The sequence below is a fragment of the Phaethon aethereus genome (assembly GCF_964289735.1).
Source record: "Phaethon aethereus genome assembly, chromosome: 4".
Taxonomy (NCBI): domain Eukaryota; kingdom Metazoa; phylum Chordata; class Aves; order Phaethontiformes; family Phaethontidae; genus Phaethon; species Phaethon aethereus.
In genome coordinates this window covers 36,266,632-36,338,720 of record NC_138578.1, presented here as the reverse complement: position 1 = coordinate 36,338,720, position 72,089 = coordinate 36,266,632, and the positions used below count along the sequence as shown (strand labels likewise).

Sequence of the window (72,089 nt, the reverse complement as noted above, 5' to 3'; positions counted from 1 at the left end):
AAGATGCAGGAAGAGCCACAAAGAAGAGGCGAGAGCTCAAGAAAATGCTTTGCAGGAGAGGCCTATAGAGCTCCAGCTGTTCAGGCTATCAAAAGGAAGACAGAGAAATGACTTGGTTACAGTATATAAATCCTTCAAAAGGAGAAAATTAACATTATTAGAGAGATGTTTAACACAGCAGAGAAAGACACACACGCAAAACCCCAATGGTTCCAGCCAAGAAAATTAATTTGTGAAATCAGACAAAGTTGTAATCTACAAGGAGGAGCAAAGTACCTGGGGGAAGATTTTTCATCTGTGCTTGGTGTTTCCAAACCAAGACGGGATGTCTTCATGGTGAACAGAAGCTTTAGTTTGACTCTTCAGATCAAGGGGAAAACAAAACTGAAACTCTGCCAAAAGCACCATTTTTCAGCCTGTGGTGCTTGCCCGTAGTTTACTTCAGAAGTTGCATGATCCTTCTCACAGTGCTGAGCTGCAAGCCTTTTATCTGCCACCTACACTCAACTATGTTTCACCTTCTCCCACTACCAAGTCTCAGGTTTCTTTACATATACTTCATGTAACTTTAAGCAGGTTGATGAGTAAGCATGACCATTTTTAAACATGTGTAATGAAAGAAAAAGTAACATTTTCAAGCAGATACCTAAAACCCCAGGAAAATACATATCATCCACATGATGAATAGCTATAACACATCACTAACACAGACTTTTAACTGCTCTCAATCCTGACCTCATCTCTTCCCCCGCTACTAAAAGATGCACAGGTTATGCCAGGGCCAATACACATGTTCCACACTCCCCGCCTCTCAAATAAAATTTGTGAAACGGGTGACTTCACTTTTTTCTTTTTTTAATCTGAAGAGAAATCCCAGGATCACATTAAAATGAACTACTTTTTTTTTTTTATTATTAGATCACATCGTCCCCTGTAACTTGGACGTTACCTCTGCCCCAGTGGGCAACAAAGCCTTCAGAAACACACCCTGCAAATCCTTCAACTACAGACCGTTTTCTTCCTGTAAAGCAACTTGTGCCTATTTGGTCACATAAGGCGAAAACGTGCCTCACGACATACTCTGTCAGCACGTTGTAGAAACACGCAGCGCTCTCCCCCCGCTCCCAACTTTCACCCTACATGAAATAGCTGTAGGATTAAATCGCCATTCATGGATGCAACCCACACACACACACACACCAGAGAGACGCCCTGCGCTTTAAACGACAGCTGGGCGTCCCCTCCCGTATCCGAAGCTATACGTAGCGTCGTTCGCACAGCGCAGCACACCACGTTACTGTACACGCCAGCAACGCGCACCGCCGCGGCCGGGCAGCACGGAAATGGCTACCGGCCCCCTCAGCGACCGTTGAGGCCGTTGGCTGGGGCGCGGCGCGCCCGCCGCGAGGCCTCTGGCGCCACCCAGCGGGCCGCCGCTGCCGGCCCCGAATGTGAGGGGGAACCTGCCGCCGGCCCCAGGCTGGGGCGCCTCCGGGACGCGCTACCCCGGGGAGCAAGGCCGTGCCCGGAGACCAGGGTAGAGCCGTGGGAAGGATTAAATCCTCCACGTTCTCCCTGAGGCCGTGAGGAGAAGAGGAAGCCGATTTTCCTGTCAGAGGAGCCACCCCCTCAATAAACAGTATTGTATTTGCAGAGCAACACCTCCCCAAAGAGCAGACAAAACCCCAGTTGGGGGGTTTATACCACAAGAGCAAAGCCGAGGGCCAAGGGAGATGGAGCTCGGGGGCAGCCTTGCAGACCACTACCACCCACACCCTTCATTAATTAAGCCTTGGCCAGGCTTGCTCACTCCCGTTGACGAGCAGGGGGAGAAAAAGCTCTCGGGTGCTCTCCAAAGAGCACTGTGACTGCCTTCTGCTAAGGGGAAGTGATGAGAAATGGCCACCTCTGCTGGCTTTTTGTGACCTTTCTCATTGCTGAGGCTACAGTCATTGATCGCCAGCCCTTAGGGCATCGGTGCCAGGGCAGCAATTAGCACGGCTGTATCCAGGGGCATCCCACACTGCCATAGCCCAAAACACCAGCAGTTGCAATGTACATTACTACTACTAATGCCCCGCTTCATCAGGATGGAGGTCTTCTGCACAGCCCACAGCTGCCTTGGGCTAGAGGTCCTTCCTAGCTTTCAGGGACCTATGTAGAGAAGGAGCAAATAATGATGTATATGCATGGTGCACATTTTTATAGAGCTTTTATAGAGCATCGTCTACTATTTAGGGGTTTCTTTTGCATAAGGAAAAATGCTTGGATTTATGTAGGGCTGTATTCGTGAAGGACGCAAATTTCAAAGTTTGCCGGTTGCTAAGCGTAAAGCAGCCAAACTGAGTTTTCTCAGATGTTCCTATTTTGTCAAATCAACCCACAGAGTGAAAAGTCATTTAGGGCAAACATTTTTAGGTCTAGCACCCAACTCAACTTGGACAAAAAAGTCAAAGGCAGCCCCTCCTCTGCCCCCAGCTGTGAGATCTAGGCCCGCAAATTCACTATGTAATTTTAAAAAATGCAATTTTAGTCTAAGAATTGCTGCCAAAGCTTAGTGGTAGGACCACACTGAAGTGGGTGCAACAAAGAGATACAATAATATCTTCAGATGTCCTTGGATGCATTGCCTCCTTCAACCACTTGACTGATATAATGAGCTAAATGAAAGCACATGGGTTTTTTTTATATCACAGAGCTGCTGCTTACAGTAGGTGAACTCAATTTTTAGTGTAATATCTCAACCCCTTATCTCAACTCTCAACATCTGCAGGAACTAAGCTATAAAATCTAATGACAGCTAACCTGCAGACTTCAAGCTTGGTCTGAATTGACTCCTGTTTTCTGTCTTTTCCACCCAAGAAGCGTCAACCTTTCCCCATCTCTTCCTGCAGTATCCTCAGTCCTCATGCTGCTTCCCTACCTGTAGCACCAGGAAGCCAAATATTCAAACCCTTCCTTCCCTCCCCTTACTCCTTCCCACCACTGGATACTTCTATCTTCTTATGCTACAGGATCTTTTTAGCTTAGCTTTGTTTATGTCTTGTTTTGATAGCAATGAACTGATCATTCTTCACAGGGAAGACAGCATCTCAGTGCTCTCCAGTTGTTTTGTTTCATAAATCCCGTAATTTTTATGATGATTGGGGGCAGGGGGTATTGTTACCTGCAAAGTGATTTGATAATTGTATTTTTGGTCTCCTCAGGCCTTCTCAAAGCCTTTTGCTTTTTGTAATCCTCTTTCCAAATCCTGAAAATGCCATTTTTTCTTAGCATTGCTGTTTAATACTTGTCTTTTGAACTTTGCAAGCATATTCCCTCTGAAGAGGGGTATGCCAATACATGTTCCAGAACAGCCAGCCCTTCTCCATCTGAAGGGGCACCACCTGAGGTACCTAAGCAGCATTTTTAAAAAAGCTATTTTTCTATTAGTATATTGTATTGATGATCCAAAGACAGCTGGCAAAGGAGCTGTTTATCAGGTCTCTCCCATGCAAATTGCTGTTAATGGGCGCACACAAAACCATGCATGGTGGGCTGTGTGGGTGGACCTAGGCTTGCATTCCTGCAAATACTTGTGGGCACAACTTAGTCAACTCCTTACACTTAAGTGTTGTCTTAAGACACACTTCAGATAAGTGTACATTTCAGATGATTTTTTCTCTCAGTTTTATGCCCCTTAAGGAGTATGGACCCTCTTGTCATCTCTGCTTGTTCGGGGCTTGCCACTTTGGTGTCACAGCCTGATGGAAGGTCTGCCAGATACTCTGCCAATACACAAAAGCAACGACAAGTAACAAATTGAGGCATGGAGACCTCACCAGTAAGGTTTCTCTGGAGGTAGGACACAAAATATCATATGTCCTACATACATAAAAGAAGAGCTTGAAAGGGTATTTTTCAGTTATGATTACTTTGGGGGAAAACACAGGTGAGTTGGGGTTTTATACATGTCTGATTTTCAGAATTGCTAAGCGTGTGTAACCCCCCCAGTAGCGAGAGGGGACTGAGACTCCTACATATCTGCAAGAGGAGTAGTAGCACCGTATTCCAGCACTGAACTTCTTGTTCTTAGCGCTGGTTTGGAGATGGAGATTGGGACCTTGATTTCACTTAATACATGACTGACTTCCATTTTAACAGCAAAATCCTCCATCCACATGCTTTTAAGGAATGAGGAGACAGCCTGTCAGGTGGATTAGCCATATGTCAACTCCGCAGTGCACTACAGCAGAGCCATCATTAATCTGAAATCTTGATCGCAAGCCAAAGGGAACAATTATATAACCTAGAAATCTGAAAGGCGAATAGTACAAAAACAAACAAGAAAGAACGATCATCCTTACTTATATATGTGCACATTTTACTACAACTATTAGGCAATCAAGATTGTCATATAATTGGCTTTTTTAAAATTACAAAAATGATGGAAGGGTTGCAGTAATTAAAAAGTGCAGGCAAGATGTTGAAAGACGATAAATTACATAAAGGCAAAGTGCAAATGAAGCAAAATCTTTACGAGTATTTATTTGCTTCTCCACAATTTAGAGAGTTAGTGGATTTGCTGTTTGTCTGGTCCTGACTGCCATTGACAAGCCAGTGTCAAATTGGTCAGAGAGCCAAGTAGCTGTCAGAAGGAACTGAGTCACCAGAGCAGAAGATGACTTTTAAAAAATGGTGTCGAGGCCCAGAAGAGATACAAGCCGTAGGAGTAGGGCTCTTCACCAAGACAGATTGCATGGGCAAGTTCTGTGGCACATGCCTGAATTGCCATGAACGTCCAAAGCAAACTCTGGAAAACTGACAACAGCAGAAAACGGTCCACTAGCATTATTCCTCCCACATGGTTAAAGGAGATGATCGTGCAATTAATTCAGCTTATTTATTAGGACAGTGCCTAGGGCCCCTCCAGGTGGGGCCTTATTATGTTAGGCACGTAAAAGCAGAACAAGTCTCTGCCCCAAAAAGACTTACACTCTCCTTGTACGAGGTAGGAGGGAGAAGGATAAAACATAAGATGAATGAACTAGCTGTGGAAGTGAGGTTAAGATACTACTCTAAAACACACTGGAAATTATTCTAAGAGGAAAGTGTCTACCTAGGTAGTTTGAAATGCCAGCCTTTCCATACTGCCCCAGAACCATCCTCCAGAGATACAGAAATAGAAAGTCAGTGTCAAATCCCCAGGAAGGTCACCAGTCTGTAGTAAACTCCTAGGACCCACCTGACCCTCATGGCTGATTTTCCACAGAATGACTCTTGGGAAGCTAATGGTCCCCCTGCTTCAAGGGTCCTAGTAGAAAGTCTCCAAAGCTGGCATGCAGTTTAATACCAGATATCTGGACATACGATCTTGTGTCTATTGTCTCCTGAGATATTATTTGTAGCACATGGGTTGCAAACAACTTATTTGTATCTGCAGCTTCCTTGGGTTTTCTTTTCTACCCCCCCCCTCCGCCCCAAGACGCCCCAGGCTGCTCAGCCCACTAGCACTTTACATGCACATTTCTGAATTTACTGTGGATATATGGCACTGCTCCTCACTGGCATGGGCAACTTACTTATGCTAAGTACTGCTAGTAGTAATAGCATTTGTTATTTTTCTCTTCTTTTGTACCTTCAAAGCATTGAATAAATTAACTATGCTGCTAAAAAGGCTTTTCTAGCAGCATTTCAGATTTAACAAAACCATCCATTTGCTCTGTGCCCAAGCTCCCCAGACACTGCAGTGCAGGTACAATGCTAATCTATAGCAGAGAAACATCAGACCTGACATAATTTCCACTTCAACACATGCGTATTTATACACAAACCTGTCAGTTAGATGTGTGAGTCGCCCAGCTGAGGTCACAGACAGTGGACACTATAACCAAGGGGGTTTTTTTACATCTGATGTCTAAAGAGTGATTTCAATGAGAATAACGCTTAGTTTGGATTAAGGGACAAGAAGGAAGCAACCCAAGCAAAAGACTGAGGAGAGGGTGTCGTGTACAGTTTTGTCTGTATTAGCCTGTTCTAATCTGGAGACAAAATGGCTGGCAGGCTTTCTTGCCAACTTCAACATTAACAGGAGGCAGGGAAGCCAAGGGGTTGCATGCTGGCCTCGAACTCAGAAAGCCTGCACCCCGCAAGCTGCTGGCTGAGTGACACGAGGCGTACTTCCCCGTGCCTCTGTCTCCTTTCCCACCCATTGCTACTTCTGTAGATCGTCAACTCATCCGGAGAGAAGCTGGTTTTTTATTCCATCTGTGCACAGCAGAGCCCTGAGCTCAGTTGGGCCTCTAGGCACCAGGTTAATATCTATAATAATAGTGTGGTACAAAAAACCAAAGGCATAACAGTTTCATGATGGAACGCATCTCAGATGAGTTAATGTGTGCAAAGCACTTTGATGTTGAAAGGTTATGCAGCATGTAAAAGCTGAGCATTACTTGCATACGGATTTGTTGATCTTGAGGACTCATGAAGACACTCAAAACATGCCTCTACTCAGTGAAGTGCCGAGTGCGAATCCCTGCTACGCGCTCCAATCTCCAAATGGAATAGTTCGTCCAAGAAATTCCTATTTGAGGATGTCATTAATAAAACCCATGTCACTATAAGCAAATATCCTTACTTTTATCACCTCTCTATATTAAAAACGAGCATCCCTGGGGAAAAATGCAAATAGACTTTTCACAATCCTGCTGATTTTGGCATTATCTGTTCTCCATTGCTTTGAGTCACTCTCACTTTCTGGTTCTCCTACGTTAAGTTGCCATGGGAAATACAAAAATTCAAAGTAAAAGTGTTACAACCTGCCAGCAGGTTGACATGAATCTTATCCATTCTGGCTTCTGGAGCTGAACTGACTTTTCAAGGTTCACTGATCCCCAGCCAGGAATAAAGAGCATTTTGAGACTCCATATCCAGGCGTGTTGGTCAGGTCCTTTCTGGGGCCAGGGCTGAGACCCAGCCGAAATGCTCCTCAGACAGATTCCAAACCCAAACTGCTACTTTAGGACTATGCGCACTTTAGTTGCTCTCACACCTCACCACCTCTTTTGGATTATTATTTACCATATTTCAGGGGCAGGGAACACCCTAGCTCAGTATTAAGGACCTGCGTCATGAAGTGCTGCCCAAGCACACCCAGTGGTGGTCCCAGAGCTCATCTTCTGACTGCAACAAGATACAGCAACGGAGCAAAGCATTCCCCAAAAGAAATCATAAGGGTGACAGGAGAACAAGGGCTAACGTAGAGCAGCTTTGTGCCTAATTTTGGTGGTTCTGCATCATTTCAACTCTTCTGCACCATTTCGTGTATGTACTACTACATAGTTTGTAGTAGTTTATGCAGGCATCTATTCAAAAGGAGAAAAGCTGTAATGAAATATGCCTGACGGACACCCACCGTCCCCACGGGCCGTGTACCCTCCCACGGCCACAGCATTCTTTCCAAAGACGGTGCCACTAGGTGGAGCTGGGCAAACAAAATTCCTCCCAGGCCATGTGCACAAGCTGCAGCATCAGCTGCATTGCCTAAGCCACAGGCTTAAACATGTTTCTTGCTTACTGGGCACTAATGTTGTTTCCCTGGCCAGTTGATACAGGGACAAGCTGTGGCGAATTGTCATTAAGAGATTGCAAAACCGGATTCCTCAACCGCGCTGATTCACCCTTAGTGGAGGATGATGTCAATCTGGGTAGATTTGGCAGCCAGAAATGAGTTCGGGAAATGAAAGGAGGGGTTTCTGCATGCCCCACAGTTTATGGGGTGGAAAAGCCTCCTCTGTGATGGCTTCTTTTGGTATCTAGGGAACAGGGAGTCTGGAAGCTCTTGACCCTTAAGTGAAACACTTCTGCTCATCGACAGCCTCCCAGAGCCTGGGAGACAGGTGGGAAGCACCTCTGCTTCCCCATGGCTGCCTCTCCAGCCTTTCAAATGATCCAGTGACAGCAAACTGGACCCAAAACTGCCCATCTTCCTTGGTGAGGGGTACCACAACAAAGAGAGAGAAATACAGGGAAAAGCAGTCGTAAAATAAAAACCCAGCCTCATGGTCCAGACAGAGCAGAAATTTCAGGGAAACAATCAAAATACAGACACATCTGGTAGCAAAACGACTGTCACTCTTGTCTTGCACGAGTAGCAGGGCCGAGAGGCTGAAAACCCACGCTGTGGAAACACGCAGCCCTGGGACATGCCACCTGAGAGAGGTGACATTGCCAGGTCTTGTTTACACAGAGCGTTCGCAGGGATCTGTCTCCATCTCTTCGGAGGCAGGCAGAGTTAGGCATGCTCAGCTCCCCACAGCAGAAGGGATTATCCCACCATAAAGGTGGTTAAAACCATCCCCTTTATTTTGTAAACTAGATAACCTATAAATGCTTCCATATCTAAACAAGTATGGTGGAAGGAAATCTGATTATAAGTTCTTAAAGATGTTATAAGCAGAGGAGATAAACGAATGTAGAAACAAAAGTGGGAAAAGGTAAAAATAAAAGATATTAGCAAATCAGGTAATGGCAACATCTAAAAATTTGTTAGGAGGCAGGTTGTCACGCTAAATCTGAATGACATCTGTTGACAAATATCATAGATTGCAGTGAGCTGGGAGCAGAATGCAAATACAACCACAGCTTGTAACATTTAACATTATTTAGGTTATGTGTTGACATGGGAATAGGGTTTAGCTAAATCTGCACTACAGTGGGTCCAGTATACACTTCAGAGAAACTAGTGTGAAAACAGAATCAGATTTTAAACTTTGCAATGCACTTATACAAATTACATGTTCATCTGAGGAAAAAAAAAATTATTAAAACATTGGATCTGCAAATACACTGTTTCTGTCCAAGCTCAAATGTATTCAGAACATGAATGGTTTAATGGGCATGGTGTTGGGTTGATGGTTGGACTTGGTGATCTTAAAGGTCTTTTGCAACCTTAATGATTCTGTGATTCTGTATTATCCAAATTAAGCCTTTTTTTGTATTTACCTAATCAAGTGGCTGTAGCTACAGAGATACAGTATATCATCTCTCACTTTCTTTATTCCGCTTGTGTGTCATATTGTGGTAACCTCAGTTTTAGATTATTATAAAATGAATGCTTTCTGCATCCCAGCTCTTTAAGTGGCAAATGTCTGCAGGCAAACACTGTTAAGATGCTTTAACGGTACATTACACAAAGTGGGTCATGCATTAGTAGGTTTCTGTAATGGTAGCCAAGTGGCTAACCTGTTGGAGGACCACTTCTCTCAAGCCAACGATACTAAGACACTTTTCAGTCAAGGTGTGTTAAGGCCTGCAGGAAAGGGTGTGGTATGCTCATGAAAGTGTGTCTGTGGCCAAGGTGTTCCCAGGAATGTGGGGTGAGTCACCAATGTCACATTGCTTAGCTGCCTGTGACAGGTGACATTTGGTAGCCGCATTATTACTAAACAGAAGTACGAGCGAGCCTTGCTACATGCAGGCACTGAAGTGTGACGTGACCATCCGGTGCCTTACAGAAAGCTTCAAGGAACACAGCTGAATTGATTTACAGAATTGAAGCTACGGGATTGCAGCCAGATAAAAGCTGGGCCCTCTGTGCCTGATGAACAATTTTGAGGAGATAGGTAACTTTCAAGGGTCTGTCCACATATTACCCTACGGTAATGAACAGAAATAGCTTTATAATGATTTCTGATCTAATTTGCTAATTAACTTTGTCTTCAGAAAGCAAATCAGTATCTACTGTAGCTTGCATTCAATGCTGGGAAGAAGGAAAATTAAACTTTCTTTTTTTTTTTTTTTTTTACCTAATTGGACTTTAGGAAAATTTAGATGGCACCCTTATCCAAAGACAATGCAGCCTTCGACTTCAGCTGTGCTACCTGACTTAGGCAAATGGAAGCCCTGACGTGGTGCTGTCATGTTAAATCCTCCTTGGCCATCCTCTAAAACGTGCAGAGGTGCTCCATTTCCCAGCTCCAGATCTGCCGAGGCTCGCTGGCCACCCAGTGCGCTCGCACACCAGCCTCTGGTCGGGACCTCCAGCTCCCCCCAGGGCAGCCTTTGGAGAGGGAAAACTGCGGTACCCTCGTGTGAGCCCAGCCCTTCACGTCTGCAGCGCCAGGGGAGCGGACGCAGGTGGCACTGCGCCCCGCACGCCCCGGCCGGGCAGCTGGCAGCCCAGGTGACTCTGCAAGAGCACGCAGGTCGCAGGGCTAAGCGTGCCGAAGCCTGCCCCGAGCGCAGACGTGGCCCGAGGGGGTTTGCGAGCTTTGCCTCCGCTCTGTAAGGAGCACACGTTGGCCTCACTGCTGGGGGCCCTCTCTGGCCCTGCAACCCACGGTTTTACAGTAGCTCGGAGCAGCCGGCACGCAGAGCCTCGCTGCCCAAAAGCTCTGTTCGACCTCGGTTCATGGTGCATGTGAAGAAGATCCTCCTTCATCCTCACCAGCACGAGGGGATGGTGGCAGCACAGCACTGACCCAGAGGAAGGGCCACATGAGTGTCCTCTCCAGGGGATCCCCAGCTCCTGGCCCCCCAAACCTGCCGCTGCCCTGCACATCCACGCTGCAGCGGTGACGACGGGCGCTTTCAGCTGCTGCCGGCCTGCCTGCTTTCCAGCACCGCGGCCCCCGTGCCTTTGGACATAAATCTGAGCTGAATATAGCCTCAGGTTTCAACTCACCTTAATCCTACTACAAGTTCATGCAGCGTGGTGCAGCTGAGGAGCACGGTGCAAGAAACGGAGGAAGGGGGAGAGAGACATAAAAAGGGAACGGAGGGGGTGCTGGGGACACGGCAGGGAGCAACTGGAGGATTTCTGACAGCCAGTTTCAGATCACCTTTCATTTAAAAGGCAGTCCTGCCTATGAGCTGCAACACCTTACCATGACTTTGAATAAAAAAGCAAGCATAAATCAGTTTTGCTGTTCAGGGGTTTTGTCTTGCACCCCTGGTGGGGAACGGAAGAGGAGAGCTGGCGAGTCGCAGCACACGGGGAGAGGCGCAAGGGGAGCTGGTGTCTCTGTTACCACCCGGAGACCCACACTAACACAGCAACACCGAGTACAGAGCATGTCCCCCGCTATAGTAAGCTGAATGAAAGGCACTTTTTTCACGGAAAGGCAGTGTTTTTTTCTGGGAGCGGGAGGAAGAGAGGCTCTTTCAGCAGAGGGATGACTTCTAATGCTGCCAAATCTCCATCACGTGGCCATAGTTTGCAGCACCTTCCAGTTAGTTGGGGAATTGGGCAAACCACTCTTTCTTGCTAAAGGGCAGGTTGGATTTGCCCACCGGGTGATGTGGGGGAAGAGAGACTAACAAATCCCTTGTTCTCTGACAGGTTTACGCCAGACCAAACTGTGCCTGGGCTCAGGCAGCATCTCTCAAGAGTCCATGCACTGATGGGGATAACGGGGGCACAGTGAGCCTATAACCACTGCCTACACACAGCTCCCTGCCTCCCAGCACAGGCGGCTGGACAGGGAGCTGTAAAAGCAGCCTCTGCCCCATGGCAGTCGCTTGCCAAAACTGTGAGCCGAGGCAGGCGCAGGGGTAGTCGCGCTGACGGCGCCAGGCTGCTGCCGGACCGGTGCTGTTGGATACCGGAGCTTAGCTGGGAAAAGTACTGCTCCTTGCCTGGGGAGAGCAAAACCTGGCTAAAAACTGCTGGCACATAAAAGGGTCGCCTGGATGAAATGGCAAAGGGTTGCCTTGGCTCTGCTGCTCAGCTTACAGGTGGCACTGAGGAGAGCTGAACAACCTGGAGGCAGAATGACCCCTTTTTGAGTCTGGCTGAAACAACATTTTGTGTCTCATGTTTGGCTGCCAAACTCCAAAATCAATTCTTCAGCCAGCTCTAGCCAGGAAAGATGTGAGATGAGGTGCCTTTTCTCTGCATGTGTATGTGTGTTGACACTGTCCAGCACAGGTTCAGCACTAAACATGGTGGTGCTCTTTTTTCCTCCCTTCTTCCTCCTCTTCTCTGCTCTGTAACCACCAGGACTGGTTTCTGCACTTACAAAGAAGTTGTGTGTCCTCTCAGGACAGATGAGAGATCATTTTTAAGTCCAGCATCTGTTATTTATTGTTTACCGTGAAGGCTTCAGCTTTGAGCTGAGATCAATGTGGTTGCTCTAAGTGTTGGAGAAAGTGTTTAATTACCATAAATCTTCCTGTCATTTGTTCATGTTAGTCTGCCATGCGCTCAGGCTCCAGGCCAGAAGCTCCAGCAAAGCCTCCAGAGCCAGACTGCAAAGGGAGACATGAAAGACACACACACACACCCCCAAATTATGCCAAGCTGCTAAAATTAAAGCTGGTCAGAGTGGTGGGAAATGCCCTGCAGGCAGTGGGAGAGCATCTTTTTCCTGGGACCCTTTTGCTGGGTAATGATGAAAGTACAACAACTGTCAGGGAAGCCTCTTGCTGTCCTGCCTTTGCATGCGAAAGCCGTAGTTGCTTTGCCAAAATAAAGCTCGTGCCTCTCAACGGCCGAAATGCTCATGCCAGAAGTGGTCCGCCTTGCCTCTCCCGAGGTGTCTGTTGTGGTCACATCCAAAGACCCCGAACTGAGATCGGAGCGGGGCTGTGGTTGAGGCTGCGGCGCGATACGCTGGTGCAGGGAGACCCACGCCCTGCCACAAACGATTTCCACCCTGCTGTGGCACAGGCCGGGGAGCCAACAGCCGGCTGTGGGGAAGGTCGTGGCTGATGGGAATCCGATCAGCCTGGAAAGCACCTTCTGGAAACGATTTAATCCTTCAAAGACACTCACAAAGGACACCAAACAAACCCTCGCACAAATAGAGCCAGCTCTCTTTGAAAGCTTTTCCAGCCAGCTCCCGGTGTCCCTCGCGGGCTGACACAGACCGTCGCTGCCTTCGCAGTCCCGCTCTGCGCGGCGCGGGCGGCACGGACCCCTCTGCGTGGCAGGGAGGGCTGGGGGGAGTGGGGCAGGCGGCACCGCAGAGCTGCCCCATCCCCTGCCGCACGGCACGCGCTGGCTCTGCTGGCACCTCCCGGGGGGCTCCGGGCGAGAGCCATGGCCCCTTACGCTCTCCGTAAGTCCACCCCCCTCAAAAATGGGGTGGAGGAGGCCCAACCCCACACAGCTGCGGGGCAGTTACAATGGGAACGCAAATTAAAGCCACCCATTTATGTAAACTACCTCGAAGTCCGGAATACAAAAGCAGATGCGTAGAAACAGAATTGCAATACCAGTTTCAGGCAGGATCCACTGGAGCACAAGATGAATTATACACATATGGGATTTCAAAGGGGATCGTTGGGACAGGCAGGGTTCTGCCCACGTCTTAATGACCTGAATAGATTCGCCTCTCCCTCCTTGCCGCCCTGTGCTATCTGGCTGGGGATTGACACCGCAGATATTTTCGCTTCACTTCAGGCCTTAAAGCTCAGCTTCAGGGAGAGGGCAGGGGGGCGGTGGTGGGCGCTGCACCCCAAGGAGCTCCCATCACCCTGCCGGGGGTGGCCTGTTCGCAGCGACAAACCCCGGGGCTGCCCTCAAAGCGGAACACAGGCAAACGGGCTGGAGAGGGAGCCTGGCTGAGCGCGCTTGGGGTGAGCAAGGCAGGACAAGGGGGGAGAGACTGCCTGAAACGAGTGCTCCTCTGGTGTTTCTCAAGCATCACTAGAGGATAAAGAGAGAAAAAAAGAGAATAAACAGAGGTAAGAAACGACGAGGGAAGGAGTATGATATTAACTGGATGGAGAGTTCAAACCAAAAAAACCCAAGAGATGAATCACGGGCATAGGAGCTGCACTTTGCAGATCCTTCCAGTATTTCCTTACAACTTCTCTCAGCTCTGCGAAATAAGTGCCTGTCGTCCCACGGTGGAAAGGCTGAGCACAGCCTCCCTCCAGCCTGCACAGGGCTTCCCCGCAATGCACGCGCTGCCTACCCCTGCGCGGAGCAGCTGTGCCCTCCCGGAGCACCGGTAAATAATCCCACGCTTGCACACCTTCGGGCGAGTACTGGGTGATACAGTTTTTCCAAGTGATTGAGATAGGATAACCGGGAGTAAGAGACCAGATTATACAGCAGGGCTCATGAATTTCCATGGAGGCCCAGGAATGCTGTGTCACAGGTAAGAACGTCTGTCACCTCTGTTATTTTCCAAGACCAATTTCCAAAGGTAATTTTTGATTTGCAATAAGCAGCTTTGGAGCTGCTCTGGATTTATTCTCTATAGATCACCCCCATTGACTGTGCCCTTATCAGGGCAGTCGGTGTCCTTATGGCCCCAAACCCATAGCCCCTGAGAGATGCCCGCTGCAGCCACAGCAAACACCCCATCAGGTTTCCCATGTCCTACAGGCAGCACAGTGGGTCCGGATGGCCACATACAAAAGCCCTCCCCAAAACTGTGACTCCTTGCAAAGCACCAGGAGACCTTTGGGTCAGGCAGACCTAGGGCCAATGTTAGCATCGCTTCAACCCCAGGCAGGTGCAGAAGAGGCGACCTGACACAATCCACGTCCTACCTCTCTCTTTGCCATGCAAAAAATGCTGCTGTTTGGGTTCCCATGCCATTTATTTTATACCTTTTTATCCTAAAGCTCTGGCTGTGTTCTTTAATATAATAAACAAATCACAGGTCTTGTTTTACATATCTCCGCACATGGAATCTCTTTCCGGGACTTTGCCTTTATGCTTGTCTAAAAAGTGCCTCGCAAACTGCTGCATTAAACAAAAATGAAGCTGAGCTTGGGGCTCCCGTACCCAGAGCCCTGGGGTTTTACAGCTTTTTTTTCTTTGTGCAGCTTCTATTTCTGTCTGCTTAAGCTATCTAATTCTCAAAGATTAAGCTATCTAAACTGACTGAGTACTGAAGCATTTAAAATGTAAACGCGCTGAGCTTTAACCACAGCCTGCAGACTACCCCGCTCTCTCTCTCCATCAGTATATACATGGGGGCTGCTTCCTCGGCAGTTTCCTGATGTTGCACCTGCATCTAGTGGCCCTTTCACATCCCACGGTTAAACAGAGCGTGCCGGGGTGAAGGAGAAGGTGTCCAGGTGTACGGATGCGAGGCTGAGGGTGCAGCTAGAGCCGCTAACGTAACCCCCTCTCCTCGCTCTGTCCTGCTGCCCTCCCGGCCTCGCGCGCCCTGTGTCAGCACCCGCGCCGCTGGCTTTCCCGGTGGCTCGGCTTGCCCTTGCTCCGGCAGCATGGGGTCAGGGAAGGAAGGGGAGGAAGGCAAAACCACCGCTCTCCAAATGGGGCCAATTTATGCTCCCGCAGCAACGCACCTCAGAGAAGTGAGAGCTGCCAAGCTCTCCTCCCCGTACCTCACTATGATATTCAGAAGTCCCTTGACTTCTTACACTTGAGAAAAATCCTTACAGAGGGACTATTTCCAGTCTGGCACGGTGAGCCTGGGAAGAGAAGGCACACTACAGCCGTTCCGCAGCTCTGGCCAGTAGCGGTTACGGGTGGAAGAGTGGGGCAAGCTTGGCACAGCCCTGCAAGCCCCAGCACTCGGCAGCCCAGGGACTTCCCAAGCCACAGGCTGCGTCTGCAGGCAGCTCTAACAGGCCTCTATAGACTGCTGCCCCATTAATTTGCCTAATTGCTTTTTGAACCGATGCATAGTTTCAGCACCTGAAGCATCCCGTGGCAATGAGTTCCACCAATTAATTATGGCTGTGTGAAAAAAAAAGACTTCCTCCTCCTCTATGCCTTAAAAAATATCTGCCTGATGATTTCATCTAACATCCCTCGGCTCTTGTCTTACAAGCAACTGCTGCCATTCCTCCTGCTATTCATCACGTTGTAGACCTCTGCCGTAGCCCAGGGTCCTCTCTTTTCTAGGCTGAAGTTGATGTATTCACTCTCATCTCATACAGACAGCGTTGTGCATCTCTGGTCATTCCTGTCGTACGCCTCTCTGCCTTTTCTCGTTCAGCTACAGCCTGAATTTCAGGAGTGCTGCACACCCACAGCCCTGAGGTTGTTCAGCAGGAACCAAAGGCCTTGAGTACTGCGCCCTTTAAAAAACTCCAATTTGCTGGTGTGGGCTGTGCACCAGAACTGACTGCAGCCATCTCAGCAGGTGTCCGGGAGGTGTTTCGGCGCTAACCCTGCCTTTCGTGGGCTTCGTGGTGGCAGGAGGGGGCTGGCACCATGCCTGGCTCCCAGGGCTTCTGCAGGCATGGGCTCTGAAGTGCCACCACCCATGGCCAGCTCGGCACTTGTTTATTGGCACCTCTGTCACTAAGCCCACAAACAATAGGGGACTGCCACAACATTTGTATTTGAGATCCCGGGGACAATGGAGGTAATACCTTCGCAGAGCAATTGTAAGTGTTACCTCAATTAAACAATTATAGGTGCTTGTAATTGAAGTATTGCAGATAGGAAAAGAAATGACCTCAGACAGGATCAAATATGCAAAGCTAACTGTGGCTGCAGACTTCTCCCACAAGATAAACAAGTGGCTCAGCCCTCAGGACGAATAGCAGGAAAGGGGAAGCTATTCCCGTGCCAGGTTTTTTTTGCAGGGCTTTAGCAGGAACCGTGCCTGGGCGCCCGGCGGATGGCCTCCTCCCTGCCTGCCGCCAGCAGCCCTGCCGGCAGGGCGATGCCGCGGGACCCCGCTTCCGCGGAGCCCCTCGCCCCCAGGCCCGCACACCGCGGGGGCAGCGGGCTTGAGCCCGTGCCGTGTCGGCCGTGGCTTTGAAACAGAGCGGGCCGAAAATGCAGGCACCGGTTTTGAAAGGAGGAGGGGAATATTTACAAGGGCTGGGGAGGTAAAGAGAGTTCCGCTCGCCCGTGAGATGCAGAAGGTGATTCCAGCTTTCCAACCCCTCCAAGACAGCCACACAGAAGAAAGACAAACTGCGGGGTAGAGAAAAAGCTGTGATTCAAAGCACTACGTCCGCCTCTCCGTATCCCTTGCCTGTGGGATAACAACCCACCAGCCATTTCTCCCCGCACCACGAAACCGGGGGGGCTGCAGTGTGCCAGCTCGGAGATTATCTTTGCCCTCTCTGGCGTTCTTCTAGCTCCGCCTATAATCCATCTTTCTTTAAGTACTCTGCTTTTCTTAAACAACATTCCCATTCCCTTCAAAACGGAGCTGTGTTTATTGAAAACAAGGAAGGGTTGGTATCACACCACGCCAAACGGCAGCCGCGTTGCTGCTGCGTGGCGCTTGACGGCACCGAGCTGCGGGTGACAACTCCTTTTTTCAAGTAGGTGAAACAGGCAAGTGCCAGCAAGGATATACCCATAATAAAGCACCACTTATCTGTTGGGGCAGAGATTTTTCCTCTGGTTGCCAACACGGATTACAGCCTGAATCTTCCTTTTCTTTAGCAAAAAGCATTTACAGACATTTCCACTGTTCCTTCTCTAAGGTTATTCTGCAAAAGATGAGGAAAACAATGAAATTGTTGGCTTAGCAAGAGTGAGACAGCTCTTCTTTCAAACAGAGGATTTTGATCGTGCCCTGTTATTTCATCTCTTTAGAATATTCACTAGACAAAGTAATTTTCCTGTCTCTGAGCAGCACTAAGCTGTCAGACTCCTTTTCTCTGAGCAAAAGGTAGTGCAGCATCTTCTCCCCACACAAGTGCCTTTTTGGGAAGAGAAAAAAGAAAAGGAAAAGGAAAAACAAAAAAACACCCCCACCCCCACACTGGTCACTCAAGAGCCATATGGTTTTCCAGAGATCGCAAGAAGAAGAAAACCGTGGCTGTTCCTGTAAAACCCCAGCACCCAGGCATCGCTCCTAGCAGGATTGCCACGCCAGGAGACTCGGCCCTGCCTGGCAGCAATAGCATCAGGAGGCTCGTTTAGCAGCTCAAATAACCCACCCTGCAAATATCTTTCCGTTCAGTTTTAAACAGCACTGGGGTCGAAATTCAGCCTCAAACAGCGAGGAGGGGCTGAAGGCTGGAGGCAGGGCACAAAGATCGCCCAGAGCCTTCCCTTGCAACCGGCGCAGACACTGCCCGTGTTGTTTCTTTAATTGGGGAAACAATGTGGTCTTTCAGGGGCTGCAGGTGGCTCCGGGCACTGCAGAAAAGGGACATTATGGCTTTCCATGATAGTGTGGTTGAAAGGTTTGGAGCCCCATGTACAAAAAAGCCTTTGCTGAGGGTATTGCTGCTGCATCAAGTATCAATGCAAGCTGCGTATCTGCTGGTATGGATCCGATGGCCGCAGAAAATGAATGGGAAGCATTAAGAGTAGCAAAACAGCATTTCAATGAACAGCATCCAGTTCATCGGTGAATAGCAAGCCTGGGTCAGTGAAATAATAGCTCTGTTTGAAAGAAATATGGACAAGCCCCGAGCAGCGTGCAGGAGCAGATGTGCGAAAGAAGCAACCGAAACTGCAGGCGCTTCTGAGGTCTAACATGGAGCCGGCTTCCAGCCCGGCAAAGGGGCTGGGCGTCGGGTCTGCGGCTCCCTGCGGGAGCCGGTTCGGGGGGCCTTTAACAGCACGCCGCTCCCCGCCTTGGGAAATAGCCTTCACTGACGAAGAAAAGCCATGGAGGTACGTGCAATAGTGCTATGGCTCAGCGTAGTTTACCTCCAAATGTCACAGTCAACCCTTCAGAAACCAAACTGGCATGAAAAACATGAAGGCATTTATCTGCATTTTTACAGGTAGGGAAAGCAAGGCTGTGCAGTAAAGACAGAAGCAGGACTTGGATGTCCCAATTTCCCATCCCTAATCCTGACCCCGCTCCTCCGCCAGCCCCCGTTCCTCTGATTTCGGGGGTGCTGCTGTGGTGAGAGCTGCAAAATCCAAAAGCCAGCCCTGCTCACGCCGCAGCCACGCAGCCCGGCCTCGGGTTGTTACCAGTGGGTGCCGGGGCCCACGTGCAGGACTGAACGGCTCCCTGCCTGCAGCCGCAGCCCAGCTTGCCCCCTCGCCCGCCGGCCGGGGCTCAGCGGGCTCTGCCAGGGATTTTTCCTCGGTGTGTGGGATCCACCTGAGGCCGGTCAGGCGCGGCTGACGGCACCCTGCCCTCACGTACCCCAAACTAAAGGCAGGACAGCGAGGCCACGTGCTTGGCGGGGAGTCAGCTGGGACTTGGGTTCTTGGCCTGCTGGCTGCTAGTCCCTGAGCTGCTGGGGGTGCCACAGGGCCAGCCCAATCCCGGAACAAGTCCCCCCGGCTCTGCGCCGCTTTGGGCTGCACACCGGGCTTTTGCCCGGAGGTTTCTCTGCCTGACCTCTCCGTGGCAGATGCTGCCTTCAAGGGGCAGGGACACAGGAACAGCAAGACAGCTGATAAGGCTTGATGGCTCTTTAGTCAGGGGAAACCCTCTTGATTGTTGCCCAGGGCAAGTAAGACTCAGAGGTCTGAATTCCCAGAGGAGGCATCGATGCGCCAGATCAAAGCCTGCTCCCCCGCCGTCACCGCAGAGGCATCACCTCCAGCACCAACAGGAGGTTATGAAAACAAGGTCTCTCCCTGACACATCCCAGGCGGCACGAAGAAACCAGCTCCGAAGAAGGGGAGGTGAGAGAGACCTGGCTGCAAGTGCGCTGCGGCCTGTGGGTCGGAGCGACGGGCTCCCAGAAATGCTGCGGGATGGCGGCTCCGGCCCCGGGCGTGCACCGGAGCTGTGTGGGAGCTGGGGCAGGGGAGCGCGGCTTGCCTGGCTCTGCCTACTTCTTGCATTAGCTCCCACAGGCAGGGGTGCACCCCAGCTTCCACTGTTACAGTCCCACACAGGGGAGCTCAAATCCAGAGCGCCATGAGGCTCTTGTGTTGCTAAAAGTTGTGGGTTATAGTCCTGAGTTTTTAAACCAATGGGGGTGTGGGGTCCTGCCGCCGGCAACGTGATTTCTCTCAGGTGGAGGCTTCCCAAAAAGCCTCGCCGCTGCTGGCACCTCAGAAGGAGCCTGACTGCGGGTGGGAACAGGCTGCATCACCCCGCTCGTCATAACAGCCACGGGACTCGCTTGCAGGGCACTGTGTGCGCTCATGGCAGCGGCTGCCCGTTGGGGCCGGGCCGCCGGCACCGCCGGCACAGGTCATGCCAAGCCGGCGTCGGGAGCAGCCGGCAGCCCCGCGGAAAGCTCGCCTGGCGCAGAAGAGGCCGAAGAGTTGAGGCTGCCTTAGTTGATGTTGCTTTGATAACTTATATCACATTTTATAGCTGTTGATGTTACAACTCCTTCAAGGTACTTCGACATGAAAGATGGCCAGGTCCCTGCCTTGGAGAGCTTACAGTCTAGTACAGACAGGTAAACATAACAAGTAGAAACATTAAACCTTAGGTAGGGAGTGGGGACAGGTTGAGGGAGAATGTACAGAAATTATCTCTGGCACATCAAAGAGCTGGAAGAAGTCCATCAGAAGAACCTTTAGGCTATTTATGTATTTCAGGTGGCAAGATAAAATCATGAATAATGAGCTCCTGCAACCTCTTTGCAGAACCAGTGCTGAAGCAATGCTTACAAAGGCGCTTCTCTACTAATGTATGTCCTTCAGATGGGGAATGCCAAATCCCCCCCAGATTTACATGGCTGACTTTTAACCAGTAATGAAAAAAGAAGTAGCAAGCAGCACAGGCACAGCCAGCATCCTTCCAGGTTTTCGTCCCTGTCTGTGACTACCTGATCACGTCTACCTGCCCAGCACCGTCCTCAGCATCTCTTCCTTTTCTTCTCCTTCTTTCTCATCACCACAGACTGCTTCTTCTGAACTGCCAAGCAATCTCTCCCCCTTCAAAAAACCCACTATTTTGAAGTCAAAATTCCCAATCCTTAACCCTGCTCTCCCTTGCCATATCCAATCCATGCCATCTTCAGTGAAGCATTGCTGAGCGAGGGAAGTTGCACGCCAAAGAGAGGAACAACTAGACCCAGCTTCAACAGAGCTCGCTGGTGCCTCGGCTCCTGCGGCCGTCCCACCAGCACCTCCCTGCGCAGCTTCTCTGGACAGGAGGCAAAGGGCTCGGGCCCATCCCGTACAAGCTTTCCAGCCCTTTTGGTGCAGAGCCCAGGACTTGACTAGGGCAACAGAAAGGCCGCTCATGCTACACGGTCAGGCAGCGAGCGGGAGGCTCAGGCTCACGAGCACCGGAGACAGCTTGGGCGCAGAGCAGAAGGCATTTCTAGGTTTATTCTTCCCATTTGCGAGGGCTCCCTCGAGCAGACACAAGGACACGAACTCTTTCCGGCACGACGCAAAAATACACCACCCCAAAAAAAAAGACAAACGCATGCGGCGGCACTGTTAGCCGTTCCACTGCCAAACAGACCGAGCCAAAACCATCAGTCGATGAAACCACAAAGGAGCCCCTGTGCATACAGAGGCTGGAGACCCTTTACGCCAGGCTGCCGTAGTTATTGCTAGCCTAAGCCCCCGCCGTGCTGGTGCGGAGCAAAGCAGCTCCTGCCCACCCCTGCTGCCCCCCTCTCCCGCGCAGCCCCTCGCGCCGCGCCAGCCCCAGCACTGCCGCGAAGAGCTGGCTGAACAGAGTGATCCAGCTGAGAAACAACCTGCTGGAAAGCCATTATTTCTTAGCCGGATAAATTCGGCAGTCCGGTTCATCCTACAGTAGCACCTGCGGGCTGTACCGAGTTAAAAGCTCGTCAAGGCTCCATCCTTGACCATCCCCTGGGCAACCGAGTTACGACTCCTACTCAGTGGCAAATAACTGCAAGAGGTTGCTGCTGTTCTGTTGTTGTTGTTGTTTTCTCTTGCTGTTTCAGCCCCAGGTTGCTGGTTGCCGTCTCTCTCGTGGTTGCTGGCAGATTGAGGAGCTTGGTGGCATTACGGCATTTTGGATACCCCTTCCCCGCAGCCTGGCCTCAAGACACGCGGAGAAACCTAGGCAAAATTGCGCAGCCCAATGGCAATGGCAGCCACGATACGGCTCAGGGGTGAAGGGGCTGGCAGGTCGCTTCCCCTTCGCACGGCGGGGGGCACGCGAGAGGCTGCCTCTGCCTTAGCGACCCGACAAACTCTGAGGCAACTAACACATTTCTTTTTCCCTCCTTTTTCCACTGGTGGTCCCCCCAGCCAGCATCGCCAGAGACCTGCCCTCCTGAATCCGCCGGGGGGGACCTCCCTGTTCTTGCAGCTCCCCTCACGCCTCTCCCCACCGCGGTACCACCCAGCGGTTGCGCAAGCCGGGATACACCTCCCTGCCCATCCCTCCCCCTCACCTACAGCAAACACCCCCTTGTTTCCCTTCTGTTTTGACAACCCTATGAAACCGCTGTGGAAAAGCAGAGGCAGATCTCCACCACCTCCTCCTTGGGCTGGTGGGTAAAGGGGGACACAGCAGCAGCGAGGAGGCACAGCCTCCTTCAAGCCCAGCGAGGAGCTGCTTACGTTGACGGAGGGCATACAGATTTCAAGACGCAAAGCACTCCACGGTGTGTCGCACAAGGAGTTACGAAAGGCCTTTAAGCCACCAAGCATCCCCTTTCCCGCTGGCTCGGCAGTGGGCACTGTAAATCCATGGCACGCTGTAGATTGCAGCTCTCTGAGGATGGGGTCACCTGCTTGCCCTGCTGGGCGCAGAGCCCAGCGCTTTGCTCACAGCTATCCCCATCCCTTCCAGGCTCTGCCGCTATGAAATAAAAATAATTTTAAAAAAGCACCATGTGAGTGGAAATACGAATCACTTAAAGGCAAAGTAAACAATCAGACAGGAAAAAAAAGTTTGTAAGTGGGTTGGCTTAATCCATGCCAACAGAAAAGGATGTTTGTTGCACAAATAAAGTGAGTGGGAGCAAGACTTTCCTGCCTAACTGGTGGAGAGGTCCATAAATCAAGACTGGAACTCCTTGCCACGTATATGAATCCATTAAAGCACTCGATGAATCATTTATTTGCAACATAGGCAATCAGCAACAATGGTTTGATGTTCAATTGATTTCTCATTTGTCTTGCTGCCCTGAGTAATGACGAACAGCTCACCGCTTACATGGTGCATGCCTCAACCCGACTGCTCCTGGAGCAGCTTCTTCCACATGGAATCCGGCCGGGCACCTGCTCCTACCTGCTGACATTTCACACCTCTTGGTCACTACCCGCCGATGCCTTCGGCTCTGCTTGTCTCACTCATCTCGTGGCCCATGCTCTTTCCCCCGAGTTCCTCCTTCTTTCTTTAAAAAAATTTATAAATAGCAAAGTTTCGTTTTCAATGCGTGGCAGTAGAGCCAGATCCCCCGCTAGAAAGCATCAGCATCCTACTTCTCAAAATATCACAATATCAAAAATTGCCAGAGAAGCAGCACAGCCCCGCGTACAGCAGATGATGTAAAACACTCCAAAGAAAGGAGGGAGTCTTTGGAATACTTTCAGTTAGATACCATATCCATACAGCACGTTTCCTTCATCCAAAGTGCCTTGTAAAGTGCTTTGTGTAGACCTCTAACTCATATCTTGGTTGCCTCACGGTACATTTCACTAGTTAAACTCCGGCACATACCAAAAGGAAGCCCTCGGTTCAGAGAAGTCGCAGCGATTAAGACATCACGTCGACAGCGAGGAGTCCCGTAGTCACACAGCTAATTTTAGGGTGCGCGATTTGCGCAGCCCCAGATGTCTGTCCTGGAACAGGAAGGCTTGGCTGTGGCTGTTGGTTGGTCCTAGCGGACACAAGGCACCCCTGGGACCGGGCCAAGAAGAACATTAACATAATCCTATTATGACGAATAAACTGATAAAAGACGGGGGAGAAAAAAAAAATATTGGGGAATGTTGAGCTTTCCCATTGGTGAAGACAAGGCGCCCGCGCCCAGCTCGGGGGCCGAGTTTCCCGAGGGGTCTGAGGCCCCCACCGCGCTCAGCCGCGCGCTCCCCTCTGCAGGAAGCGGAGGCAGGAGCTACGCCGCCTCCTTGCACTCGGCGGGACCGCGGCCTCGGCTGGGTCACTGCCAACGCACCAACGCCCGGCGGCACGACAGGCGGCACAGAGGCTACGGGTGAAATTCAGGCGTTGGCGAAGGACTGACAGCAGCCTCCTTTGGCTGCACTATGGTGGATATCGAGGATACGCGAGCGGTGCTTCACCTCCGGCCGCCCACGGTCCCCTCGGGAGCATCCCCTCCCCACAGCATCCCCTCCCCGGCACGAGGCCCCCAGGCTCCTCTTCCCCTCTGGGGAGCCGACCAGTGGATCTCCTTGCTTCTTTGTCCTTCCCCATCACTATGTAGCTCTTCAAAAGTAATTTTTGGCCATATTTGTGCATAAAGCAGGCCCGAGAGAGCCGCGGGATAATAAACAACTTGTTTCCTCTGCGCTCAGAACATTTCCCAGCACTTTTACTTTTCAGCCACTTCACTGGAGAACATCTCAAAAACGCTCTTCCATTTATAGCCATGATTCAAAGATTTTAGCTCCTTTGCCCACCTCCTCGTCCCTAAAGCTTTCAGAGAGCAAGGGCCAGCTCAGGGAACCAGCTGCAGGTGCCGCACTTCCAGCTCCCGCAGGGGTGGGATGTGGAGAGCAGCGACCGCCCCGCGCCCCTTCCCGTGCACACGCACTCTGACTTTTTAAAACCTGCTCAGTAGGATAATAGCAGCAGTTCCAAGATTACCCAACGCAGCGCACTGAAAGCTGTTGAGACACCTCTCTCAAAGAGCGAGCCTTGTGTCGTTCGCTGCGTTTGGGCAGCGCCGCGCATGCTGTGGTTATGACTCAAAGGAGCGAGCGCAGCGGCTGAGGAAAGTCCTTTAAAAAGGCTCCAGATTCACCTCCAAGGAACAGGCGCGTTCAGAGTTCACCGAGCCCAAATTCGGCGGTGGCTGCCTGATGTCATCATGATTGCAGCTCGCTTCCTGAAAACCCTGCAAGCCGGAACAGAGCCGGTATTCACGGAGGCTGTGCGAATAGTGCCCTCGGTGCTCCGGCTCTGGCTTGGGCCGTGCTCCGATGCACGCTTGCGCTAGCAAAGCGGCCGTTCTGGAAAGGGCGAAGAGCCTTTTATCTGATAGTTCCCATCTTACCTGCAAAATCATTAGAGAGCGTCCCAGGTCACACAGTGCATCCCGCAGGTGCAGAGGGCTCCTCTGCCCCCGTTTAGCAGCCTGTCTCCTTGACCAGGGAAGCAATTGGGCTGCCCCAAAGATGGACCAATGTCAAAACCAGACTGGAAAGCTGAACAGGAGGAAGAAAACATGCCAGACCAATTTTCATAAGTACTTCAAATGCAGGGCTTGATACCTTTGGACCAACGTGCTGCTGAGAACCTCCATAGAATCACAGAATCACTAAGTTTGGAAAGGACCTTCAAGACCATCAAGTCCAACCGTTAACCCAACACCATTGTGACCCCTAAACCATGTGCTGAAAGGCCACATTCACATGTTTTTTGAACACTTCCAGTGATGGTGACTCCACCACCTCCTGGGCAGCCTGTTCCGATGCTTGACCACTCTCGGTGAAGAAATTTTTCCTAATATCTAATCTAAACCTCCCCTGACGCAACTTGAGGCCATTTCCTCTCACCCTATCACTAGTTACTTGGGAGAAGAACCATGTTGATCCTCAGCTGAGATTTTCACGAGGCTTTTCCATTATGCACGCCATTGTGGGGCCTGGGGAAGGGAAAATCAATGAACGTGAGCCGGGGTGAGCTTGGCAGTACGGTCTGATGGTCTACGGTGAGGAACTCCCACCTGGGATCGGTTTCTTCAGTCCTATCAGCACTTAGCCCAGCGATTTCTTTATCTAACCCAGGCTGTTAAATGTGGTTAGCCACCATCGTACAGCTAACAGAATCAAGGAGTGGAAAGCAACTGACAAAATATTACTCTGGGGACAGTCGGTGCTATCCAATTAGCACCAACGTGTGGGGATGCCTTGCCCAGGAAGAGGGATGATGGCCATCACGCTCACAGCTCCAGGAGCGAGCGTGTGCTGGAGTCACTCCCTGCCAACTGCTCCTCACTGCAGCCCACTGGCTTCCCGCAGCCCGGGTGTATGCTTAGGAGCCAGCAGATGCGGCACCTTGAAACCCCAAGGATCTCAGATGAAGTTTCCTCCTCTTCCTCCTGAGGTCTCAGCTCTAGCTGCCAGCAACAGAGGCAAGGAGCAGCTTTGAGCTGCTTCACTGTCACAGATGCACATTTCAGCTTCATCAAATCCACCCCACCCCCCTTTCTTGACAAAACACAAGTTGATTTTTAATTTCTGTAAAATTCTTGGCCTTGTACGATTTCAAGATGATAGAAAAATCCACCAGTTTTCTGCACTGGTCTTGATTTTACAAGACCACACATTTAAAATAAATAACTAGCAATTTTCATAGCATTTCAAGATTTGTCTTAGGAGAAGGAGCACAGGGTTATTATTTTTTATATTTGAAATCAGAAAAGACCACTTGCCGCCTGCTCAGAAATCAGCAACCTCTTTGAAATAATGACAAATCCAATGGAAACTGAAAACTGCTATGAATTAATTTTTTTGATGAGGCAAAAGCACTTCATTTCAGCTGGAGTTAAACTTGAGTAAATCCTTCATCTGGGTTTGGCATGTGAGTTTGAACCAGTATTGCAGTAACTCAGCTCCACGGGCAGGACATGGTACGCAAAGATTACGTCATTGGGCTTCTAGTTGTGATCACCCAGGATAAGCAATACCACTTGGAGAATCATAAAAGTAAACGAAAACAGGTGATGCAAAGAGAAATACTTAAAACTAAGTCCTTTGTGGACCCTGTACCATATCATTCCTCCTTGCCTTACAGGTTTTGTTACGGAAGCCACCTCAAATTACTTGCATGTATCTTGCAGTCTCTTCCTTCCTTCCCTGCAAGAAGGATCTTTGCCTCCTTTGGTCCTGTAACACCGAATCACGTGCCTGGTTAGGTCACCTGCAAGCTCTTTGCTGGGGTGCTGTTCTCCCCGGCTCTGAGAGCAGACCTCCACGTGACTTTATCTTTATTCCCCTCAGCAGGCAATGAGATCATCCTCCTGGTGGCCCAGGAATTGCTGCAAGTCTTCCCAGGCTGCAGTGATTCATGGGGAAGCTGCCGGAGGTGGCTTTGGTGGAGCACGGCACCCGTGACTCACCGCCGCGCTGGGTAAACACCCGTGCCGCGGCGAGCTGGCGGGGCGCCGGCTGAGCTGCGGCTGCAGGAGCAGGGCCGGTCCCAAACAGCGGCTCCCGAGTCCTTCCTCCCTCCGCCCCGCTCCGGCTCCGAAGAGTACAACTCCTTCAGTTGCCATAGCACGGGGCTCCGCAACAACATCAATAAAGAAGAATGACCCGGGAGGAGGCCATCACTTTTACAGCCCCCTCGAGGCGCTGTGGCAAAGGTGTTGCGCTCAACTGAGAGACGTTTCACTGCCATGGCACAGCGAACAGGAGCGGTCGGGGAGCAGCACAGCTCATGTAGGCTCAAAAAAAAGGGAAAAGATTGGGAAAAAAAGGAAAAGAAATAAAAAGGAGTCCCTTCTTTCTAAAAAGCAGCCTTAAAATAGAGAAAATGGTCAACACAGTCAATGGTCAACTGAGCAGCAGGTGGCATAGCCGCCATTTAATCTGCAGAATAGCTCCAGGCTCCTCGTCAGCCTTAGCATAAGGGAAGGAGGGAAGGAAACCCAGGAGAAGAGGAGACAGAGTCTGAGCTACCTTTTTATAGGATGTCAGTAAATGAATCATTAGATTTTATCACTGTCTCCTTAACTACAGAATGCTCAACACAGTCCCAAGGCGGGAGGGAGAGAGGTTTACTGAAAAATGCATGTTCCTAGCTTAAGGGGCAGCAGGACAAGGCCAAAGAGCTGCAGAAGACAACCAAGGGGCGAGTCAATAGGGTTTGTCAGTGTCCACATTGTCCCCATCAGGGAGAAAGGAACAGCGAGTACAACAGGTCTGGTGATTTCCAGCAGCATTCGGGCTCTGTAATTGGCCAGATAGTGGATGCCTAGTTAAAAATAAACGTTTAAACACAACCATCATGTAGTTCTGAAACAAGCCCCTTTTGTTAGTCATGTGTTTGATGTGACAGAGGCTAAATTTGGGTTACCAAGAGTGGTTTGGGGAAACCACTGCAGTCAACACAGGTCCCACCTTCCAGAGCTTCCACCCCATGTCAAAATGAACTCTGCTGAACAGGTTTCTAAATAGCCCCTGTGGGTCTCTCCCGAGGCTAGTGGGCAGGCAGCAGCCCGCCGGCCCGAGCCGCTCTTCCCAGGGCAGCCTCCAGCCACGCGTAGCCGAAAAGCCAGCACCCGCGAGCAGGAAAACTGCCCCCGATGCCAAAAGCCACCATGCCCCGCTGAGAACAAGGTCTGCCCCTGTCTTGGCCCAGCAGTGGGACCACGTTAGGACACCCTCTCCCACGTATTTCCACACCCCACACTGTCCCTGGAGCGCGGGCTGGCCCCAGAGCCGCTGCGGGTCTTCACCGGGGGAAATCACAGCTCCTCTCCTGCAGAGGCTTAATCCGAGAAGCAGAAATCCGATAATAAGAGCTTGCCAGTTTGGCACACAGCTTTGTAACAGATCCAGTTACCAGCAATTAGACGCTCCACCCCGATTAATTTGTGCTAGAAATACTATGACAGTTTTAAACAGAGAGCTTGATTATCTGCTAAAACTATTTACCAAAGGTTGGGGTGACTTTGCTGTCATTTAAAATGTCGTATATTAAGGCCGGACATTTTATTCAGAGATATTTACTGTATTTTAAATGAGACTTATTCAGAGAAATATTTTCATTAAACAAGAGGTTAGAGACCATCGTACAATGGACCTCTGTGATTAGTCATGGACCCATTTTGCCATTTCATGCTGAATTTTCAAGCTACACATTCTCGCAAATCTCTGCTTTACAGTCTTTTATAATACTCTTGCTTGCCTCTACAATTCCAAAACGTCTCCTGCTGTATTTCCACATGCCCTTCTCCCACGAGTTGCTTATGCCACTTTTCTCATTATTTCAGATACCGTCTTTGTGCGGGCTGGGGACACGGCGGCCGCTGGGACCCCGGGGGCGCAGGGCTGTGCCCGGTGGCCTCGCTCCTCCGCTCGCTGCGCAGATGAAGAGCAGCCCGTGGTTTCAAGGGTATTTCTCACAAAAGTTTTAAGAGCTCCCCCCCTGCTAACACCCCACTCCCGGCCACTCATCCCTGCCTCTGTGCTGTACCTTCAGCTGGAAACTCGGCTGTAAATTGTCTTGCGGGGGTCTGGGTCTGGCTGGTTATTTTGTTTAGCCAAGCGGTCTGTGAGAATTGGTTACGCTCCTACCGCAAGGCACACACGGGGAGGGCAGGGGTTAAGATTTGGCTTGAGCATTCATGTCTTCCCTGTAGCCATCTCGTTGCTGCCTTACTCAATACGAGGTCCTTCAGAGCATGAGCTCTGATCTGGGACCATCGCCACCGGGGTACCAACCGGTCTCACGTATTGCAGAGGCCACTAAAAGCACCAGCAGGAGCTGCCATGTGACCCAGCCCACGCTCCATCCCGTCGAGTTACAAGTCTCCGGCAACAGGTTGCATCGAACCCTTCGGCGCAACCCCGGCAGTATTTCGCTGAAACGAAAAGGTATTTGCTAGATTTCCAGGCTCACCAGCGAGCTGCTGCTTTACACACTCAGTACGAACATTTGCATTACTTGGGATGACCAGAGCGGCTCTGCTGTAAGTGTGGGGGTGATGATTTCATTAGTTACACCACGTTGCAAGAAAAGACACGCATCAGAAGTATCACGTTTATCAGGAGACTCGCTGCTTAGCTGTATATGCGCATAAACGGGCATCCCATCCTGCGGAACGCAAGCCAGTCATCGTGAATACGCGCCGTACCTTGCTATTCCATTTGGCCCTTAATTCCTTTAAGAAGAGGGAAAGCAAACGTCAGCCAGGAAGGGCTGAGCTCACGAGGGTCCCTCTTTGGTTTCCCATGGATCGATTACGGCGCTGCCAGCAGCTGCCCACCTTCGCCTGCGCTCAGGTTAACAGTGCTGGACCGATCCACAGCCTGGCTGCTGAACACCTCTCCTCCTCGCTCTTCATCCACATGGCAAACGTCCACCCTTTCTCACAAGCCTCCACACCTTTCCATGGGTTTTTTCCTCTGGTTTCTCTTAAGCCACAGACTTCTTTCTTTCTTGCACCCAGTAGGTTCCCTTCTGCTTTTGAGGTTTCCCTCAAATTGCTTTCCCCACTCCCACCTTTACTTGCTTTACTGACTTCACATCACCATCAGACACCCAAGGCAGACTAGCATTAAAGATTGCAATATATTCCTTGGACTAGGTGACAAACGTTTTTCAAGCCATAGCCTACAGAAGACCAGCGTTTCCCTTAGTGTTTTCCCATCTTCAGCACCCTTATTTCAGGAGTAAAATCATGTGCCTCCTTCTTATAACCACTTTGTGCTAAAAACAACACCCTGTGGCCCTCAGCAAAGTGACCTATGTGTGAAGTTAGCCTTTCTCGGAGCAAGAGACTGGGCTGGGTGACCTCCAGAGGTGCCTTCTCAGCTCAACTATTCAATGACTCAGGCTATAACCTGGGAGGAAAGACCGTCTTAAACAGGATTCAGTTCTTTTTAGAAAGAACACGTGTGAATACCAAGTACTTGGAGCAATGAAGAGTGCATACCCTATATAAATACACTATGCATGCATTCCAAGTGCTCTCCATTCTATGCAGTGATTAGTCACTTCCAACTGAAGGAAAATCAAGTACGTACTCTCCAAGAGCCATCTTTGGGCTTCTGAGTGCTGTCTCTTGTTGTAAAAAGGCCTTGCTCCTTACCCAACGAGAGAAAACCAAAATCTACTGGAGCCTTAACCTACACCACAGAACCCTACGTGCTAATTTAAGAAACGATGATACGATTATTTTGCTCTGACGCACAGGGAAACGGCACCAAACTGACTGCACCGATTTATTTGCTTGTGGTACCGAGATTACGGGCGGGGTGAGGAATCACTACGCCAAACGGCTTTTTAAGCTGTCGTCGACAGTCTTTCATTAGGCCTTTTTAGACTCCAACCGCAAAGCTAAATTACTCACACCTTTATTTGAACAGACTTTCCTCACCCACCTCTGCAAAATCACCCCATGCACTCAGCTCCTCAGCCCCCCTCCCCAGGCTGCTCGGCGTAGGGCGTGAGCGACGTCCATACAGAAAAAACACAAAGATGCACTTCTGCTCAGTAATAACCTCCTCCAGCTACTCGCTCGCAGTGATGAGGCAAAGCTGCAAAATACAGACATGTAAACCTTAAAAACGGAGCCCATTTTGTTGCTCTATTCCCGCACCTGACTGGAAGCTGGCAGCGAAAAAGTCTCAGCCTGCAGATTTTGCGGACAGACGTTTGGGGAAAGACTCACGTTGGCAGGAAGAAGAAAGCAAGCGACGGAGCAAAAGGGCCACTGGAGTCGAGAAACGGAGAGAAGGCAGGATGAAGCGAGCGGAAGAGTACAGAAAGCCTGCCATGTGAAAAGAAGATAAAGAAGAGGGATGAGCTATTAGCAGAGGTCGGAAAATTTAATAGAGGAGGATGGAAAATTACAATAGAGGAAATAGGAGTGGGAGGAAGCGGTTGTGGGACGTAAAGGGGCAAATGCAGCTGTGAAAGGGTGGGGAAAAATCAAAACCACATTTACACCCATTTTTCATCCTAAAAGGAGATTAAAGATTTGCATAGGGAATACGTCTGAATCAGTTTAAAACGCTGCGTGAGAAACACCAGAAACCAAAACACGAAGCTAGAAACGTGTCATATTTTCAGCCCCAGAACTCAAGCGACTCCAGCAGTTCTCAGTCAAATGCTTTCTGCAGTGATTCAGTGGAGTCAGGCCCAGGGGACTCCCGACTTCTCCTGGAGACTGTGGTTTAAACCTGGACTTGCCAGAAACAGCAGACACTCAGGGAAGCAGGAGGATGCTAGTGACAGACAGAAAAATACGGGTTTTGAAAACTTGTCTCCAGTTGTGCCTATCCACTTGTCGTCATCACGTTTTCCCTTATGCACATTTCCCTAATTCCCATAGGCAGCACATCAATTACTGGGCTTCAGTAATCCCGAACGCCTGCTGCGTCTGTATCCCTCTTCGAAATATATTTGGTTCCTTCCCGAAGTTGTGCTAGCCTGCCGGGAAGGGGTCAGAACATCTTACTCTTTTGAAGAAACGATCAAAAGCGTGCACAGACGGTCAGTTCATGCATTCCCCTAACCCTACAGAAAAAAGGAACCATCCCGAACAAGGACCAGGGACGAACTGGAAGAGTAATGGGAAATAAGTGTCATTGTAAACCCTTATTTAGAATTGGAATCAAATATTTTCTAGCCAGCTCCTTTTGGGTGCCCAAATGAACATCGTCTGTGTTCAGTTGCTAGGATTTGTATTTCAGGGTAAAGAGGAAACAGTCACTTGGATGTGCTCTGGAGCGAAACAGGAGTTCTTGCTTTTATGCTTATTTTGCTGCTGGATCACTGCAGCCACCGAAAATATTTGGTGCTCCTGTGCAGCAGAGAGTTTTTTGAAGCTACCAGCTCTATTTATCAAAGTCCTATTGTGTAAAAAAAAAATAGGTAGGCCTCATATCTTTCCTCCACTTGACCCAAGAGGAGGCATCAAAGGTTTTTTTTCTTTTTTTGTCTTCCCGACACATAAGGATGGAATAGGATAAAAAAGGAGCTATTGTTCAGACCTGATGAAAAGCAGAAGAGACACATCTCTGTTCAAAGGGAGTCTGCCCAGAGCCTCTGCTTCAGATGGGGTGAACGGTCTCCGAAACGCATGTGACTCCCTCCCCTCCTTGCCGAGCGCTTGCTCAGCCACTGCACACCTCACCCCGAGCACCACCACCGCTGCCGCCGTGCCAGCGTCGCCTCCATGCTCCCAGCGGTCCAGTACAAAACAGGATACCAGCAGCTGGAGGCTAATGCGGTTTTTGTGTTTGTTTTTGTTGGTTTGTTTTTTTTTTTAATTGGAGCAAGTTGCTAGCTGAGGCGGCGCATACCCTGCAGTCCCAGCCTTCAGCCTAAAAGGACACAGAAACCAACCGTATGGCAAGGAACAACCGCTGGCTGGAAGTGCAAGTAGATGCTGCTGGTGGTGGTGATGGAATGTTGGGAAGAGAAAGATGCTTCCTTGCAACAAGAGACCTTTGCACATCCTTCGCCTCAGTGCCGCTTTCTTTTACAGTTGCAGGGATACTTGCTCAGCCGCCAGCTTTAACAGCATGCAAGATTTCCAGAATGCATCTTTCAGCCAGGAGAACGAGACAGATTTTTTAATATTGGCTTACGAGTAATAAAAAAGTAACATGTTTCTGGCTATTTAGATAGTGACGTGGCTAAAACAAACTCCGTTGTTTCCAGCAGCTGTTAACAATACCTGTAGGGAGCTGTTCCCAAGGCAGTTATCTCTGGCGCTGGCGGCAGTAGGATGTAAACAAGCACGGATCAAGTTAATGGAAAACTCTGAGCAGCCAAATCTGAAAGGAGCTGTGTTCAGCGCCCCTCTCGCAGGGATTACGTTGTCAAGTGTAGCAGCAGCAGCAGCTTTCGGAGGGCAGGTCTTCTTGGGTGCGGGCGGCCGGGGCTCTGCCGGCGCGCGCAGAGCTGGAGGCAGCGAGCCCGGCTGAGGGTATGCAATTACAGGCGCGGTGTGTGAGCTCGGGGTCAGCGCTGAGCTAACGCGCCGTACGACTCCAGCCTGGAGCCGGCTCGGGTCTGGTTAGGTCGGAGCCAACGTGTGGCTGTCTGCATCCGTCCACGCAGACATACCCTGAGATTCGAAAGATACCGAGGGGTTATTTTGAACGACAAAGTCCGGACTTGTACGCTGTGGGAGGTGTGATGGGAACTCTGTCTTTCATGATAATTTAATGAGCTGTTGTAATGAGGGATGCACTGAGCCCCTCATTTGTATGCAGTTCCCACATGAGATGTGAATATTAAATTCCTCCAAGTATGAATCAGCACCTCTAACTCCCACAGCTCCTTCCCCTATCTCTCAATCTCTACCAGCTCCACAGCTCTCCCCTCATGTTCCCTTGGTCTCCCCCATCTCACTGCCGCCTCAGCAGCCACCACAGCAGAGATGCGCCCCTGGCCACCGTCAGGAGCTGCGGCCATCGGGCGGAACAAAGCTGGAGAAAAGGTCTCGGTTCTTTCTTGAAAGCCGACGGCAACCCGGCGAGCCCTGTGGCGGGTTAGCGTTTGGGAAAATTGTGTGACATGGGAAATTAGACCTAGAGGGCACCGCCGTCTCTGACAGCTGGTAGTTTAAATAATGAATTGGTAATTATAAACCCTTTTGAAATAAAAATGAAGTTTAAAAAAACATAAACTTTTGAGACACACCTTTTGATGGTGAAGGGCTTTCCCACGTAGATTCCACCAGCAGCCATCACTCAGCGCTGGCAGACGGCAGGTGCTTGCACTTCGCAGAGGGAGAGACGCACTCACCAAACGAGAAAAGTCAGGGGCCAAACAAGTTTGCAAATAGCAGCAATTCCAGTCCAAAAATCATTTCCATAGCAGAGGGGAGGAAATGCTCCCTGAGGACAAGCCTGGCTGGCTTTTGCTTTTTTCTGCTGAATAGATGTTCTTTTGTATGCAGTAAAGGAGGAAAAATAATGGGAGAATGGGATGAAATGTAAAAATTCAGAATTGCAGTGTAAAAGTCACCACCTGCTCCTGCAAAACAGGCTATTCTTTATTTCCAAAGTCCTGGGAGCTGTAAACCAGGATTTCTCAATAAAGTGTGCTAAGCTAAAAGGCACGAAGATAGCGACATATCCAGACTTGTCAGTGCCATGAACATTTGTCTTGGCCACAACAGACAACATGTACTCAAGAGTGCTGCACCTACCATCTCATACCTTCCACATTATAGCCAAACCTGGGCAGAAAGTCCTGCCCCAGGAACGTTCAGAAACTGAAATTCAATTGCGTGTCTTTGTAGAAAAACAAACCTAGCATTTTAAATGCCAGGCTTTCTGCTGCTAAGTCCTTCCTTTTAGGACTTTCCCACGGTCACCTACACCCAGACTCAAGTTGCTTGAGATGTCCAGGACCAAAGCCAAAAGTCTAACAGTAAGGAGAAAGTACAAACCTCACACCCAGTAAATGGGAACTTTATTAAACTACTGAGTTACTCCGAAATGTATAAATGTTCCATTAAATACATTCAGTTTTGTTTTACACAGATTTATAGAAATTTATTTACATATCCCAAACACATTTAAATTATTTTTCAAGCTTGCTACCAATAAAAGGCTTTGTTGTTTTGTTTTTAAAAAGGAAGAAAGTCAGTCATCTGCTCTTGCAGATGCGCATACATACACGCAGATATGAATAAGAAGGGAGATGCTTTTGTATCTAACCCACAAGGAAGGCAGTATCCAAAAAACTTGTAGGGTTTCAAGCAAAAAATCACCCTTGCCGAAAAGCAGGCTATATAAATTCTCCCTGTGGGACAGACTCAAACAAGAGGCCCTGTGTAATACTTCATGGTGTTTGGGTATGATGTCTGCATCAAGATTTGCTGGTACGTGGGAAGAGCTAAAGGCCCCTTGCCAAATTCAAAACACAAAGCTAGCTGTCCCTGACACTACCCATGAGAAGCATGTGAGCAACTGAATGGCTCATTCTCACTGAATTACGCACTCTCCACGCTGAGGGATAGAGCAGACAAACAGATCTACCACTAGTAAGTCAATGCGACTTGTCCGAAGAAATTTTCTTTTTATTTTTTATTTCATTCTTAAATGAGGCTTCATTCATAAGTGAATAAAAAGGCCACTCTTTAAATAAGATGCTTAGGAGAACAGCCATCAGCTTCCCCACCTACATAGATTTCTCTTGGGAAGATACACAGCATGCTGAACAAGTTTTCCCTCATTCTCTGCACCTTCGTCTGACAGGACTTAAAATTTGTATCTGCAGGAAAAAAGAGGTGTTTTTATTTTGTAAAAAGCTTATCAAATACTAGTTTAATTCATCCTTTAGAGTCTTTAAACATTAAAAACCACATCTGAAGCAACCAAGGAAGTCTACAAAAACACTGTCATGCGTAAGCTCTGTGTTTCATGCTAAATATTCATGTTGACAAGGAGAGGGAGAGGAGGAGGCGGCAGGGAAACAAATGGCTCAATTAGAGCCATTGCAACATTCAAGTAATTTGGTAGTAGATAAACCAGTGGAAACATGGAATGGTAAGGAAGTGCTCAGCACTACATCGCAGCCTTCAGGAGCTGAACTGCAAACATCCTTGATATGTATCATAAATATATGGCACTTCTGTATGACCAAAAGCTGGCAAGTTTGCTTGTGACCAAACCAAGTCAGGAGCAGCCATCATCCCAGCGGTTACCGATGGCCCCTCCAACAGACACAGCCTCCAGCCGTGCTCCTCGGTGCAGCACCAGACATATCTACCTGTGCATGCAAGACAATGCTGCCACGTTCTTGAAGAATAAGCCTCCTGCCCAGCAGAAAGCCTTCTCCAGACACACATACACATTCATAAAACATGCTATAAATTCTTCGGTGAGGTTAAACACAGCCACAAACAGCAAATGTCCCATTTTACCATTTTTTGGCCAGCAGTTCCCAGTCTGTCCAATTGCCAGCAATGGACTTCGCAACAGGCAAAAAAAAGAGTTCCTGAATTCAAGGAATTGAAAGCAATGGGAAAGCACAATCACCTAAGTTCGTTTTCAGTACTGTTCCACAGGATTCACTCTGACATCGAATAAGGAACCAACCGGCACAAAGGCTTAAGTCTTAGGAAGAATCTTAGGTACACAAAAACTGGCCTTTATCCATGTTTTCTGTCACAAAGCGTTTCATCTTGTAGCTTAACTTCTTAGAACTTTTGGCTTTCGGTGACCTTCTGTATCACAGATAGTCAAAGCTTTGCTGTTACGCTCGTATTCCATCACAGTAGCTTCAAATACATTCAAATTCATATAAAAGGATTTAGACCAGAACACAACTACTTGCCCTTTTCCAACGGTGTGCCGTACTTTAATGAGCACACATGATGTTGCTTATTGGCAATGTTACTGTTTTAAGGAATTTCAGGACACAGACATCCAGTGCTTGAACAAGTGTTCACATTCCAAGATTCAAAAAAACCTCTCCTTTATTTCAGTAACGGCTTCAGTATTTTACCAATTGTGGTCCGGTTTGCATCTTTCAGTTTAAGAGAGGCCTTTTCCACTGTTCCCTGCTCCTTTAGCGCAGGCTCTACCTTAGTGCTGACAGCTTCTCCCTGCAGGATGCTTCTTCCAACCACTCTGGCACTACTTGCTCTCTTTAAGGTGCTCACACTATTCTCCTTTGGACTCGGATCATCAGAGGTTGCTGCTGGCTTCGCTTTAGGCAGCCTCTGGGACACAGACCTTGTGATGGTTGGAGGTTTGGACGAACTGGATAGATCCACTCGTGCACGCTTTGAAGAAGAAGCCACTGTATTCCTCGCAAAGTTTGGGACAGCCGATGGTGTTTTGGGAACACTGACTGTGGCAACCTTGGTGTCATCTGTAGGGGTCTGGGGTTTTACACTGGAGCGACACATCTTCATTTCGTCAGTCTTTGATTTGACATTACTCCTAACAGGTTTAGAGCTTGGCTTCTTGAGTGAGACTCTGTCCCTCTCAAAATGAGCGCTGCTCGAGGTGACAGTGCCCCTTTGTAACTTTGGCTCTTCTACCGACAGGCTATGCCTGTAAGGACTTCTTGGCAGCGTGTCTGTTGTGCCTCGGACAGAGCTGCGACGAGACAGCCGACTTTCCACTGCACTAGTTTCACGAACTGCTGGCTTGGCTTCTGGCTTTTTCACACTGCTCGGTGCTCTGTTTGACCGAGAAATAGGCACCACTTTCCTCATACTTTCATTCTCAGAGGCATTCAATGTTCTCACAGGTCTGGAAGGAGCTGTGTAGCTAGGGCGAGTGCCGCTGGATTTTGAGGAGCTTGGAGATCTATCTTTTAGAGAGTTTCTCTTTGGTCCTGCTGGGTCTTTACTTTTTATGGGCTTTTCTTTCGGAAGGTTGTGCTTGCTATTGGCATCATCCTTATCATTTGCGGAAGTGTGAAGAGACAGATCCTTGGTAGAAGCAGAATTCAGGTTTGAGTACAATGTTCTAGCCCTGTATTGAGCATCATTCCCAGAAGAGCGTGCTTTGCCAGCTTCACTTCTTATTTCATTGCCTGCTGATTTAAAATCACTTCCCTCTTCAGAGTCCAACGTCAAAGAACAATCAGTTGTCGTATCTGACACATAGAACATTGGCCCATCTTCCCTACTTCCTGAAACACTTGTATCCATAGACATGGGGCTGCTGCTGCTGGGCTCTGAAGCTTCTGCCTTGGCTTTATGGTCCTGGGCCTCTCTGAAACTTCTGCAAGCTGGAGGCAGGTCATCATCAGCAGTGCTAAGGGAATGAAAGCTTAGATCATCCAGAGTCTCCAAGTCTGTTCCACCAGCATCCTCTAAATATATTACAGGTGTATCCTCTGCAGGCTTTGCTCCCTGAATATCAAACTTACGTAATCCTTTAACAAGTTCACGCTCCTCAATTGCAAGGGCCAGAGCATTTATGTCTGCGGACTCCTCACAGGACACATTGGAAGCGTGCATGTTGTAGTCGGTGCTCCTCTGTGAGTAACGGGCTCCAGGACTGGTTGAGCCACCAAAGTGACTGGACTGAGCTGGAGGCACCTGTAGTAGGCCGCCACTTTTCACTTTGGTTTCAGACTGGTGGTGTAAGTGCAAGGTATTTAAGTTGAGATCTTTTGTTTCTTTGGATTCAGTCCAGGCTATGTTGGGTCTTGCTTGTCGGGTATTTGCACGGGGAAGGCTGTTAAACTTGTTTGGATCCTCATCTTTTGAGATTTCCAGGAAACTCTGCAACTCTCTGTCTGCAGTAATCCCCAGAGAAAGTCTAGAGCGCCTGGAATTGGGGTTTCTGTACGAAGGGCTTTGAGGTCTCTGCTGCAAAAAGGGAAGAAATTCTTCCAGTCCTTTTTTGGCCAACATCTCCACATCATTTTCACTGCTGCTCCGCCCAAAGCTCCCAAGCTCTCCAGCTGCCCAGGATCTGCGTTTCTCCTCCAGCTCCTTTCGCCTTTGCAGACTATGAAGTTCCTGGATCTCTCGTTCCCTGTTTTCCTGATGAGGAAAACCATAAATATATGTCTCAGAGGACAGTGTCCTATGCATGAGAACAAATCACACTCCTTTATCTTTCCCTTTACTTCTTCTCTTCGAAGTTAGCTGCTACTGCTATCGCCCTCCCCCAACCCCCAGTATAAACACACACAAACTCAGCATGGCAACCTCAGCCTGCAACCATTAACCACGTGGAGAGCAGTTCCCTGCATAACTAATGCTGGAGATACATCAGTCTGGTCAGCATAAGAAAAAAATGCACAAGTCCCTGCAGACACCAAGAACATGACCTATCAAACCCAAGGAGATGTCAAGTCCAGCCAAAGAGTTCCTGCTATACGATGGAGAGCTTCAAGTGCCCACTAAGTTTAAAGCTGCCAGTTTTATCAGGTGAGTAAACTTCTACCTGATCATTACATTCACATTTTGAGACAAGCTGAGACAAGCTTGTCTGACAAGCCAATGTGTTCCTTCCATCCTCCCTTATTACAATTGCAATTGTTCCTCAGCAAGTGCAGTTTCTATGGGGTGCTACTTACCTCCGATTCGAACATTACCAATGGGAAATTTTTTGAAAAGACGTTACTTAATTGCATATGAAAGCAAATAGGAAAGTTTACACAATGCCTCACAGTCATTACTTAGACATCAGTTGACCCCACTCAAGGACCATTGCCTCATTCCAGTTTTGGACATTGTATTCACTGTTGGTTTCAAAAACTGGCAATTGGCACTACTGCACAGAATGTTGCCCAGGGGCAGGCTGGAGATTTTGGCATCTAGGCTGAGGGTTTTGGTTCAGGAAGCCATAGAAAGAGGTAGTTTGTGTTTGAAAGACAACACAGTAACACTTTTTTACTAAAATCCTTAGCAGTGGATTACTACGAGTATCAACATTTTAACTGTCACCTCTGGGCCTCAGATTTAATCCAGCTGAACCTTCAGCTGAACTTTCCAGGATATTTTCTGAAATGCAGAACCTGGTTTTCTAGAGTCAGTACAGCTGTAGCAACAGAAAGAAGGGGGAAGCTAGTCTTGACAGAGGATTCAAAAATTACCTAATTTTCCAGCACGTTGTTAAATCTGTTCTGAGCAATGACACACTGTTTGAAAAACCCCACATCTATATTTGTCTGAAGCACTGTCTAGCTTGATCTTCCCATTGTTGTGACAACAGAAGAGGTGCACAACTAGAAAAAGTCACCTGAAAGCTTTCAGTAAACAAAAGCCTAATGCTGAAGGTCTTTTTGATGAATGGGTTAATCTACAACTCTTAAAGTGTATTTGAGACTACACTGGGCTCTGAAAGATAAGATGCATTAGAGACCTAAGAAACCTGAACTGCTAAGAAAGGAAAAAGAAAAAAAACCTTGCACTTCAGGAAAAACGTCTGTGGCAGGGAGCTTGCTTTCACAGGTATGGAATTACCGAATGAATTCTTGCCCAATGCTAAAGCTCGACTTTAAATATCCCGTTGTAAAGAGACAGTTAAAAATAGTTGTAGGTATTATTATCATATTCCATATTAGAGACAGAACATTTTAACCTCACCCAAAACATGTTTCAGGAGATTTTATTCAAATATTAAAAAAATCTATTTTAAGCACACATAGACATGTTAAAAAATGGCAAAAAATGTCTAAACATTTTCAATATATGCACATGGCCATTGTGGTATGAGCCATCTTTTTAGACTGCTGGCTGTGCTGTCCACACATCACATTAATTTGTCAGAACTGCAACCTTTACTCTGAACTGTTAATTTTGTAAGGACAGGGCTTAATTACCACAAAATACCTAGCAAATCTCCTCAATAATTGCAAATAAGAGACTAATTTTTCATTTTTAGAGTGTAACTAGTTACTACAGAGAGTGGAAGAGAGATCTCCATTGGACCTTGAAGTAATAGCTATCCAACAACCACTTGTAATGTGTGACTATGAATTAAATCCCCAGTCCCAAATCACAGAATCACTAGGTTGGAAAGGACCTTCAAGATCATCAAGTCCAACCATTAATCCAGCGCCACCATGTCCCCTAAACCATGTCCTGAAGCGCCACATCCACACGTTTTTTGAACACTTCCAGAGATGGCGACTCCACCACCTCCCTGGGCAGCCTGTTCCAATGCCTGACCACTCTCTCGGTGAAGAAATTTTTCCTAATATCCAATCTAAACCTCCCCTGGCGCAACTTGAGGCCATTTCCTCTTGTCCTATCACTAGTTACTTGGGAGAAGAGGCCAACACCCTCGTCGCCACAACCCCCTTTCAGGTAGTTGTAGAGAGCGATAAGGTGTCCCCTCAGCCTCCTCTTCTCCAGACTAAACAACCCCAGTTCCTTCAGCCGCTCCTCAGAAGACTTGTGCTCCAGCCCCCTCACCAGCTTCGTTGCCCTTCTCTGGACACGCTCAAGCACCTCAACACCCTTCTTGTAGTGAGGGGCCCAAAACTGAACACAGGATTCAAGGTGCGGCCTCACCAGTGCCGAGTACAGGGGCACAATCACTTCCCTACTCCTGCTGGCCACACTATTCCTGATACAGGCCAGGACGCTGTTGGCCTTCTTGGCCACCTGGGCACACTGCCGGCTCATGTTCAGCCGGCTGTCAACCAGCACCCCCAGGTCCCTTTCCGCTGTGCTGCTCTCCAGCCACTCCTTCCCAAGCCTGTAGCATTGCATGGGGTTGTTGTGGACAAAGTGCAGGACCCTGCACTTGGCCTTATTAAACCTCATACAGTTGGCCTCTGCCCATCGATCCAGCCTGTCCAGATCCCTCTGCAGAGCCCTCCTACCCTCCAATAATTGAACGTGTATGCATGAAGTCACCTCTCACTAAAATGTCTGCAATAGTTACTACCATTTGGTTTTATATATTTGTATAATGTTCACACACATGCATAACTACATGCTATCTTGGGTGGTAAGGGGTAGGTAAACCAGTGGTACAACAGGCATGTTAGCTGAACATCACGTCAGCTTGCTATAAATCAAGATTGTTCTCTCTTCCCTGAACTAAAGCTCTTCTACAAAGTGCTGTCAAATGCAGATTGCATAAGGCAGAAAAATGGATGGATCCATCTAATTGATGCTATTTATAAAGGCCTAAAAATATCAATAACAATAGGCAGACTTTGCTGAACCAAAACTGTAACCAATACTGATACTGCTCCTTTATCTTAGTATACATCTTGAATTATTTGGGACTAATTCAGGGTACTTAGCAAATGAACTTAGCAAAGTCACACTGGGAATGAGGTATCTTGGTACTGTAGGCCTGCTTAATTTCTTGAGTTTTCACCCCCAAAAAGCAATGGAAAGAATGAAGTAGAAGACACAGTCCTTACTTTCCTTGCCAAAGTGTGTCCAGTTGTGTAAAGGAGGGCAGAGGAGAGCCTGAGACACTGCTGATTCAGGCTGGGATGCCCACGTAATGTGGTGCCACATCTCAAGGCCTTTCCAGTGATCTACCATTACCAGTCCAGGGCCTGAACTGAGTACTCCTCAGCACTAACCAGGACTGCACAACCTGTTTCACTGCTCAGCTTAGCGATCACCAACCTCCTCGCCAAAAGAGAAGGAAGAAGCCCACTTACAAGCAGGCCAATAGGCGACCCTGACGTATCATCTTAATGGTCTAAGCCTGCAGCAGATGCAGAGCAGGGACTGTGTGCAGGGCTGGGCAGAATGACCATTTCCCACCTGGGAAATTTCCCTCCCCTACAAGAGGGCAGTCTGCTGTAGCCATTCCAGCAAATATATCAAATACCACAAGATATAAAATGTCCCTTAAGCAGAAAAAACAACTTAATTCATGTGAGCCGTTATCTATTTCAATTGCATGAGAATCTCGTTCGGTGCTCTTACCTTAACAGCCTTGTTGAATCTTACACAGAAGTCCCTAAATATCTGGAAACATTCATCCAACTTCATAGTTTCTTTGTCTTCACAGAAAAAGTCAATGAGAGCGTTTCCCTCCTTTTGCAATTCTCGTTTCTGGTGTTCAAGCTCCTTTAGATGTCTTATAGCAAACTGTAGCAAAAAACATATATAGCATGAACCAGACAGAAAAATTGAAGTCACAGCAGGTCATGTATATATGAGGAATTTATGACATTCATGTTCCAACCCAGGAGCTGTTCCAGAACCCAGGACAGTGACAGACCACTTCAGAGCCCCTTGAGAGCTCCACATGCCTTATTGGCCCATTCTCCCTGCCACTTTCAACTAAGCATAAATGGATTAATTCCTCCTCCCTACTTTTCCCCCAAAACCATGTGGATAAATTAACGGATATACATTACAGAATCAACTCCTTCCTAAGCTGACCTTAGACCACAACAAAAAAAGTTTTCATGCCAGAAAGGTAAGGAACTGCTGGAAATGTGCATATTTTAAGACATACAGAAAACATCCCCATAAAGTAGCACTTTGAATCACAGGTATAGAGCTATACAGGCAGGGATGGAGTAGATTAGTGGATTTCTTAGGAGGGAGAGAATAAGGCTGTGGTCAGACTTTGAGCAGCAGAACTGCTTAAAACACTTTCAGTGGTTGCCCCTCTGTCTCCCTATCTGCATCACTAGCCATTCACTCCCATCCTTGCACAATCCCAGATCTGAAACCACATGTGGCTCAAATTAACCTGGGGAGAAAAGCTAATTTTCAGACAAATCTGTTCTCTTACACTGTCTAACTCATGATCACCTAAATACTTTTGATACTGCAGCACCAGGGTGGGAACAGGCAGCTGGAGGCACTGGTGACCATTTAAGCCAACCTTGCTGCCACAAAGTTATTTGGCAAAATATGCCAGTAGGGTAGGAACAAATCTTACTTGCTAGTTTGTTGTTTTTTTTTTAAAAAGTGTCCAATAAAAGGCTGGATTTAAGATAAACAGTTTGATAAAAATCTTTTTTTTTAATAAAAAAAAACCTTTTTGATAAAAGCATACATAGAAAATCAGTTCCTCCCACATATTTAAGTAATTTATTCATGAGGATGAGATAATGAAAGCTGACTTTTAAATCAGCTTGGTTATCACCTGCAATTTAGAAACAAAAACCGGAAGTGTTTATGTAAGGTATGCATTTGTAAAATTATTTTTTCCCCAACATTTCTTTTGGAATGTGGCCTAAACAAGGTTGTAGTGTTACATAAAACCAGCTATTAAATTAAAATAAAAAATTCCAAACATGTTAGAACATAACATTAAAGAGTCTGGGTGCAATGGATAAAAGCCAATAATTCAGAGTGAATGAGGACAGGTATTTCAATCTTAACCCACCCCTTTCTTCATCAGCTTCTCATCTCCTGAAAAACTGCAGGGACTATTAACTACATTTGCAAGTTGAAAATCAGGGCGGGTTAAGTTCCAGATCAGCACCTGCTTTCTTACTTCTAATAATTATCTATAGTGTGAAACAGAAAAATAATTTAATTGAAGTATAATACATATATCTCCAGGCATCACCACGTACTCAGAAAATACTAAGAACTCTGCTTCAAAGTTAAGTGCTATGCACATTCATGTCTATAAATTCAATGCAGTATGAAAAAAAGAAAAGGAAAATCCACCCAGAAGTAATGGTGTGGCTCAGAATAACACACTCTGTGCTAAGGATAAATTAGCAGAGAAAACAGTCCCTTAACCTTCCAGCTTCTAACAATATCTCTTCAGTCATACAACAACCAGGATTCATATGCATAGCACAGCCTCAGCTAAAACTGACATGCTCCAGTGTAACATAACATGCAGATACCATATTTTGGGCAGCTGTGAAGTACAAAAACAGAGACCAATCCAAATTGTCTTATATTTTAACTACTGATCTTCATCAGTCATTTCACAGGCATTAAACATGCTTGCCTAGCAAGCCTTGGGCAATGTACACTCAATATCCCTCCCTGTAAAAACACAGTCCTTCCAACACTCTTACTTGACAAACAGCATGTAGTTGGAACACCTTTGTACAACTGATAGAGTAGACATATTAGACCAACGCTTCTGTTTATTAACATGTCCACACAAATTACATGGAGCTGGCAAATGCACCTATATTCAAGCGACAGTAACACATTAACAGGGATATCCTACAAACCTGGAGAAAGCTTTCCATCTGATGAAAGAGTTTTGGGTCTCGCCGAATGCTGTCTTTAACAAATCGTGCCTTGAAAGTCAGCGAGTGGAGCTCTGCTTCTACATTATCAATGGATAACCTAAAAATAGCATATACAGAAAATGTTTATTGAGGGGGAAGGAGCTGCCCACAGTTTAGTCACAGCATCCTTCAAAAATAGATGTTTAACATGAGGTGCAACCTGGCTATCAAACAAGACCTGCCTGTTCAGGAAATCTTTCCAGAGTAGGAACTGAAACTTAGGAGAGAGATAAGCACATTTCTTCTTATTTGCAACCTGAAAAGATTCCCATGGGGTGTGGTTTCACAATTAATTCCAGCCAGTCCTACCCAACCTTACCACGAGAAAGGGTAATAGTGCCCTGCCTCTGACCAGGTGTTCCTCTTCTCTCCCTGGTTCCTGTGCTAGCTCTACCTTTTCTAGATGACCAGCCATATCTGCATATTGAAAATTAACCTAGGAAAAGGAAAAAACCAATTTACTTCCAGATGGATCATTTGCTTGGTACAGCTGATTACATGACTGTTCGAGTGCAGCAGCTGGCACAAAAAAGGGGTCACAAGGGATTGTGAGCCAGGACTACCCATTTTGGCAGTAGCATCTGGCATCATGAAATTGCACGTTACGTTCTTCTAAGCAGTCACAGCAATGCAGCCTACGCAGTCTCAACCCAGCAGTTATAACATTTCATCCTTCTACCACATACCAGCAGCTGAGCTGCTCCTGTGGAGAGGTAACTCAGAAATTAAGACCACAGGAAAGAGCTCTGATCTGATGTAATCTACGCTTTACCCTGGGAGACCCACGTCCCATATAACAGGAGCTCCCACTCAAATCTCTCAATCACTTTAAGGGTAAGTGCTTCTAAATCTATGGCATTTCCTTCACAAGAGAACTGAGCTTTGCATAGGAATTGAAGCACTGGAGCTTCCAAAATGATAAAAACTAACAACTGTATATGTGCTCCTAACTATGGTCATTTCATCAGCAGCATGACTTTAAAACAATAAAGCTGAAGAATTTGTGTCAGACTGATTGAAGTGCACATGGCAGCAGATGGTGACAGCATGCACACGTTTGTCAGTGCACACACAAATGAATATAATGTGTGCTGTTTTTTCTCTGCTTACTTAATCTGCAAAGGTTAGCTCCCTGTTCTGGGCAGATAATGGGTGTTTTTGCAAATAAGAAAAGCAGTAGAAGATACAAGCTATATTCTTCTGCCTGTGAAGGAGGAAGAGGATGGCCTACAAGTAAAGGCGGCAAGATAATGAAAAATAAATAACATAATAGTAGTTTGTTTTAACATGCTCTAATTGGGAGGATTTAGGAGCAACTTGTACATGACAGTTGTCTGTAATAAAGATCCTCCTCATGCCCAATGGTGAGACACGTATTTTGTTTTCATTCTCCTGTACAGACTGCATTCCCTGAATAGATTTCAGCATTAACAAATGTGATCAAAGAACAAAGTGGTTAGAAAAAATATTACCAGATTTGGGATTCAGCCTGTTCCCCTGCTGTTTGCCAGGGGGCTTGGATGCCGAGGGAAGCTACATTCCCCAGCAGGCCACATGGCAGACTGCCAGAAAGGTGTGTGGGTTGCATGGCTGAGAGCCACACAGGTGGTCCCTCAAAAATTTTCTGATTAACTCCATGGCCACTCCTTTCCTCAGAAGCTTTCAGAGTCCTTTGCAGACATTACTTAACCCTGCATCAGATCTAAGAGATTGGATCCATTTTACAGCTGGGAAAAGAATGTAAATAGATTGCCCAAAGCTCAAGAGTAAGGAAGTAGCAAAACTGGGAATAGAACTCCAGCATTGCTAGCTTCCAGTTTTGGGTTTTAGAACAGTGTCTCACAAAAGCAAGTACTATTATCGAGGTACAAATCAGGCTCAGTTTAAAATTCTGCAGCTAGAGACCTTAAGATGCAAACAGTACAGAGCCTCAGATGCTTCAGATTTTCCATCCAAGACAGAAAAGGAGAAGTAAACGAAGTATCAAAAAGCGTCTAACAGAATCCAGGGCCGGTACCTGTAGCTGGTACCAGATGTGGAAAAATATTGTAGCTTGCTCAGAGACAGATGAAAATTGGTTTAAGGAAAACTAGTAACATGCTTTTAGCTCGATTCCTTAAAAGTCACATACATGCACGTGTATTTGACAGAGACAAAACTACCAAAAACCTATGGAGATAGTGTCATAAAAAACCTCATACCTGAAGGCACATTGCAGGCATATTTCTGCTAGCAAATGGAAATGAAGCACTCAAAGCTACAATAAACATTTGTAAAGATCTCAGTTTTTGTGCTAAGACTTCTCTGGATAAGCCTCATTGCTTCACAAATAAGAAAATTCCAAGTCACAGTCTAACCATAAGTTATCAGTTTTCTTTTGACTTACCTGGCGGCATCATGAACATCTCTAATTTTTTCTGAAAAGTTGAGGAGAGCAGCATCTTTCTTTTGGGCTTCCTGAAACACACAGAACAAAACCAAAACACATACAATCCATTAACATTCCACCACCATGCCAAAGTCCCTAAGTCCAGCAGTTCTAAAGCCTCTGGAAGGCTACTTAAAGGTTTTTCTCCTGCACTGTTTTTCTTCCCATTTAATCCTAACCCAATTGAGCAGCGGATACGCCTTAACGAAAGGTAGGGATCAGAACTGGAAACTTTAAACAACAGCTTCCATTTTGCAGTGTACAACAATAGCTGCTTCTGCCAGTGAACACAAACCACATGTATTATTAATAGGGAATATCAAGGAAAGAACAATTTACTGATGCCCATTGTTCAAGCAGATATAATGTCTCCTGCATGAACATCAGTTAATACCCTATTGTTAGCTGACTGGAAACCTGGTAAAGCAGTTTGTACACAGATAACCAGAGTCACATATAGAAGCATTTAAATTCTCTCCCTTCTAAAATTAAGAAGTTTGAAAGGAAGCAAAATAACTTGAGAAAAGTCTGCAACAGCTTTAAAAATACATGCCAAAAAACCACTACCAAAAATGCTGCTCAAAAGATTCAACAGGAAGATTGAAAGAATATTTATCAAAATAAGCTACTTCCACAGTGTAAGAATTCAGGGCAATAAGAGAAAAGCTACAACAAGGAAGTTAGATGAAGGCAAGCTTTTACATTATATAAAAAACTTAAGTTTTCCACGGGTTTCTGGGTAGGACGACCAGACATAGGTGAACTGGTGAATTTTGTGGCAGGAGAAGAAAGGTGAAGATTAGGATCAAAGCTGTAAAAAATCTGCTTTTTCTGAGACACATGGCCCCTTCTATTGTCTATCATCTATGGCTCTACATTTGTAGCAGTTGCTTATACCAGCAAAACAGTTTTTCTATACCAGAGCAACAAAATGCAGTAGACTCATCCCAGGTTTGTTTGCTTTTGTGTCCGCCAGCTTGAGCAGTGATGACAGTTTAAATCCAACAGCATTGCCAGCATAACCTCCCTGAAAAGAAATGAGCAAACAGCTGAGGCATGACATCAATGGACTGCAATACTAACAAGGAAGCTTGGTCAATCAGCCACCTCCATTTTGGATGTCACTTACCGCATTCATAATATTCCCAGCCTGAAGGACCAAGTGCAATATGGAATGCAATTCCTCACAAGTCATTAGTTCTGTAAGGAGCAAAAAAATTGCTGTCTAACAATTGTTTGTTTAGAAATACACATGGTCAGTTACCAAACACCTCTTCATCTCAAGCTTTTAAAAGTGGAAATTGTTATTTTAACAGGAAACTACAACAAACTGAAAAGGTGGGGGAAAAAATGGTACTATATGATTCAAATTCATAAGCACAGTTGACAAACCTCAAGTATATGTTCAGACTTTAGCTTAGCAAGTGTAGTATTTCCAAGGCAACCCCCAGCAGCTAACAAAACATTTGGGGCCTAATCCTGCAATGTGCAAAGTGTCTCATGCAAGTGGTTAAGTATCCTCACCACCTACTAATTCCAGCATGAGGCAAGTGTTCTGCACCATCCAGGATCCATTTGCCATCTGCCGGGATTGGGCTTTTGAACAATTATTCTGTTTTGAGGAGATTTAGCCATCAGGCCTGAAAAGATAACAGGCAATGCTTAAATTTTCCTTGCTTATCCCACTCCCATTATGAATCATCATTTTATTTCTGTATGATCACCAACTCAGAGCAGCATTTATTTTACTTCAGTCACATCAAAGATGATTTAGCACAGTTATATTCAGTGTGATGCAGAGTCAAATGGAATAAATCTGCCTTTTAAAGTTTTTCCACCACAGAAGCCTGTTTTGTACATATTTCCATTTTTTGCAAAACGCACAATAGTGCTCTATCTGAATTCATACACCTCTTCACCCAGCCACATATGAATACAAAACAATACATGTGCTTAAAGTCACCAGAGGGATTGCCTTGGAAATAAGACACAGAAATTCAGAACTGAAAAGAGTTAATAAATTAGCATTATACAAGTGGCACATCAAACCAAGTAACTCCAAATTTGCAAGTGCCCGTACGGCAAGAAAAATAACATGAGCTGGTTTTAATGTAAAGTACTCTATTTTACACCAATGAACATAATAAAAGGTGTAATCCTTCTGATGCAGTGTAAATACTTTTTAAAACTATTTTGCTTCGAAGTTCACATTCATTTAACTGCTCAACACAATACACTAATCTATCATTTTGGAAGCAGACAGCCCTTGTATCTTTGGATTTCAGTGTTATCAGCTTAAAAACATAGAACTAATTAAATAACCTTTGATCTAACAAGCCATAGGTGAGAAAACAAGGAGGAAGAAAGAGGAGAGAATACAAAAGAGAATACCAAATTTCAAAAGGCCAAGAGGAGAAGGCAACTTCTGAAGACTTTGCATAGTAAGAGGCTGCTCAGCGTCACTATGAAATACATCCATTTGCAGGCTAGATAAGAATCCATCAGGCTATTTAGGCCATCCTAACCCTTAGTGATTATCAGTGTTAGAATTTAAGTAAATATTCTTTCAGCTTAATTACAAGGAAAGAAACATAGGAGATAGGAATAGAACAGTAGCATAATTCCCAAACAACTTCAGGCTATCAACAAACCCTGCAGTGAAAAGACCAAATGGAGAAGAGCACATGACACAAGTGGACTGAGAACAAGGAAGCTCAGTCAGTCTGATTTGCATGACTGGCCTGATGCAGGAGCTGGAGACCAAAGCGTCTCCTCTGGAGGGAGTGAATTCATCAGTTCACAGATGTCCTGGGTGAAGGACAACAGGGCGCGGCTGCTTTTATCCATAACATATTCCCTCACATATGTCTGTTGCTCAAAACACAAAGAACAATGATTTGAAAGGGATCCCGATAAAAGGCCAAACTCAAACCTCAGCCTAAGTTAAGGCACGTTTTTCTCAGTCAAGAAGGACTAGTTCAATCCTCACTGGTGGGATAAGCACACCAGGCTTTTCTCACTTCCCTTTCACTAAAAATGACTATCCTAAGCACTAGTGCTCACAGTTGAATATTTTGACTCCTATGCCTTTTTATACTACTAGAAGCAGTCCAAACAGTGCTCTTGTAGCCTGCCAGAAAATTTGCCAGCATGAAATAGGAATTTCATCTTGAGGAACAGGACAAATAGGCACACAAGGCATTTGAAAAGGTCAGCATTAACGTTTAAGTGAAACCAGGAAATTAACTATTTTCCTGCAGAGATGAAGACACCAGATTACCTTACAAATAGCCAGCTGCAGCATTTCAAAACTTGCAAAACGTAGAGAACAAAAGAGAAGTTGTAGAGAAACAGAAAACAAAAACAGAAAACAAAGGAATAGCAATAGTATTAAGTCTCTACAATAAAGATTTTAGCCCATCAATACTGCTACCTCAAAAGGCAATGGCATATAGAGAAATTTGGAAACTATACAGTGATTTTCTTTATGGATCTCTGAAAGAGTGAGAAGAGAAGTCTAACAGCTGCATTCAATCAAAGAGACAGCGATGCATGAATGAGCAAACTGTACTCAAAAGACAATTTATACAAATTTGGCAGGGGGACACCTTTGCTTCTGTCAGTTTTGGATACCCCCTGCTTGTAGGCTTCGGTCATGAACTCATCGCTAGTGTGTCCAAAGTCTCCAGATTTTTGATTTTGGAAGCAAAGATTTGCCAGGCACACCCTGATGGCATTTGTCAGAGGGGAGTAAGCTTCCTTTTAATAGCTAAGGTACCTGAAATTCAAGCTCTAGTCTTCATAATGCAGACTAATTAACATGCTAACAAAAACAAGTGTATTATGCATGTCCCAACATGCTTAATTACCTTTTGTTGCCCGTCTTATAATTTTCATGTCATCCTGTAGAGAAGCACAGGAAGGTGAGAACTCCCTCTCTAACACCATGGCTTCAATCCTAAGAGCATAGCTGGAGCACATAAACAAACAGGTTTAGAACTGACAGCCAAAAGAGAACACTTATCATGAACAGAATAAACCTACTATCTCCTTACTTTGGCACCTGGATTAGTAAATACATGAAGGAATCAGCTTGAGACAGTTTTGATACATCTCCATCAAAGGCTTTTAATTTCTTTACCTAGAAAAGAGAAAAAAACACTAGCAAAGAATTTTATGAAAGACCAAGATTATCTTGACTTTGGGAGGAGACACCTTGAAAAGCAGTAAATTTAACAGGAGGCATTAGAGACTCCACTCAGTGAGTGACTGAATGGGTCCACTGTCCAAGCTCCTGTAATTTGCACACACCCCAATCACAAAAAAATAAAACCAGTAACATCACTCTTCTCCCAAAAACCTAGCTACACAGTCCAGCAGAAAAAATATGATGCCATCGTTCTGATTGGTGATTCTGATTTCTGATCAATGATTGCTCTCATCACTATGTTTAGGACACAGCTGTTCCAGTTTTCCCGGGAGAATTGGCTCTTTTCTTTCTGGTCTGGTCCATTTGCTGTTCTCTAGCTGTTTGCCCAGGAAATAGCTGCTTAAGTGATGATCTAAAAAATGATCCTCGAGACTGTGATTAACAACTGTGATATACACTTGGGCATAGCTTAAAGTTAACCGTGCTCAGCATTTCCAGTGTAGGACTGCCTAGATCTCTTTGTCACAATGCAGCTGAAGTTTAAGTTATAGGGTTTTTTCCCAGATACTTGCTTCAACCATTTCCTCTAAAACTCTCTTAAGGTATAAACTTCATGCTCTTGAGTTGGTATTTTTTTCATTCATATAAAATATTTTAAAGATAAATGCAACCTTGCATTTATGTTATTTGTTGTCAGTACTTTGAGAACACTATTTACATGCAAAGGAAATATCACTGCATTAATTTTGTTGATCTTCCTTCTCAGCTCCACCAAAATCCATATATTTGCATGATCTGGAAGCCACTGATCTGCCCACATACTTACTATTTGTTTATACAGAAGAACTGGAAAATACACGAACATATGTTTAAGTGTAACTGGAATTTCTTCTACATCTTCCAACACAGCAACTGTGTCCAAAAGCAGAGCTCACTCTCAATTACACTGTTTCTTCATTCAACCAACAAGTTCCCACCCAGCTTAAGCCCATTCACAACCACATTTACACAGATGGTCGTCAGTTTTAGAAAGCATATTAAGCTATCCTGGAGAGAGGCACACTACATCAGGGTATCAACAGTTATCAGGTTGCCATGATTTGGCAAGATATCCACGGGGCTTTTAAAGCATCAGGCTCCAAATTATTTACTTAAGTTATTTTCTGCTTTCACAGTAAAAGAGTAACTGACTTGCAGTGGAAGACAACATACACTACGCTAAATCAGGGATTTAAAATAAATTCTGGACCAGCAGAAGAAAAGGATTCTTTTAACAGCTTTGTTGTGCTTTATTCCCATTCTTTTTTCACATCATAAAAAACCAGAAATGTTGAGAGCACATTAAGAAAGAGAAAAAAAAATTACAACTTAAACACAGAATAGAAAAAAACCCTTCCTTTTCAAATGAAAAAAAAACCCGGGCAAAATAACCAACAGAAACTTATGACTGAGAAAGAGAATTCTAATCAAAGAGCAAATTTTCTTCATTCAGTCTCCTCCATTTCCTAACACACATCCCTCCCCCCCATTTAACTCAAGACACTCAGACAAAAGCTCCTTCTAAAGATAAACAGCATGCCCTTTTTTTTTTGAGGCCTGAGAAAACTCCTAATTTACAGAGTCATTCAAGAAGTCTGCCAACAAAAAACAGGAAAGACCAGACTTGACATTCCTGGTATTTCTAAGGTGTTAAATGAGCAAGAAACAAAACCAAAATAAACACTTTTTGTTACACCATGAAGTGGGGAGTGGGAGACATCTACTATGTCAGTCTTTGCAGGTGTTCTTTAAACTATCTTCCAAAAAATAGTGGTCTGCAACCTGAACAACAAAAATTGCAAATTCTCCAACTTCATTTTAGTATGTTGCAAATCTCAAAGTTTGCCTGAAAAGGATACAGGCATTCAGACGGAGGCGGGGAGCGGCTGCAGGCGGACGGATGACAAAAAGGAGCCCACCAAAACACCCACTTCAAAATCAAGATCATATAAACCTCAGGCAATTATAGGAAGATGCAATTTTAAGATGTAAATGCACAAAAAGTGAGCAACAAGAAATCCTGAGATACTCACAGGAATATCAACTTATTCATGCTACCTGTACTATATTTAAATATACTTTCGACAGTAAGTGGCAATCAGTGTTATCTATGAGGACTGTTAATTTTACAGACGCTGGATGAAATCCTCTTTCTTCTACCCTATTATATTAGGAAATGTGCTTGAAGTGGTACAAAGGAGTACTAAATCCCAGGATTCATCCAGAAGAGGAACTTTCCTATACATGCACAATAGAAGACATTGACAAGGCTGCCTTCTGATGGGTAGGACGGGGTGTGAATGTCACAATGCAAGAAGCTTTGGGCAGTAGTCAACCCAAAAGACAGTCTATGTAATCAGCCTTAAAACAAAGATGTGCTCACCACCTGGTTACACTTTTTCCAGTCCACATCAGCTATCTTAAACCCCCTTTGTCTTTGCCTTAGATGTCCAAAACTACCTTTATAAGAAGCAGCAAAGAAGCTCACCTGACAAGCCCAAAACCCCTGCAAGATGAGGACAGTGACCCATTCCACAAACAGACAAACAAACCAGAAACACAAGAGTTACAAAGGTCCTTTTCATCCTGGAATTCAGCATAGCATAGCCTGGTTCACCATATGTGTCACAGGAGACTAAATCCTCTGTTAACTTGGCCATATAACAGTACATACTCTGGGGAGTAGCTAAGGTAAAGTTAGGACAACAATTTATTTTGTGTTGCCTCTTTATTACAAATTTCATAATTGAAAAAGAACAGTTATCTCACCATAAAGCAGAAAAGAGAAAGTTATTTGGCTTAATTGACACTACCTGTAAACTAAAAGAACAGCTTCTGAAAGCTAAAAACTACTGAAACTCATTTTGGATGGCTGGCCCTACATGTTGCAAGGGAGGCTACTCAAAAGCTCATGGGATTGGCCGCTTCTCTCTGCAACCATGTTGTCCATGTCTTCCCAAAGAGAACTGAGATTCTCTGATGGCTCCTAGAAGCAGGGGTCAAATTCAAATACTAAATGCAGGCAGGAACTGCAAGGAAACTATGAGGATTGCAATAAAGTTCACTATTAATCATGTTAACACAAATAGTACACAGGTAAATAATTAGTCTGAGAATGCAAAAGAGCTAAAAAAATGTGGCTGATTTTAAAATCACAATGAATAACTCTATCAGTTCTGGCCTTGACCTCCTCTCTTCAAGCATAACAAAATCTCTTCCACGACAGTACGCAGTCACGTACCAAGATATGGTGGCATAATGTATACATGCAAGAGAGCATAATTACATTGTATGCTCAGTTCTGTATTACTCAAATTGGGTGCAGAGCTACTAATTTAATTTTTCATTATATTTGTATATGGAATATGCATTTGCACTGTCCATGCATGCCCATGTACACTAAATCAGATTTTAGATACAGAAGGTTCTCACATATGTAATTTGCTTCATTTTAAAAACAGTTATGAAACAGGGAAAGCTTGATCTTTGATTTGATTTGTGAACAATTGGAGTAGATATGCCTATTACAAGTATCTCATTATTCCTCACAGACAGCAAAGCTACTGCATTCAGACCACTCAAGTTTTCAGTCATTTTTGAGCTACCAGTAGCACTTACTTACAAACAGTGGGATTTTACTTTATGGTGTAAAACAGGTATGTTGCACTCCTATGCAAGACCTTTGAAGGAAGGTATAAATCAGCACACCACTCATCCTCATATATGCTCGTAACTAAGTGTTTCCCCACATTCCGACCAAATAAGTCAAATATCCGCCACATTATAAATAAATAAGTAAAGACAAGTACAATGGTCCAGAGGACTAAACATTTTCTCTGTTGTTTTTTTTTTTTTTAATATTTCCATGCCACTGCAAACATTCAGGGCACTAAAGAAAAACGGAGTTAAAATACACTAAAACCCCAAAAGGCATCACAGTGGAATCCAACTACAAGGGCACGTGGGAAAGCAGCTAGTGTATTAGCCGGGGAGGCACCACGGGGCACATGCCTGGGCAGTGGCAAACCTCTATGAACAAATGATGAAAAACCTGCAGCTACCGTAAGGGGCAAAAAAGGAAGCAGAAGATGAAAGCTATGAAGGATGGTCAGCCATATACAACACTGGCTGAGGAAAGGAGGGGGCAGTTAACTACACAAACGTGGTTTGGAAAGGGTAGAGCTGACAGACAGAAACAATTCCAGTAAAGCAGGTGACCCATGACTAGGGTTTTAAAGCAGAATATATGAGCAAAGGACAGGCTTCAGACGTTATAAAGGGAGTTAAGACGTATTGATTACCTGGGCGTGCATGTGTGTGAGTGAGCTGATAAGCAGTATCATATGCTCTCTTCTGCATGTATTTGAAGTGCAAATTCTGGCTATTCTACCTCGTTAAACACTGGACTCTCTCAATGTTTACCAGTCTGGGCCTGCTGAAGAGTGCAATGATATGCACATAAAAGTAGCTAAAAGGTTCTCCTCTGCTTTGGTCAGGATGCCAGTAAATGACAGCTGTCAGCCATTTTAACAGGATATCGTTAAGAAACAGCTAGGTATCTTTTTAGAAGTGATATAGCAGAGAAGGCCATTGCTTCAGTCAAGACAAAGACTCCCTGGAAAAAACATGAGCTGCAAAAGGGATGAACCAGAGCAGATTCCAAATAGGCATTTCCTCCTCTTACAAAACTGTGAACCACAGTAAGGTACAAACAGCAGGACTTCTAACAAGGCTTACACAAATCAGTGATCTTATCTTACTTGTTAAAGTATTGGGAATTTTTATACCTTTTCTTAGTCTTTTTTTTTTTAACCACTGTATGATGGCTAGGATGGTGCCACACCCCCAGCCCTGAACAAAACATGGAGTGGAACCTTGCAGCAAGCTCCAGGTTTGCCAACTTCAAGAACTTGTCAAGTTTTTCAAATTAAACATTTGAAAATATCAAAATGTTTTCAGTTTGACAAAAGACTTCGCAGCAATGCCAGTATTTCAATAACGGTCTTCCTCAGTTTGACAAAAGCATCCAGCAAAAAGCCAGTATTTGTCATTTATACACAAGAATCCCAACAGGTTTCATAGCCATTGTGATTTTTCATAGAAATCAAAAATTTTTCTTTGAAAATTACTAGTAGTGACACCTATTTCTGCATGTGAACAGAGCTGCCACATTACCATACTGCAAAAAAGAAAGAATAATTTTAAAGACGACAGATGTTAAATGTATTTGCTAGCCAAAGTACTTAGCCTCCATTGTCAAAAAGCTGTTCCATCTCAAAGATGCTGGAACGTCCATTAGGTATCTGAGATAATATGGACTGAAATGGTGTAAAATACGTCACATAGGTCAAACTGGTCACAAGGGTGACCAGTCATTCAGGTAATGTGACTATATATCACAACACTTCTAGATAAGATAAAATTGGGAGTATGAAGCCAGTGTTTATTCACACTAGATAACCTGTAAAGGTTGTCGGTAAAAAAAGAAGAAACGTGACGGTCCAGTGTTGCCCGTTCTACAGCTTATGACCAGGAATGGTGTTCCTCTCTCTCTCCTTTCACTTTTACAGACTAAGGATTTATGGTACAATATAAAAGAAAAATGTAGAAGACATCTCCAAACACAATTATTGAGGTGGAGCACATGCCTGGCAGGGTGTACTTGGCCCTCATTCCACCCTGCAAGACAACTGTGCTACTGGGAAATGTGACTGTAAATACCTGAGCTGCTAAAGAAGAGTACACTAAGAACTGCAGAAACCCACCCATGGTTACACTAATACACTTAGCACTGGCAATTGAGTAACAACTAACCTTTTAGGATCTGACTGCTTAAGTCTCTACTCAGAGTAATTCTCAATCCCTACAACAACAAAGCAGGTCTTTGGGAGAACAGGAAGTATCCAAGGGTAATCCCAGGGAACCCTTGCTGAGGATGGGTGCAACATTCTGCGGAGACAAGCCAATGTGACACCTTGCCAAAGCCATCTCCTGTGATACAACCACCAGATCAAAAAGAAATTAGGGACTACTAAACAGAACAGAGAACAGCAGAACAAATAACACCATTTAATCTGATATCTCTAGTGATTTTGGATTATTTGTATGTGGAGAGGGACTCTATAGTTCTGACGGCTTCCCTTTAGCTCTGATGGCTTCACCTTAGCAAAGAGTGAATCACTATTCCAGGAGAAAGGTATTCAGACTAAGAGGCAGGTAATAAACTAACAAAAAAGAAGGGGACATACAAGGAGAACAATGAACATACATTTCGGGGAAAAATTGCTGAGAAAGACAAAGAACAAAAGCTGAGTGTCCTAAAGAGAACGAATTTTTTAACTGACTACACTAAAAGTTTAGGAGCCACAGTAGTAAAATAGTTATTGGACCCACTTATTCTTTGAACACTTGAAGCATGAAGACGTTGAAGGCACTGAAACATTTCTCCCTACCAGCAAAAGCATCAGTTCCTTACACTCAGGATCTTCTCCCTGTCCTGCCCCCCGCCCCCAGCTCTCGCTGGGAAAACTCCCAAGAAGCTAAACAATTATGGGGAGAATAACAAAGGGAAAGGGGGGTCTTTCCTTTTCCTGACAGTGAGCAATGAGATCTCTGAAGCATGGACCTAATTAAAAACATACAAATACCTGCACGATGAGAACAAGCCTTTTTCCAGTCTTCCCTTGGGAACAGCAACAAATCTAACGTCTAATGCCTCTTAATTTCTAATACTCCTCTGCACGATAAAATCTCTTCTATTAATTTCTTAAGCGCCTCCTTGAAAGCACTTCTTAAGTGCTCTGGCCCCTCTATCTTGAGGGGCAGGCCTGTTGTCAAATCATCTACTAGGAAATAAATACACCTTTTTACTCTTAGCAACACCTACTGGATATCTAAAGCATCTAGCTGAGTATTGCAGATAAAATTCTGGTAAAATTCAACAACTTACATTACAGTTCTAGCTGAATGACAGCATTTATACCACACAGAAGTACGCTATTTGAAAAATTTTCTATAAAATAGAAAATAACAACCAAGATCTAAATGAGAAAGAGGTAAAAAAGAAAAAATACCTTTCTTTCAATCTACTTTGCTGAATATACACAAAGCAAACTAGGATAAGTTGATACTTCACTGTTCTCCTATGTCTGAGTCTTTCAGAGGAAGGAGATAAATTCTGTTTAAATACAGGAATATGTATTGAAATTGAAACAAAGAGGGGGGAACAGTTTTGAGCTCCCAGAACTAAAGTCACCTCTTTTTTCAGATTAATTACATTTCAACTTTTTCATATCCCCCAACTCTAAAAAATATATTAATCAAATATAATAATACAACACTGTTTTTACAAGATTCCCTGCAAAAGCAGCCCAATTTAGGGTTATACATTTGTGTGCTGGTTTTGGCTGGGACAGAGTTAATTTTCTTCACAGCGGCTAGTACGGGGCTATGGTTTGGATTTGTGCTGGAAACAGTGCTGATAACACAGGGATGTTTTCCTTCTTGCTGAGCAGTGCTTGCACAGAGCCAAGGCCTTTTCTGCTGCTCACCCCACCCCACCAGCGAGTAGGCTGGGGGTACACAAGGAGTTGGGACAGGACACAGCCAGGACAGCTGACCCAAACTGACCCCAGGGATATGACATCATGCTCAGCATATAAAGCTGGGGAGAGAAGGAGGAAGGGGGGGACATTCGGGGCAATGGTGTTTGTCTTCCCAAGTAACTGTTATGCGTGATGGAGCCCTGCTTCCCTGGGGATGGCCAAACACCTGCCTGCTGATGGGAAGTGGTGAGTGAATTCCTTGTTTTGCTTTGCTTGCGTGCACGGCTTTTGCTTTACCTGTTAAAGTGTCTTTATCTCAACCCACGAGTTTTCTCACTTTTACTCTTCTGATTCTCTCTCCCATCCCACCGGGGGGAATGAGGGAGCAGCTGTGTTGTGCTTGGTTGCCAGCTGAGGTTAAACCACAACAGTCCTTTTTAGCACCCAGCATGGGGCTTGAAGGGTTTGAGATAACAACAGGTTTGATTGGCATGTGCTAGATCAGATTTATAGCCGTTACTGCTGTTTAGCTATTAATTGGCAGGTTCCTGTTCTTGCCACGGGTTTGCTTGCCTTACTGTATATTAGAGTCTAGTGCTCATTAGTGGCTGCTTTTTGCTTTCGCTGCTTGCTCTAGTGCTGTACTGCTTATCCTCTTACTCTGCTGTGCCAGGGAACACTGATAACAGCAATGGCCCAGCACCTGGGCTGGCAGACGGTCAAGGCATCACTGCTGTTTCTGTGCTGCTGTGCTGGGACAGGCTGGAACTCCACTCTGAACTCAAGTCAAAGGGACTGTGACCTGTGGATTAGTCCACGCAGGAGCAGGACACACCGAAGTGTCTGTGGCCGTGGTTATGTCTGTGCCACCACAGGTATATCTCTGAAGGCATTGTGGCCCAAAGATAAGTCCACATTGGAGAAGGTACACCTTGAAGCATCTGTGGCTGTGGATAAGTCCATGCTGCAGCACATACACCCTGAAACATCAGTGGCTGTGCATGAGGTCATGCTGGAGCACCTCAAAGCGTGTGGCCATGGCTAAGTCCACGACAGAGCAGGTACTCCCCTAGAGGGACTGCAGACATGGGTAAGGCCATGTTGGAGCAGGTTTACTTCTGAAGGGGCTGGAGCTGTGGGTAAGGTATATCTCTGAAGGCATTGTGGCCCATGAAGAAGGCCATGCTGGAACAGGTGGACTTCTAAGCGACTGTGGCTGTGGGTAAGCCTATGCCACAGCAAGTATACCCCTGAAAAGATTGTGGCTCACAGATAAGGCTCCACTTGGAGCAGGTACTAAGGGACTGCAGTCTGTGGATAAGTCCAAGCTGGAGCAGGGGCAAGGGGAGGAGTTGATTGCAACGTTACACCTGATGGTCTGGTCCAAAGGGGCCAGGGGTGGAGACTGTAATGGAAATACCTTTACATTGTTGTAACCCATCATTTGAGCTGCATGTTATAGGAATTACTATAGGAATCACCTGAACCAATGGAGGACAAGCCTTACATGAAGCAGTGGAAGTACAGTGGCAGCCCGACCTGAGCTGGTGTCGGTGCCAGTAACTCCACACAACACACCACTTCTCCTGTCCTCAGTAACCACCATAACAGATGGAGCATAAAGTCATGGATTAAATGAAGTCAATGGACATTTTGTGGACATTTTACAGGGGTGATGCATAGACTATAGGAATGATATCTATGTATTATATCAAAGCATGGGATGGGTGGGAGGTTAATGAGGAGGTATTGGATAGTGTGGCACCTGAACATGATGTAAATGGTATGGAGTAAGGAGTGGAAACTGTGCTGGTTTTGGCTGGGATAGAGTTAATTTTCTTCACAGCAGCTAGTACGGGGGTATGGTTTGGATTTACGCTGGAAACAGTGTTGATAACACAGGGGTGTTTGCATTAGTGCTTACACAAAGTCAAGGCCTTTTCTCCTTCTCACCCCACCCCACCAGTGAGTTGGCTGGGGATGCACAAGAAGTTAGGAAGGGGACACAGCTGGGACAGCTGACCAAAGGGATATTCCATACCATATGACATCATGCTCAGCATATAAAGCTGGGGGAAGAAGAAGGAAGCAGGGGGACATTCGGAGCAATGGCGTTTGTCTTCCCAAGCAACTGTTACGCGTGATGGTGCCCTGCTTCCCTGGGGATGGCTGAATACCTGCCTGCTGATGGGTAGTGGTGAGTGAATTCCTTGTTTTGCTTTGCTTGCGTGCGCAACTTTTGCTTTACCTGTTAAAGTGTCTTTCTCTCAACCCACGAGTTTTCTCACTTTTACTCTTCTGATTCTCTCCCCCATCCCACCATGGGGGAAGCGAGGGAGCAGCTGTGTCATCCTTGGTTGCTGGCTGGGGTTAAACCACAACAATTTGACAGCAAAATAATACAATGTCTTCTGCTGTTGACTGTATCTGAGATTTGCTTGCTGTGCAGAGGAAACAGTGCTTTTACAGTATGACCTTGAAGTGGTAAAGCATGCGAGTTGAGGCTGATCTCTACTTGGACATTAACTAGCAATTTCCCAGGTTTCAGCCATCACTTTGATGTGAAGCACTCAAGCAATTCTAATGCTAATTTTGTCAAGTTTGTGGTATACATTTCTCTCAAGTACATACAAATGGGTCAGTGCAAATACATGAGCAGACAAGGAACTGTGCATCATTAAGCAGAGCTCCTGGGTCAGTCAATAAAGCTTCACCTTTTTAATCATGTGAATGGACTTGAAGGTTGGGCCTGGGAGGGGAGAAAGCAGTACTTGCACGTTGGTCATATGGTGAGTGTGGAGACATTGCAGAAGGTGCTGCTGGTAATTTTGTGCCTTGTAACATGTCTCCTTTGGAGCACTAAGCCATGTTACCAAATTCTATGGGTGCTGCACAGCAGAGCAGCCTTTCTGCCCTGTTGGAATCCAAAGACCCGGGCCCAGGAGTAGGCAGATCCCAGATGCACCAAGCAGGCAGCAAACCAGAAGGCAAGAGAGACAGTAGCATAGGGCTACCAATATTAAACTTGCAGGCACTGCAATGGGAAAGCATGCGGCAGGTGCCAAAGAAGTGAAACTTAATTTGTGTGCTGTAGGATATACTTTGATTCTGAGTTTTCTGACTCTCCCAGAGCAGAGTTATCCACACAGGAGGGTTCCAGGTCTTGCTAAATTTTTTATGGGACAAAAAGGACACCATAAGGGACATCAGAGAAAAAAAAATACCTTATCACTACTTTCATTAAGAAGCACCTTAAAAGTAGGTGAAATTACTTGATGTGAAGGCAATGACTACACTGCAACCTCAACACCACATGTCAAATGCAGATTAAACCTTTGCACTCAGTGGCTTCCTATCCCCTGGCCTTAGGAAGGCTTTGGGCTTCCTCTTTTGCAGACCTTCATGTTGGAATCCCAGGAAGTAGAACTCTACAAAAAAATAAGTTCCATGTAAATTAATTATTTACCTCCTCTGCTTCTGGTAATAATTTAAGAAACTCATGCAGCAGTTCAGAACTATAGGGCTCACTTCTTCCATGATAAATATCTTCAATGATGGAATCAGCAGACCTTGAAAAAACAATTGAGCATATACATTTCTAACACTTGCAGGGTGAACAGTTACACAAATTGAAAAAAACATGCCTGGGCTACTCAAAGGAATTATAATGAGCTTGTGTATCAGTGTCCACAGCAGCATTGTTCTTAACACCACTTTCAGTGATGCCTTTACTGAACAGCGATATTATCAGTGAATGGAGATAGCATTGAAACAGCTTGCTCGTAACAAAAACATTCCTTGCCTCACCCCTTTCTATTAATTCTGTATAAAGAAAGGAAGCCAATGAAAAGCAGCTCTCATACAGTATTACTTGAGATATAAGGGCTTCCCTTAACTATACCCGAAAATTCACTTCAACTGGTTAACAGTATCAAACTCTAAATGTTTGGTGCTAAGTCGTAATGGAACTCAAAACTAAACATACTAGAAAACAAATAATGAAAGGTAGTTACTTATGACAAACCTGTATAGAACTGTAAACTCCACATGGAACAAACCACAATACACAATACATTTGATGAGAACTACAAAGAATTTCCGACATCTGTAGCTTGCACTAGCTGCATGGAAAAAATAAAATCTTACTTTTTGAATTGTTTGAGAAATATCCCAATGTTCATACTTCTTTTTGCATCCAAAATGGAAACCTGAGAGAGAAAGCAAGAGAGATTAATCTACCAACACCTGAGAAAAGAGCATATAATGCAGGTATCATTTCTTAAACTGCTACAGATAATTGTGTGCAGTTGCCACCAAATCACAGACCAAATGAACAGAGAGTCACTTCTTATCAAACATCATATATTACAGAACTAGTTTTTACCAGGGAAATGGACGGCACACCCACAACACCTTTTTTTCCAAGTGAAGCAAAAAAACCATAGCAACATTTATGGAAGGAAGGAATCAAGATAAGTTCTATTTCATTATAAAGTAAAAACATTCTTCTTGCTTATTTCATAACTCTGCATCTGCAAAATGTTGCTTATCAAGTAATACATTGTATTGCATTCAAAGGCCCCATGGTTAGTAAGCACCACACTTCAAACCCCATGTATTTCAGAGGTTTTGTAGCAAATGTGATGATGGGCTTTCTAAGCAGAAGTCAGTATGCACTACTGATTTCATTCATGCAAACTAACAGCCACGCTGATCCATGGAAAGATAAGTAAGTTGATCTTCAGTCAAAACCTGGAGACAGATAATGCTCAAATCTATTTGCTTTATCTAGAGGCAAACAGAAACCTATAATGAAATAACAGTCTCCTCCCACTTTATAATTTAAAGTTCATTTGTTATATCACCTTACATGTACAATTCTGGAGATTAAGCAGAGGAGGAAAAAAAATATTAACTTTTTTTCTCTAATTTATTTTTTAAAAATTTGTAAATAAAAGTGTTAATTCTTTGTATTCTATTTTTTCTTCCTGTAACAGCATACAAGTTCAAACCCGAGATGTTTGTCCTGTTTTAGTGAATCATGTCCTTAAGGTTAAAATTCTACCACAGCTATTTTGGTGATAACAGCTACAAAAGTCATGAGATATACAAGGACAAGAGAATTGTTTCACGTTAACAGTGCCACCCGACAGCTACAATAAAACAACTCAGTACACACAGATGTTCAAGACTGCTGTGGGACTCACATGGCGTGAGGTTTTGACAACTGGAAAGACGTCTTGACCTCTGTGAGAGTGCACGAATTAGAAATACATATATAAATGCAATGTTGGCATCATCACGAAAATGAATTAGCCTGCAGTCAGTTGGTGACAGTGAAAACATAGGTATGATTAATGTGCTATCCTCAACATACTCCCAGGAGACAGCCACCTCATCTGCTGAAAAGAGTGAATCAAATTCAGAAGTTTTCTGAAATTTTGGAATTTCCTCTCTTCTGAAACCAGCAAAGACTAGAAAACACAGGAAATATCAGTGTATTGGTTCTAATTAGATGATTGCTAGCCTGAAGCCCTTCAGTTTTAGCATACGCAAAGATAAGGGGACAGATTGTGGTTTATCCTCCTGTTATCTTAGGAGTTGAGAGGCCCCCAACAGATCATTAAGGGAAAGCCCCTTAACATAGGACAGGTTCAACTATTTCTCCCCTGCAGTATCTAATCTTTTTCAAATGTTTTACTGCAAGGACCTCTCACTGACCTCTCAAACTGCAGCCCCAGTCTCCAATTGCTCTGGTCACTCCCTAATTCTCTGATTTCTCTGTACTAGTTTAAGCCTATGAGCTTTGCCATCACAATCTGGCTTTTGGTTTGTTGGGTTTTTTTAAAGCATATTCACAAGTTGCCCTTCTGTACATACTATTTTCAGTCACAGTAAGTAACTGTTACAATAAGACCTATCATCAGTCGGGTAAACCTTTGGTTTCCATGGCAAAACTCAGATTTACAGTACAACCTCAAACAAAACCAGAGATTTTTTTAACATCTTCCCTTGAAGAAAAACAACAGATGGCAACATATACAGCTGCACTTGCCTTATCAGCACAACATAAAAATGTCATACCTGTTCTTAAGTACAAGAATCCTATATACACTTCCCACTCTGTATATGACTGTACTCTATTTTTTCTCTATTTCTTGTTCAAGCACACAATCAAAACACATGGCTCAGTTTCAGGTAACTCTTTGATTGATGTCCACTTCAAGATTATCAAGTGTTTGAAAAAGCTCTCATTACTTAACTACCTTCAAGGAGTCTCCAGATGACAGCATGAGGAAGAGAAAAGGGGAACTTAACAGATATTCCATAAATACAAGTTCCTACTCCTTGCACACAATCTTCCACCTCACATTCAGTTGCATATTAGATTCATAATCTTAGCCTTAACATCTGTTCGCAATGTCTACTCTTCTTGCTCACCGAGCTTTCATTCGATTTTGTCCTTGCAGAAAGCTGTCTGCATATGACTTCCTACCAAGCTGTTGCTTTTTACCCTTTAAACATTACCCCAGCTTTTTATAAATTCTGCTCAGTCTGCTCCTATCTTCTATTCATACACACCTTCAGCACTGGTGCCAGCACAGCATGTTCCAAATCTCTGTTTGCCACCTAAAGAGATTTTAAAGTGCTGTCCACCAGTAACATCCCTGGACTTTTGACTCAAAAAGTTACACTGGACTGTAATTAAGAATCGGGAACAGACTTCCCTAGTCTCACTGGGATTCTCTATACCAAAGAAAACTCTTACACGGTTTCTTATTATTTACTTTAGATAAATTCAGGTGAGATTTCTGCATTCTCATCTTCTTCAATTCTCCTGCCAAAGAAAACTATAAAATTTTTGTTTACCTTAGTCTGGAAATACAGTTCTCTCAGATACTTTGCACCATCTCAACACCTGCACTTTGCCAGCCAAATGCAAGTGTCACTGCCTCACGCACTTGCCACCTTCATAAACAGTGCAAACTTCAACGCAAGGACAGCTGATTCACCCAAGAATCTGCTTCTCATCACCATAGCACTCAACTCGGTGTATTTCTGAAATTGGCAGCAGGCACTGATCATGTAGGTTAGTAACAGCATCAGTTTGACAAATGTTAATCCACCACTGAAATATTCACTGGTTTAGATGCATTAAGGGAAGGGGGAAATCTGCTTGAGTACCACAGTGAAGTTGTGATGATGGTAAGAGGAAATCTACTCCTGAACTCTAACACAATAAACACAAAAGATTCAGAGGAGTGTTCTGGGAGACACAAAAAGCCTCACATCAATACTGACTTTGTAGTGACTGCAGAAATGCAATAGGAGTTTCTTGCCATGAGACTGTCAATGAGGAAAGGAACATGGCAAAGTGGATTTATGATAGATTAGTGAAAGCAAAACATTATAGGTATTCTTTGGATAAGAACGATTGTGTTTCACATGGTGGGAGACAGTTTACAAACTACAGCAAGCATGGAACAGCCTCATGGCACAGGCTTGGTGCTGGAGGTTAGGAAGGAGATAAACAACTTCCCACCTCAGCTTCTGCTTCACTTTACAACATACTAACCATCACTGTTGAGTTTAATATTTTGGCCTCTACTCTCCAAGCCACATGCACTGCCTGCAGTGGTTGAGGAAAGGTGCATTTCCACAGTACGGCAGAGTAAACCTAGCAGCTTGCTGCAGGGCTGTCCCACTCCATGTCACCCTCCCTTGTCACGTTCCAGGCCTGCTTTTTCCCTTAGGCAGGCACTGGTACTCATCTCATTGGTTTTTGCTGTGTTAGTCCTCTGCTGGATTAACAGGTTGAATCAGCTCTCAAGAAGGTGGAATGAGCATCAGAGCCAGCACAGAGAAAACAGAGAGGGCATGGCTAGGAGAGGGGAGAAGACACATCCTATTCACCCCTTCCCTCTGCCTTTTCTCTCCTTCTCTCACTAACCGCCTGCACAGGCTCTGCAATTCACTGCACCCTTTCGCAAGCCATCAAAGCTCACTGCAGTAGCAGAAAACTACTCCAGTAGAAAACAAACAAAAAACCCCAACAGCATTCTGCTGAGCTACTTACTTAAATCTGTTTACAGCGGGTCCTATGTCTGCCAGAGCCACTGTACAGATGGGGGGAGGTGAGGGACAGGAGCAGAGGGACAGTTCGAAGGAGAAAGCAAGACCAGCCCCCTTGGCTGGCAACAAGCTGTTCTGCCCACTTCGCTGCCAGCCTAGCTGTAGCATAGGTCAGTGTACATTGTGCCATACTGTGACACCACTAAAGGATGGGGAAAGTAAATTGGTGCATAAACTTAACTCTACACCCCCTATTTTCCAGAGGCTCAAATTACATGAAAGCATAGGGCAAATTAAACCTTTAGTCAAGGAAACATGTTAATTAATCTCCTAAGGGTTTGGTGATGGATTGTTTACAAAAAGGAAAGCATTTGCTGTAGGAGTTTGACTCAAATCTCAGAAGGGACTTCTGTTACAATGATGTTGTTTAGAGCTAAGCCTCCAGAATTGGGATTCAATAACCTGAGTTGGGCATCTAAATTCCCTGCATAAATCGCTGGCAAGTGAGGAATTAAAAGGACATGCAGTCTTATAAGCTCCTACATGAAGAGCGAGGTTTTTCCAAAACTGCTCATGATCTCCTAATCAACAGTGATCTGTGGAAAAGGTATGAAACCCCTATCTCCATCGCAGTCTCTGGGGGAGTGCTCTCACCACTGGCTGAAGAGTCACTCGGCTGAAGAGTCACTCTTCACCACTTCCACTGAAGCTACACCACCACACCGAGAGGAACCTCACTGAGCCAAAAGAGCAGACTGTCTCTGGCCAGGCACTTTTGTACAGCACTTCAGACATGTGTTGTTTTTTTCAGATTTGGATCTAAGTAATACTTGAATTTATGCACTTGAAGTTATCTTGAAAAATCACTGTTGGCATACTATGCCAACTAGACTAATTCCACTATTTAAACTCCAAAGAACATTTTTCACTGCTAGTCCATAAAGCACTTTCTAAAATCAATTGTGTTTTACACAAAAGGAATACAGGTACTGAAATACACAATCTTGTCCACCTTCCCCTGCCAGGCCAGCAACGCAGCCGGGGCAGAACTACAGCTTCCTCAGCCCCACGCTAACACGCTCTTCACAAGGTCACATGGATGCTCTGTACCTCAGCCTGTCCCCAACTCCTTTCAGCCTCCGTAGGTTTTACTACAGTGAACTGAGGATAACCATCATACATTAAAGTGAGCAGCAGCTGACAGTACCTATGACGGAAATCACAAACATTGCCTACGCCTCAGACCTCCATACTCTTGCTGAATGGTGCCTGTAGTAACGTTAAGCATGTGAGCTGTTGCATATCTGTGCTTCCGCACTTCCAGTAACACATAGCACTTCAGGATCGTCTCCTTCCCCCCTTGCTAAGCAGCTAGTACTGCCAAGTCCATTAACACACAAGAAATTGCTCATCACTGTCTGACACGCTGCTGCAGCACGGCTGACAAAGCTTAGCGACGGAGCTGGACATTTTGTCACTTCAATAGCGTAACTCAGAGGCACCTCCTGTTGCCTCACTGCCTGCCACGTGCAAAGGCACCACGGGAGCCCTCAACCCGGGTGGACAGGGATCAAGCAGTAGAGATGCACTGGACCCCCGTATCAGCTCCAGACGGATGCACAAAAACAGTAACTTGTAGCAAGGCAGGTTTTTGTTTCCAAGGCACTGTATCTTGGAGAAGCCCTTGTTTGCAGGCCTGTAATTTTAATCTCTAACACTCCTCTTAAGGTGGACACTGGGACATCTCCCCAGGATGTCCCAAGTTTCAAGCTGTACATGAAAACGTGTGAGTTCTGGAGCACGCTGGGGTTTTCTCTGCCCCAGCTACTGTACACTAGTGCCCACATTCAGTTGAAACTTACCACCTTTTTTACTATAACTAGAACTTCATCGCACAGCAGTCTTGAGAGGGGGAGCTTCTAAGGAAACACATGGGGCAGGAGTTGTGTACATCTATATGCAGCACAGGAAGTCCACTCACTGCAATCGTGATTCAAAGATTAACATAGCCTGAAAACAGCACAGAGATTAATGACTACCTCTGACGATGGCCGCAGTGACTCCTTCCCAATGTCAGGGTTCCAGAGTCTGCAATACACATGCCTGTTTTAAACCTCTTATTTTAGTCTACGTACAACATGCACACTATCAGTACATTGGTTTCTCACCTTGTCCCTGCTGATCCTACTTTGACACCTCCTGACTCCTTCAAGATACCATCAAGTCCCTATTTTCTCACCAAAAACTTACACATGGTTACATCTCTTAACCCCATGCTCTCTGTATTTTGTTTACAAGCTAACATGTATGTAGACACGCACCGGTGATTAAATCTGCATTTCATCCCTCCAATTACTTCACAGAAAGATCACTTGAGACAATTCAATTCAGGCTTCACAAAGAGGCTGTCTATAAATCAGGATTTAAGAACTGGAAAAGCTACTTATCAATTCACTGGAGAGTATTTGAACCAGAAAGTGCTTGGTATATACCCTCTCACCACCAGAACAGAAATCAGTAACAATCTTCAGGCCTTCTTGGAAGGTTATTCTTGTACCCAGAGAAAGCGGGATGGGTGAAATAAAGTTTTCATTAGCAGGAAAGCAACATTTATGAAAGCTGAAACTTTAAAATTATCTCAAATAACAAATTCCCTTAATCACTACATTATGTTTTATTTCCTCGCTGCCATACTGGTACTTCCCTTCCTGATGTCTCTAGGACATCAAGGGTGCATACAGCACTAACCCTTGCAACAGGTTTCCTTTCCCTCCCTCCTGGTGCATGTTTGCATGTAGAAAATTTTGTTTGCACAATAGACACTGTGGAAGAGCTGAAGAGAAAAGCTACAATACACCTATGTTTCACACTGAAAACTCCAGGGCTATCCAACATGAGGAAATATGAATGCCTTCAGCTCCCTCCACTTATTTATATTTATTTTAACAGGTGACCAAATCACAGTTAGCATTTTGAAAAACAAATGTGTGCCACTAAGAAGAAAGAGTTTATCCTCCCTGTCGTTCCCCTCTCCTTCAAATCAAGACAAATTTGCCATAAGGATGAAAGATGACAGAGAAAGAAACAAAGGCGAGTCAGAATTCACACCAATTCCTACAGCATTATGTAAAAGAGAGGTTTTACTTCAATTCTTACCTCCTCTTTAGTCTCTTTAAATGAAGACTTTAAAGATCGACTTCGGGGGTCCTGGGGCTTGGTTTCTTCCTGCTGCCCAAAAAGTTCCTCGATTGTCTTTGTATCAATCTGATACTGCGGTCTCGCAGCAATCGTCCAGATATTGTTTTTACCGCGGACTTGTTCTTCAGGGATAGTTTTCCAGAAAAAACTCCGCATTCGTTTTTTTTTGCCGTGGCTGTCATGCCCATTTATCAGCTGTGGAGGCAGAGGTATGTTTGGCCCAGGCAGTGGAGGAGGGGGTGGTGGAGGTGGTGGTGGCACCCCCGGGGGGAGCGGAGGGGCTGGAGGTGCCCCTGCGAGGGGACATGGCGGAGGGGGCAGTGGTGCTGCAGGCTGAGAAAGCTGAGATGCTGTCGTCGTATCCTCATTCATTAATCCCGTTGCAACTGGAATAGCCCCATTTTCTTTATCATTGACCAAGGAGAGACAATTCATAACATGCATTTTATGGCCTCTCCGAAGAGGAGAGTGTTACTTCCTTGGATCGGTTTGAAACGTTGAATAGCGAGCGCAGCAGCAACTGGTATCATGCGCTCTCAAGCTCTAGTCTGCCAGCAGCCGCAACACGAGAGGGGACTGTACCATTTCCGCAACCTACAACAAAGGACAACAGGGACACTCAGATCAGAGAGACTGGATATTGTCCCTCGCACTGAAAAGCCACTAAAATTAAGGTATAACAGCTATCAGGTTTTTAATCCAGAAAGGAAATGTAGTGAATCAAAAGTCTTTCCCAGGGCAATCACATAAATTTATCCACACCAAGATTTCAAATAGCTTTGGGTACCTAGATTTCAAGAACATATATAAAAATAAGAATACCACTTAAATGGCCCACAGTAGATACTGAACCCACCTATTAATGCCAGCTCAGTGCAATTTCCTATGAGAATATCTTGATCTCAAATTATTAAAACAAACAAGTATTATTCCACTCCTAATTTTAGGCGTCTTTTTTTTAAAAGATGATTAAACACAGTGAGAAAATGTAAGTACTAACTATGGTACTGGATTAACTGGATCAAACAGACCCTGTTGAAAACCTTTTAATTCCTGCCTTAAATCCAAGCTGCATTAAAGCAACAAACAATATGTTGATGATTTAACAATCAGGCTTAATGCACTGCTTTTTTGCCTTCATATTTTTCACAAAATTGTCAATAAGGGGAAAACTGTGTGCAGTCCCTAAACTCTCTATGTTCACTGAGCATAAACTTAAGAGTATTTGCATTTTACCATTACTGGTCTGGTTACACTACATCCCAAAATGCACTAAGAGAAGACAGATCACGGTTTGATTAAGCTGCTCCTTATAATTTATTTCAGTATCTAGGTTAACAAAGCCAGTTATAAGCTGAGAAAGAGGGGGAAAGGACAGAGGAGCTGATAGGAACAGTAACCTACCCATCCTA

General features: G+C 45.7%; 1 protein-coding gene across 1 annotated transcript; it reads right to left on the bottom strand.

Moving 5' to 3' along the window:
- Positions 1–37,053: 37,053 nt before the first annotated feature.
- FHDC1 (FH2 domain containing 1) lies at positions 37,054–71,121 on the bottom strand (the record flags this gene model as incomplete). Its single annotated transcript, XM_081999229.1, has 11 exons — positions 37,054–39,084; positions 42,952–43,116; positions 45,186–45,303; positions 47,632–47,702; positions 48,593–48,700; positions 48,803–48,873; positions 51,543–51,643; positions 51,729–51,814; positions 62,873–62,975; positions 63,553–63,614; positions 70,636–71,121. 11 exons carry the CDS (start codon positions 71,119–71,121, stop codon positions 37,054–37,056), a joined length of 3,402 nt encoding a protein of 1,133 aa, XP_081855355.1.
- Between the last annotated feature and the right edge of the window lie 968 nt (positions 71,122–72,089).